This window comes from Eucalyptus grandis, chromosome 7 (assembly GCF_016545825.1).
Source record: "Eucalyptus grandis isolate ANBG69807.140 chromosome 7, ASM1654582v1, whole genome shotgun sequence".
Classification (NCBI taxonomy): domain Eukaryota; kingdom Viridiplantae; phylum Streptophyta; class Magnoliopsida; order Myrtales; family Myrtaceae; genus Eucalyptus; species Eucalyptus grandis.
This window is the reverse complement of record NC_052618.1, coordinates 4,686,219-4,758,307: the sequence shown is the minus strand read 5'-3', so window position 1 is coordinate 4,758,307 and position 72,089 is coordinate 4,686,219. Positions and strand designations below refer to the sequence as shown.

Genomic DNA, 72,089 nt, shown 5'->3' with positions numbered 1-72,089 from the left:
TAATAAATAGCTTATAGCCATCAGTATTCACTGCTTGTGCCGAATAATCTATTAGCAGATCACCTTATCTGTCACGCCATTGATTGATTAATGTGCATTGCGTATGATCACCTCTTGCTTGAAGTCAAAGGTATTGTTTTGGTGTAGCCCGGTCTGTTTCGAGCATCGCTAATGATCTGTTTCGGGTTAACGGTTGACATCGGAGCGTGATCTTCCGACCGTTGGGTCTGTGTCCGAAAACGTTCTTCCAATCTTGTTATTCCTTCGATCTTTGTTACAACTTTTCGAGCGCCCCAAGAAGTTAGACATGCTTATGACCGCTTCAAACTAGGCGACACGTCACAACCGTGCGACAATGTTGCATGGAAGGGCAAGTGAAGACCTACAAGGAAAGAAGCCAAAAGGGGAATACCTTCATGGGGACCATGTACGGGCCAGATTAGGTCCTGGGTCGTTTTATTAATTGCATTAGGACCCGTGATAATAACACCATACAAAGAAATGAGTCAATTTTAAAGCAGAAGAAACTCTCAAAATTTAGCAACGAAATTGATCCAGATGCATATCACGAGCAAATCTTAATTGGTCACACACGCCACATCGACCGTTTAATCTTTCGCTCAGAACAACTTTATAATTCCTTTAACGTGCCTCACTCACCGGACTAAATCCGTCCTGTCCAAAAGCTCAGATCGCAGCACCCTCGATGTCCCGACACGCACCCCTTCACCAACAGTGGCAGCAACGTGGCGACTCCATAACCCTTTTCTGCAAAAAGTAAGGAGCCAACAAATTCTCCCTTCAAAAACCATGGCTATTTCTATGAATGCGGATGCCGCAGAGGTAATGGGAAAAATAATGTACATTAATTAGATTTTACTCAGCCTCTCAAGTGGAAGGGTTTCGACGACGGATAAGGAGCAGGGTAGCCCTTGACCGCTGTTTTCAAGTCAAAGGATGGAGGAGTAGATGACATGACATATGGGAACATAAGCTTTCTAGGATTTCGGTGATGTGTGAATGGGAAAGGAACCGAAGAAAGGATTTGTGCAGAGAATGAGGTTGTGGCGGTCATGTTCCACGCCAATGTAGCAATCCAAATATCGATCTTGTTGAATTTCCATTCCCTAAAATGCTTTGCTCGTTTGTCAATCATTCGATAGATCTGTTAAGAGAGATAGAGAGTGCATATGATGCATATTCACTGGGATTGAAGTTGGGGGTATGTGGCCGAGGCAGGTTGGATATGCATTTACCTCATCGATGTCCCCTTCGCAAAGGATAAGGAGCAGGGTAGCCTTTGACCGCTACTTTTGGGTCAAAGGATGGAGGAGTAGATGACATGATAGATGGGAACATAAGCTTTCTAAGGTTTCGATGAGGTTGTAGCGGTTATGTTCAACGCCAATGTAGTGATCCAAATATTAATATTGTTGAATTTCCATTCCTCACATTGCATCGCTTGCTTGTCAACCATATTGTAGCAGTCGTGTTCAATGCCAATGTAGCGATCCAAGTACTGATCTTGTTGAATTTCCATTCCCTACATTGCATCGCTTTGCTTGTCAACCATTTCATAGATTTGTTTTGAGAGAGAGAGAGAGAGAGAGAGAATCCAAAGGCCATTGTCGAGGATATAGATAATCTGACACAAATATAAGAGGAAGTAGGGGGTGTTGATAAATAACAACCTAGCGCTTTCTCATTTTCTAAAAATTTGAGAACCTAAAAACTCGAATGAGGCTTCTCTCCAATAATGGTAAACCAGAGGAAAATGATGATGTTATATTTGATACGATGAGTGTGATTTGTGATGATGGGGGAGTACTTATGCTAAAATTCAAATCAACAAATGGAATCTATTGACTAAGAGGGTGAAACATTACCTCCTATGACAGTCTATTTCTTATTGATCGTGAGAGCAAGCCTATTTCTTTTTCTATTTTGCCGCTCTTATGGTCGGATGATGATATTTTAGTTGACTTCCCAACTCAAGTACACTTATGTGGGATGGTAAATGATGGGCTTCAACACTTATGTGAGGAGGTGACTGAATGAAAATATGAATTGTCCTATGTGCATCCTAAGACCTATGTCTTTTTCAAGGATAAGGGGTGTATATAAGTCGACAGTCCAAAGAAGTCATTTCGACAAACTATAACCATCTTGGTTACTATCTACAGTCCTCATTTTGTAAAGAAATCCTCACAGGCGTCTTATCTATCCGTGTGGTATCATTTGCTAAACCCAAAACCTTTCAAGTTTATGTGCCTACCGATACATTTGTAGTGAAAGCTATCCATATGTTTTACTTGTTTTTTTTTTTTATCTATTCCCTACCATCTCTTAGGTGTTATGATGTCAAACCTTCTCTTGAAGATCTATTAGATCATGTACCGTTGATTACAGAAGCTGCCACGATAGATAAAAACTTGGCGGAATCTGTGTCCAATCACTTTTCTCAAAGAACTTCAGGCTCATAACCTTCACCCAAGGATGTTCAAGCCATGTGTCTTAGTGAAGGACACAAGCAACCCTTATAAATGATGAAAGTACCAAACGATCAGAAGTAAACCTCCTACCTAATCTTGCGATGGTGGTATTACAAATGCTTTACAAAGAAAGAACTCTTCTTCCACTAAGTCAGTCTCAATTTTCTTAAACTAATGGTTTGATTGTGATTTTACACATGAAAGAGAATATTGGGGTCATGGGAGAAAGGGCTCTCGGATTGCACAATGCAAATTTGGTAGAGAAGATCCTCAGACAAAGAGATGAAAAGCAAGGCACTCTTCAATTCTGTCGGCCTCACCATTCGTTTTATATGACACTGAATGTACAACAATGATGAAGTAATCAAAAGTTGAATCATGACATTACTTGTGCTAAGAATGTGGAAAGCCAGAAGTTATGGTATTTTATCCCACTATATTCAATAGAAAACATTTAACACTTGACCTCAAATCAACAAAAACTCGATCTTTAACTCAACCTGCCTTGTTTTTCTAGTACAATCGTAGTGGATACATTACAAAATTGCTCGCTATCTATTTCAATATTAATAAAAAGGATTAATACTCTAAAAATCCCAAACTGGTACACATGTGACAAATTTACTCCAAACTATTTTTTTTTTTTTGGTAAAGACTCCAAACTATTTTTTTGAATCATGAAAAACCCCAAACTGGCACACCTGTGATAAATTTATCCCGATTGACCATAAAAAACCTTAAATTGGTACATTAATGACAAATTTACCCCAAATTAATTTATTCGACCATAAAAAACCCCAAACTAGTAAATTTGTGACAAATATACTCTCGTTAAATTGGATTAATACAACAAAAAAAAAAAAAAAATTGTAAATTATGACAAACAAAGCGTAAAATCCTAAATTGGTATACTAGTCAACTATCTATGTCATTTAACTTAATAATTTGATAGTAAAATTTAACGAAAATTAATAGAGGGTAAATTTGTTATAAGTGTATCGGTTTGGGGTAAATTTGTCAAAAGTATACCAGTTTGGGGTTTTTTGTGGTAAAAAAAATAGTTTGGGGTAAATTTATCATAAGTATACCAATTTGGGGTTTTTCAGGGTATTAACCCTTTAAATTATTTTTTGAGCCTATGGTTATTTTGGTTACTGTCATGAGATTGGCCCGAGGTGGACCGAGCTAGCCTTGGCGAGGGACGAAATACGTTATTTCCTATGTTAAAGATAATTATGATATTTCTTTTTGGTTATCTAAATCTCTTGAGATTGTACACATATTACATGTGGATTGTATGTAAATTGCCATTTGATTGTGCATAATCTTGATTTAGATATTATCTTAAAGTGGTAATTTAACAAAACTTATAAATAAGATGGTGTATATACATCAAAATATATGCAAATTTCATATTTCTTTTTTTCATTATTATTATTTTTAACTTGTTATGGATGTTTCACACTTTCTATAAGATATTTTCATGTACTAAAGATAATTATGATATTTGTATAAATTATTCATGTCTTTTAAGATTGTATGTATATTGCACATATATTGCCATTTGATTATGCATAATCTTAATTGACATATGATCGTAAAATAGTTATCTCATAAAGTCCATAAATATATTGTATTCTTCATTAGTGTATACATTGAAATACATGCAAATTTCATTTGCCATCCTTCTTCACGTGGACGTCGAGCCTTCTCGTTTCCTTGGTAAAGATCTCATCCATGGGCTTAGCACTTCCACAAGCGTTGGCCGAGCTCTTAGGAGATGGTGATAGCAACACGAGGATCGTGAGGGAAAGGGTGAGCACAGACTTGATCCCCACCGTCGAGATCGCAAAGATCGCCTGGAAGGTGATTTTTTTCGTAGGAGAAGGTTTGGAGAGTTTTTGCCTTTGAATGGTGATGTTGCACGTATATTTAAAGACAAACGTTAGATGAAGAAGAAGCGGTTGGGGGATTCTCTGATGCAATTGATTTCAGTTCAACAAAAAATTGCCTTTTGCCCGATTCGATCAAGAAGGCGATCTCCGCAATGTCGATGGCTGGGATCAAGTCCGCGCTCGCCCTTTCCCTTGCAATTCTCGTGTTGTTGTCTCAATGTCCAGAGAGCTTGGCTAGCGCTTGTGGGAGTGCTGAGCCCCTTGATGATATCTTTAGTCAGGAAACGAGAAAGCTCGATGTCCACATGAAGAAGGTTGGCGGTGGGGGTTGCGATGGCGGTGGGGGTTGCGATGGCTGTGGTGGTGGCACTAGTTACAAAGGTGGCGTATCATCTATTTGGTACCTGCAGGTGCCAATGGGCATAAGCCTAGCAACGGGACTCAAAGGTCCTCAACCATCGAACCTCGCCCATTGTCGCTTGCCTCGATCGTTTTTGTTCCTCTCTAATTCTCTTCAAAACTAGTTTGATTGCCAATTGTTCAGTCTATCTGATAGAGGGAATTCTTTTTTTTTTTTTTATGATTTTCTTTTTCAGTATGAAATGAAAGAAAAAGAGCCTAAATCTTCCTTTTACATCAACTTTTTTTTTATTCACTCCACGAAAAAAAGAAATAAATTTCTTTTTCTATCTATCTATATTTTTTTAATCACCGAGGTTTAATTCAAAGATGAATTATTTATGATGATAAATGCAATCTTTATGAAAACTTTATTCAAATAGTGATATCCAGGTAGTTTTTTTTTTTCAATTCAATAACTATTTGAATTGAATGATTTTTAATGATTTCTTTTGAGTATTTGATATTCAACAATCTTAGACTTCTTCGAGTATCAAATACTCATAAGAAATCATTCAAAATCATTCAATTCAAATAGTTATTGAATTGAAAAAAAAAAAACCTACTTGGATATCACTATTTGAATAAAGTTTTCCTAAAAATTGCATTTATCATCATAAATAATTCATCTTTGAATTAAACCTCAGTGGTTAAAAAAAAATATAGATAGATAGAAAAAGAATTTTTTTTTTCATGGAGTGAATAAAAAAAAGTTGATGTAAAAGAAAGATTTAGGCTCTTTTTCTTTCATTTCATACTGAAAAAGAAAATCATAAAAAAGAAGAAGAAGAATTCCCTCTATCAAATAGACTGAACAATTGGCAATCAAACTAGTTTTGAAGCAAAGCAAACGGTAGAGAGGAACAAAAACGATCGAGGCAAGCGACGATGGGCGAAATTCGATGGTTGAGGACCTTTGAGTCCCATTGCTAGGCTTATGCCCATTGGCACCAACATGTACTAAATAGATAAAACTGCCACCTTTGTAACTAGTGCCGCCACCACTGCCATCGCCGTTGCCATCGCCACCCCCACCGCCACCCTTCTTCATGTGGATGTCAAGCTTTCTTATTTCCTGGCTAAAGGTCTCATTTGCAGGTTCAATACGTCCAAGAGTGCTAGCTGAACTCTCTAAGAGATGAAGCAGCAAGAGGAGGATCGAGAGGGAAAGGGCGAGCATGAACCTGATCTCACCATCGAGATCACGGAGATCGTCTTCTTGATCAAATCGGGCGAAGGTGATATTTCTCATAGGATAACGTCCGAAGGGTTTTTGTCTTTGGATGGTGATGTTGCACGTATACTTAAAGACCAACGTTATATGTGGAAGAAACAGTTGGGAAATTCTTTGATGCAATTGACTTTAGTTGGACAAACGTTAGACAAGATTCTCCAATGCACGTATATTTTTGGCAAGGGTTGGCGATCGAGGTCTAGGCATGTTGGCTACTAAAGGAAGCCCTTCAATCACGACCTTGCTTCCTAGTTCTCGATCCCTCTCACTCTCTCGATTTCTCTCCCTAGTCCCTGAACCTCCCCAAAATCACCACTTTTAAGCTCACCTAGCAAATGCGCATGGCCCTGCCACCAATAGCTTGTCGTGCCAGCCTGCCCCTGGCTGGACATCCTACTTGACAGTCTCTATTGCTTTACTTGTCCTTTGTGTCCTTCCTTTAGCGAGCGTGAGGGGAGAGAGGAAGAAAGGGGAAGGAGACTAGGTTGGGGGAAGAAGGAAAATAGAGGAAGTAGGGCCAAGCCTAGGTGAGAAGAAAAAGGAGGAAGAATTATAAATTATAAATAATTGATAACCTTTTGATAGCCTTATAGGATGGCGAGTATCTCATAAATGCCTTATGCTTGATGTCCACATTGTAATGCCTAGTGATAGATTGCAGGATTCGAAATGATGAAGAAGTTGTTGACAAGAAAACCCAAGGATTTTTCTTTTTCAAATTAAGACCCCAAAACGCAACCTAATTATTCAACAAAAGCAAGCGAATCACAACTTAAGAAAGCAATATAAAATAATCACAATTAGTTGATCCAAGAAAGTAATGAAGAAAGAGTAAAAAAGTATAGTATGGTAATGTAACCCGACATGAGTTGGATAAAGAATATGACATGGCTCCATTATCAAGCCTTGACATAGCAACCTCATGAGCTATAATCAAATTGAATCCAATTCTCGTCTAAAAAAGTAATCTACCAAAACTAAACTATAATCAAGTACTCACTAACATCTCCAAATTACATAAATGTCAGTTAAGAGACACTAAGTTAAATATAATACTAAGATCTAATTATCCGATCGAGGCCTATTTTCTAAACATTTTCTATGTTTTTAATTTTCCGAATTTTTTGAAAATTTTATTATTATTAAAAATTGGGACATTGTTCTGGGCTGTTGAGCCCAATCCGAATATGGTCCAACATGTTCTAAACTTTCCAAGTCCATTTTCACAAATTTGGGCCCAAAAATACAATTGGGCTTTCATACAAAGCCCCTTTTAGTTCTAAACATTCAAAGCCCATTTTCTTCATTATTTCTTATTTCCTCTCTTTTTTTTTTTTTTTTTTTTTTGGAACCGTTCATTTTATTCCTAAGCCGAGAACCAAGCTCACCATTCCTAGATGTTTGTTTCTTGTCAAGCCCACAAACTAAAAGCTTTCAAATTGTCAGCAAAATGGAACTCTTCGAAAGTAGTTCAAGTTTGAAAATTGAACCGAATTCCGCTATTGAAACAATCCTAAACATCTCCTATTTTTAGTATTCTCCTTCGTATATCTATTTTCCTATGCTGTCTTCCTCTTAATAGACTGAGAATACAAAAAACCATAGCCAGATCAGAACACCAACAATCAAACTTCCCTTCACCAAAATATCAGCACGTTACTTCACCATCAGTCACTTATTGTCTATCATGGGATCCCCATTATCAAGCGTTGCATTCGCCTATCAATATTAGCCACCAACAGATGCCATCCCCGCTTCTCCTCCATCAGTCTCTACTGTGCACCATCGTCATTCACTTTTACTAAACAGCTCCAGTCATTGAACAACTCCTCTAAGATTGTTTTGTTCAAAGCTTAAGCAATCAGCAAAAGTTGTGTGTATCTAAATTCAGGCATATCCTTAACCCTCCCTATTGCATTTCACATAAAACGCAGCATGTACATGTAACAATGTCAAGCAAACAATCAATGATAGAAGAAATTTGAATGCACTCTATATTGTTCGAAATGATATCAATCACGTATGGCACGATGGAATCGTTCCCTGCACACGAAAAATATATAGGGTGCAGATGTGTACAAGTTCTTCATATTATTTTTGTATTTTTGTTATAAATGATGCATAAGATTTAGATATTCATGCAGAGTGTTACTACTTCTGCGTAAGTTAACAGAGAACAAGGAAGAAAATAAGGGGTAAGTATGAGAATGGGAAAATTATCAAAAAGGTCTTAACTGTACTACAATTGTGTTAATTCAATTGTTTTTTTTTTTTTTATTTTGTGTGTGTGCTAATTTTGGCTTAAATTTTTTGCATTTGTGTTAGTTGTTTTTATTACCAGCTGTTCGCATTCATAGCGACAAATCAAGGATATAGTTGAACGACACACCTTGATGGATGAAAATCCTAAAATTAGGCTCGCCTCCGCACCGTTTGTCATGAGTAATCACCGAAGAACTATCCAGCACAGCGGGAATAGCAGAAGCCCAGAAACCTGAGAGAGGAAAAAAAGTTGAAATGTTCAGATTTCGATTTCAACGGCGACAAAATAAGAATGAAATCGAGTCCGTGTTCATTCCTTGAATTCCTCCTTTTTCTTTGGCTATTCCTTTCATCTTCTTCCCACGTATTCCAGGAATTCCAAGACGGAAAAGCTGTTGGTTATCTTTCCCCCAAAAGAACCATAGAAAAACGACCTTGAAAACGGTTAAGAAGAAGACACGATCGAAGCACAAAAGACTAATTATCCGGACGCACGATGCTTCTAAAAACGACCTTGAAAACAGATGGAGGTTTTGACCGTAGGGGAAGGGCAAAATGGGGAATTCCCGGTGCCATGTGACTTTGCTTGCGTCGCTTGACGATGCAGCGACGTGGCGGGTCCACCCCATGCACCGCAAGAAGGCCGTCGCACGAGAAATAGAGATGGACGTGAGTCGCGTCGTTGCCCAAATTTAAATTTAACGTTTTCCTATTTAATTAATGCTATGAAAAATCTCCATCCACGTCAATATCCGAATTTTTTTTCTTATTGCTAAAAATCTTAAATTCAAGCATTCTTGACAGAGTGTACTTTTGTTAGACTGGGACAAATTCAAGGCATTTTGATGCCATGGTAGGTATCATTTAGTACGTTTAGAGGTATTTTAACATCTCTCTTCCTTCAAAATTTTACCACTTATTTCATCCAATTAAGTATTACGAATTTCATTCTTTTATATTGTAATTTTCAAGTGATATTTTGAGTTAGATGATTAATTCCTTAGAGGGGAGGTTGGGATTTGGGCCGCGGTTTGGAATTTTTCAGTTTGGAGTAATTGTGTCATTATCGGCCACCATTTTGAGGTTTTTCTTTTATTTTTTTGTGGAGACGAAAGTTAATTACCTCTTTTTTTTTTTTGGTTTGCTGAAGAATCCGATCCTCGTTCTGCTCCCTCTATGACGGCATCGACTCCAAACTTAACATGCCGTCCAGCATCGCTATGTCGTACAGATCTACATTTGTTTGTGCCCAATTCAACGGCGTCCAAATCGCAGACTCTTGAGTTTGATTTAGTTACTGTTTCAGCCGGTCGTTGGTCGCTAAATTCGTAAATTAGGTCAATAAAAGGATGTGGCAAAGGTGACCGACTCTATGTTTTTTGTGGCGCTTGTTGGATTATACACCTTCTGGTGATCTTGTTCCTCAATAGTGACTGCTATAGAAAGCCTCTCGTATCACCGTCAAGGAAATTTCGTACAAGCCTTTCTCAACCCTCCTACTTGTGTTAAAGGATCGTCGCATATGTTCTATGAACGGCGGGCCGAGGGATATTTATTCCTACTCGCTAGCTTCATCGGTTCATCAATCTATGTTTAATTTTTTTTTCCGACCATCCACTTACTCACATGAATATAATTAATGATCGATATCTTTTTGTATGAAGAGAAAAGCAGTTTCGAATCAAGTACAATCCCGATACATGGAGTATCTTGATCAGGTCATACACGGGCTAAAATCACACTTAACAAGTGCTTAATAAATTACTTGTAACAAGTTTTCTTTTTGTTGGTTGGTTTTAATAACAAGGTTAGCTTGCAATTAGGTTGTATTTCTTTTTTTTTAACGTACTTACATGCGCACATTTTATTACCCTTAGTAGTTAAATATTTTTTCCCCACTAATCAGGGAATACGAGAGTCGAAGGTAGTTGTATATAGAGGTGTTAAAATGGGTCATTTGTTTATAACATGTTGACACCTAAAATTTTAAATTAGGTTATTAATTTGGCCTTAGTTTCTTTATTTATGTATTTTTCCCTTTTTTTTTCGGATAATAAACAAAACAAAGAAAAACAAAAACAGCAAGAAAAGCAGAAGCCAGCAGCCCATTTTTCTCCCTCTTTTCCCCCGCATGGGCCTCTACGGCCCACTTTCCTTCTCCTCCGGCCCAGCCCTTTCGGTCTTCTTCCTCATTCGTCCGCTCCGCAACACACGCGCGAGGGCGCGATGCCGGATGAGCGGACGGACGGACGGCGACGCGCGTGAGAAAGGGGGGCAGCCGGAGGCTGGCGTCGGATAAGAACGTGGGAGGGGCAGCTGGCGTCGGATGGGACGCCGGTTCAGCCGGCGGAGGCCGCTTGGCGCACGGGGACCGGCGGTCGAAGCTCTGTCGACCGGCTGCCCCTCGCCTATAAATAGGCCCCCGTTTCCGACAGCGAAGGGCACGCGAGAAGGATCGAAGGCCGCAGATCCTCGAAACCTCCCACCGAGAGACTTGAACGGGGGCCGAGGACGAGCACGCCGAGATCCAAGGTCGGCCGGAGAGGGATCGAGGTTGCGACCGTTGGACACCCCACTAAGAGACTTCAGGGGGGCCGAGGGCTCGCGGCTTCGGATCCGGGCTTCGCCGGAGAGAGGAGAGAGATCGAACCCGCGAGCATTCAAGCTTCCCCGAGAGACTTCGGGGAGGCTCGACGCTCGCGAGCCCGGATCAAAGGGAGGGAGCAAAGTTTGGGCACCCTCCACCGTAGCCGCCGCCGTCGCCACCATTCGCCGTTCAAGCCGCCGTTCACGGACGGGTAAAGTACCGCCGCACCACGTCCTCCCCCGCCGCCGCCCTCCGTTCGTGTCACTTTGCCGTCGCCGCCGCTGCCGGACGCCCGTCCCCCTCCCTCGGCGCCGCAAATCGGGAACCCTAGGGTTCCCGATTTTCCGGTCGTGGCCTCGGGTCATCGGATCGGACCCGGGCCACGAACCGGGTAGGGTTTCCGCGTTCGAGGTCGGGCCGAAATCGGGTCAAAGCCGGGTCGGACCGGGTAGGGTTCCGCCAGAGCCCGTGTCGTCGGGCCGGGCCGGGCGTCCCCAACGCCCGGCCACGGCGTCGTTTTTGATTAAAAAGAAAAAAAAAAAAAAAGCCGAAAAATCCGAGTCGGGCCCGCAACGCGGGCCCGTCCGCTTGATTGGTCGCCGGCCCGGGTCGGACCCAACCCGCGGATCCGACCCGGGTCGGTTTTATTTTATTATTTTAATATAAAATAATAAATATTTTATTTTCAAAAAAAAAAATCAAAAGTATTTAATTTTCAAAAAAATATTAAAAAAATGTTTTAATTTCCAGAAAATCGAAAAATATTGAAAAATGTCGAAAAATGTTTTATTTTCTAAAAAAAATCGAGAAAAATCAAAAAATAATTTATTTTCCAAAAATATTAAAAAAATATTAAAAAATATTTTATTTTCCGAAAAATCAAAAAAATCGAAAATATTTCATATTTTCCAAAAATGCCTAAAATCCAAAAAAAGCCAAAAATTCATGAAGAAAGCCAAAAATTCAGAAAAAGCCAAAAAGACTTGTATTTTCCCAAAATACCAAAAATACAAAAAAAAAAAAATCCCTTTTATGTCCAAAAATGAGAAAAATACTCAAAAATGTTTTTCCTCCCAAAATGCATGGAAAATCTCTCAAACATCCAAAAAGCCTTAGGGTTTAAACAAGATTAGGTACCGAAAGGGCATTAGCGATTAACTAGTGTAATCAAGTCCCCGATCCTAATTTCTCTGCGGTTGCGCAGAGCGAGTATTTCTCCCGATACTTCGCTTGGGTTTCTAATCGACCCACCCAAATCGATTAGTGGCGACTCCATTTTAAAAATTGATTTATAGGTTAAAAACTCAAACTATTAAAGTCGTGAATTGGTGGACTTGGGAGAGTCCGGGCTTAATAAATTCAGCCGAGCCATTAGCCTCCTTAGGCGCTCGTACCCGATTGCGGGTGCCGAAAAAAGAGGTCGCGACAGCTTGGCGACTCCGCTGGGGAATTTGAGGACTTAGGCCATTTTATCTTTGTTTAAATGCTTTGCTGACTTGGTTTTTTTTTATGCAGGGTAATAGCTTAAAGTTTTTTTATTCTGTTAAAATAAAATGTTTTTGTGATTATAAACTGTTGTGCATCCTTAAATGTTTTAGCACTACACATGGCACACACAACCCGGCCGCCGGACTCCGGGCCGCCATAGGATTTCTAGGATGGTGTTAAGAAAGATACGACCCCGAACGCGAGACTGCGATGTAGAGGTTGCCTTTCTTTTCCCGAATTTCTTAGCCGAGATTAGGAGGGTATGCTGCTAACACGAGACTGCGACGGCGGATATCCTTTTAATCTCAACAACCCTTCTCGAGTTAGAAATCGAGCCACACGTCTCACGCGCATGTCCTTGTGCTTGCCATTTTTCTTTAAAAAGCAAAAGTAATTTCTTTATCAAGTTACTCGTCTTTTTATTTGGCCCATGGCAATTTAGGATAAGCTTTTCAAGTCCCGTTTATATGCGATGGGGAAAGACGATATCCAGTTCATTCCTACTCCCAAGGCGGAGCTCTTCGATGGTGGGGTCGGTTAGATCGGTTGCCCAAGAGCGCGTGAAGGCCAAAGTCGGTTATCTCCTATCGTTGATTCAAATCACTGTTCGTCTTGAAGTCATACAAGCCATGGCACATTTTTGGTGCCCGAAGACAATTACTTTTATATTCGGCAGGTTTGAGCTAACCCCAACCCTGGAAGAATACAACATCATCATTGGAATGCCCCTCGAGAAAAAGCTCGTCAAACCATCGACAGGCGCCCTCCCGTGGCGTGGGTTGGCGTGACTTTTAGGAACTGAAATCCACGTCATGAGGCAAATTCTTGAAAACAACCATAATACCTGCCCACTGGAATTTATGAATGCATGTTTCAAAATCAGCCTATGACCCAGGAAAAGTGAGATTTTCCTCCTAGCTTTTTTTTGGGCTCATCATCTTCCCCCATCAAAGAAATGCCATAACTCCCAAGATGGCATGGATAGTTGATCGATCTTAAGAGGGGGAAATTATGTCAACATGATTTTAACTGAAACATTCTTGTCCTTTAATCGTTTTAAAGACAACTCGGAGAAAATCATGCGAGCCTCTCCTGAAATTTTACAAGTCTGGTTCTTTTCTCATCTAAGCGAATTTCGAGACTTCATGCGATCGTCTGAAACAAATGCTTTCGAAAATCCGTTACAAAAATTTATGGTCCTAGGACCATACATTTCCAATCAAAGTTGTTTAAATTGGGTAAACTTCCTAAGAGACCCAGCTCCTGAGGCATTCCAATGGTGTGCTGGTTGGTTCCATGAAAAGAGGGCCCGCTTTGCCTACATACGCACCTGCCCAATTCCATTGCTCGGCCTCACCGGCGCCATTCCCTATTACCCGTATCGGGTAGCACGACAATATGGAGCCCTTCAGGAGATCCCACCGCCTTTCAAGAGGATGATCCCTCCAGTTCTTTTCAACACAAGCCGTGATTATGCATTCGAAATTTCTATCGCTGAGGAAACCTGGAACAGTTGCCATCGCAAAAGGATTGTGGTACCTGAAGGGCTTGAGGGAGAAGAAAAGCCCACCACGCCTCCATGTCCTACATCCACAACCATCGCATCCCAACAAAATGGAAGCCATCAGTCCCTCACTCAATCAGCGAGAGCAGCTAGCACGAGCAAGCAGAGCTCATGGAGAGGGATTTGGGAATGGACTGGATGCACACCTCAGAGCCAGTTTAAGGAAGTAGGCGTTCTCGCAAGAACAAGGCTCCCCGTCGCATATAAATTGGCAATCATGTGCCCCTTAGTGTAAATAGTGTGAAAGTTTTGTCCCATTGTTTAGGGACTCTTGTTTAATATCTAGTATTTCATCCTGTCTTTTCAATTTCAAGTTCTAGACGTTAGGAGTTGGCAATCTATAAATCCTCTTTTGATAAATAAAAAAGCAGTTAGACCATTGCCATGGGTCAATCTTTGTTTACTTTCATGCTCATTCATTGTTTTCGCAACAAACAGGTAACTATGAATCGCCAGCCACCAATTGCTGGCGAATGGCCTCATACAATTGGGCCCGATCAGAATGATGTATAAAATCGCCTCATTAACATTGAAGACGGCGTAGGACAGATGTCCATTGTCCTTCAACAACTCTCGAGACAAATGAAATCCACTCAAGCTGGGCCCAACTCTATAGTTGCCTCAAACACCGTCCCGACACCCATAAATTTGCCAGAATATAGCCAGTATCATAGACAGTTTGAAAGGATCATGAAAAAGTTAAGCCAGCTGCAGGAGCAGAATCCCATGGACATGTCCAATTACACCGGCATTGAGATCCCTGAAAAACTCAAAACACCTGAATGCGAAAGGTATGCTGATACCTCCCGCCTAGAGACCTACTTGCAGGCCTACCTGGTTCGAAGGATGATTCAATCATACCAATCGAGCTTGACTAGCCCTGCCTTGCGATGGTACATTGTCAGGAAGATTAGTCTCCTTAAAACCTGGAGGGAACTAATTCATGTTTTTCACCAAGAATATGATATTGACATCAACCCTGACATAGCCTTGCCTTACGAAAAACTGATGATTGCGAAGCACGAGGAACCGTTAGTCGCTGAGATAAGAGAAGATCATGTTAATGAAGCCTTGCATGATAAATGGGCAGCTGAACATCACCCTGTTATTGGAAAATTTCCCACTAGGAAAGGTAAGGGGCCTTTGTACGAGATCAAAGACAAAGAGCCTGTTCAAGACTGGGGCACAACTGGACGACTCCCCAAGCTTACTCCAAGAGCTAGGGTCCAAAGAATACCAACCCTTATCAACTTGGGAAGTGAATCAGATAGTGAAACTCCAATGTCTCTCACTTCCTTTGACAGAATCGAGCTGGCAAAACGAAGGGCCTTACTCAAAAGGTCCGGACCAGAAGCCAAGAAAAGAAAGCCTAAGCAAATCAATGCAGCGTCTGTCGACGAGCCACCACACCCAAGCTTCGAGCATTCCCAAGAATACAGCTTTGAAGGCTACCATCCCCAAGAATACAACCCCAAGGACTTCCAGCGTTATTTCGACAATGAAACTAACGATTCATCGTATAATCTTGTTTCCTAGTCTCATCCAGGGATGAAGGCCCGTCAGAAGAGGAAGCATACGTCTTTATCCGCCACGATCCTAACGAAGTACTAAGCTTGTCCTCTGACTATGAGGATAGCTTCAATACTTTATCCTCATTCGGGAATTTTGACCAAGAAGAAAGCAATGGGGTAATCTCGGTAGAATCCAACTCCCCCGAAACAGAAAAATTCACCACTACAACAGATATGCGGTGGGAAAACCAAAGTGGTCTAACCAAGACATACCAGGCTCGTCTTGCCCTCATAGGATCCTGACCTCTGGAGAGATGTGGATACCTAATCTCCGCAAGTATAACGGCACGACTTGCCCCGTGGCCCACTTACAATATCTCTATGCTGAAATGAGTCGATACTATGGCCCGATGTCATTCACCGCTCAGGCCTTCCAAGAAAGTCTTACAGGGTCTGCATTGCAATGGTTCGTCACAGCAGACATCTACCTCATGAGAGATTGGAATGAGTTGTCTTCTGCATTCTTGCTTCAGTATCAAAGCCAGATTGGAACTGAAGTGCCTTGTCAGAACTTGGTTCACGTCAGAAGAAGACCAATGGAGGATTTCCGAGCATATGCAAGGAGGTGGGAGGCTTTTATGATGCAAACTTACCCTCAGCTGGTCGAAGAAGAGAGGATAAAGCTATTCATACGGGCTTTACCTCGCAAACATCGTTGTTGGTTGTATGGGTTGCATTTCCATAGCTTCAATGAAGTGGTTCTCTCATGTGAATACTTCGAGTCTACTGGAGGCGAGGAACTCAAAGGCGCTTGATTTCAGAACCAACACTGTCAAAGCACTCCTTTACACATGAGTTTTCATGGGTTTTACTTATTTTTATAATTTCATGTTTCTTATCTTATCTGGTGTGCTACAGTTGTATTTTCCATTCCAAGTACTCTATTGTACAGTTATAATATTTTGTTTTAAGAGCATGAGGCAGTACTCCAAACCAGCCCGGTGATGCTATCCAACCATGAAAAAAGTATATCATCCAAGGAGAATACTGAGAGCTGGGCTTCCTCATGCTTTTTCTCCGCCAAAGACTTATTTTGAAAATAAAAAATATTTCATCACCCAAAAGCTTTTGTTAAAACAAGATGATAAATTTAATCATGTTTGTATTTCTGACTCACTCACTTCATGTCTCAGAATATCATTCCCGTCCCCTTTGACTTAGTGTGACAGGGGGCATTTGAAGCAAAGCGCATCAGGTGAACTCGCCAAATTCAAAGACACCATGCCGAGAAAACAGGGGCAAATAGAAATAATCATCCTACACTAAAAGAGGGTAAGTCTTATTCTCTGGATATAATTTAGAAATGATGTCCCTTCTCTTCTATTTACAGGAAACGAAAAATAGGACGTAATAAGTACAGGCATACGGTTGGAATCAAGCCATTCCCAAGAGCTCTGTACACTCCACCTTGCTCCTGCCCAACTCCTTCACAAGCCAGAGCAATATCTTTTCCCGACAACATGCCTGAGTAACTAGATGCCGCGGTTTCATCAACAGGACTTCCAGCTTCAACAAGCCCAGAAGTACAAGGAAGGGATCTTTTCTCTTTCTTTGAATTGGCTACTGTCAACAAGGAAGAAATCCAGGCAGTTGAAGCGGTCTCTAGCCCGTACTCAAAATGAGGACCTAGAAACCTGACTTCCTATTCAGACGCATGCTCTCGCAAGAAATAATTGCCATCAGAGAATTGGAGGTTTTGATTGTCCATCTCAGATTCCATAGAAGCTTGAGGTACATGACTTTTGCCCAATGATGCTATAGTTAAAGACGAAGGAGAAATTCCACGGAAGGAAGGCGTTGAAGATGAATCAACGACCAGCAATTATGTATACATGGTCACAAGTGAGGAAGGCCAATCGAAAGAAATGTCAAACTATGCCAAGACGAAAAGGCTGTCATCGACATTCAAACATCATCGAGTCGGCAAATACAAACTTTGGAGAAGAGTAATTTGGTATCGTTTCCAATACTCCCCCTTCTTTGAATTCACTTTTGACATATTCCCCCTATTGACAGGGGAGCATCACAACTCAAGAACCAAACTCAATGGTTAGGCAAATCAATATTGGCCAAGCTAGTATGTGGAAATGACCCACATTAAATTCACTTGGCTTCGTGTAAAAAGACATGTCATCCAGAGCTAATTCGAGAGAATAATTGACCTAATGAAGCAAGGGACATAGGACTTCATGTCCCCCTCTCACTTCAGTTCACCCAATCATCTCGCACACCGGTGAAGGGTAAAGTTGTATCGATTCCAGTTATTTGACTCTTGAAAGAGTTCATGACTAACACATTCCCTCTTGTTTGTTGCAGGATCACCCGACCGATCAAAAGCAAGGATAACGAATCAATGAGAAGCATGTCTTGTTTGTTGCGGGATTAACTGACTGTCAAAAACAAAGATAACAAATCAATGAGAGGCATGACAAACTCTCCTAAGCGAAATGGCGTCTCAAGTATTGCCAAAGCAAATGACAGAAAATCTTCAGGCCTCAACTCACATTTAATTTTGGCCAAACTAATTAATCTACTTGTACATCTTCTCTTCTATAGGGGCAAAAGCAGAGATGCCCGTTTGATGTTCAAAATCTAACATATTTGGAAACACCATTATGTTAGCCCCTAAAGTTGTCAATAGGGTCTTTTGCGAGTCAAAACCATTCACTTGTTTTGAAGAGTTCAAACTCCATCATATTCAAAATGTTGCATGTCATTTCCAGATGAATTATGCATGATGATTTCGTCTGTCTAAGTCACTGATTCCACTGAGGATTATCAGAATAGACAGCTAAATGAAGAATACAAGATTAATTGAGCATGCTGGATAAGGCGTGTCAGAATGATGACAGGCAAGCCATATCCTACACACAGTCCCCCATCTATACACTTGTGAGATGAGTGCAGAAGATTCCATGGCTGCAGGATAAAGAGTTCTCTCGCGAATGGTACGATAACCAAAATAGTGAGAGGCATTCCATTGCTCACCCCATTGAGCCCCATACATTGGTGAAGCTTCTCTCATACCCCCGTCAAGAGCAACCCCTACACCGGGGCAGATTAGAAGCAAAGCAGCATCACAAGGTGAGAAGAGAGATAGAAATTTTCTTGCTCGCACTTGCATCAATCTTTGGGTGTCTTTATTGCATATGAACACTCACGTTAATTTAAGTGCCCTAGAATGACGAAGAGCAATTCTTTCTCTATGCACTTGTATTCATTGTACAACCCAATTGAGTCTGTAATTTCACCCTCACATGGAGGCAAAACAGAAGTTACTGCCACGAAGCAGCATAGCCCAAAGCGCCTACTGAAGATGAAGACTCAAGAGTCTAATAACGGTGCTTCGATTGAACTTGCCTAGGCCAGATCCTCCAACGACAATAATGAAAAAACATGGGCATAAAAAAAGCAGTGTACCTGGTAAAAGCAAGGTCAATGCCCATATTTGAAGAACTGGAATAAAAATAGGGGCATGAAAAAAAGCAAAGTGTACAGGTAAAAGCAAGGCCAATGCCCCCTACCAAAAATACAGCCAGGAAGAAGTTGCTGTTGTGGTCCATGGAACCTCCATCTGACAAGGAAGACTGGTGACAAATGCCAAGGCGATCACTAGCTCTTACCTTTTTACACATGAGTCAAGCCTACATTGCATCCCATTGTAAAAAGTCTCTTCAGACTAGGGGCACTTCAATTAACGTAGGATTTCATATGTGCATAAGCATCGCTCGAAGAAGTACGAGCAAGATTACTCTATCTCTTTTCGCAGGGTTCTTGACTTGTAAACCCGGAGATGATCGTGCAACATTTTCGTCTATCGGCTTCGACCTTGATGGTCCCCTCTGATGAGCCGTTGACCAAGACTTCATCACAGTTTCAACAAAGACCTCTCACATTAGTAAAGTTGTACTGTTTGCGAGAATACTCGGACCCCTGCTGACATGATGACAGTGAGATAGTGTGGTCCTTATAAATCCTGCATCAATGGTCAGGATAGCCTTTTCCATGAGAGTGAGCGGAAAGTCCTTTCGGGACCGAAAGTCCCTCATCCGGCATGCTCAAGACATCTACATTCTAAATGAAAGTTGTCTTTCAAAATCTTCCCCATGGAAATCAAAAGATGCAGAACTGACAAAATTATCATGCATGAATCTCATTTGAACTCATGAATTTACAGCATATACAATCATGTGTGCATATTGTGCTAATAACAGACATACTCTCAGAGATTAGAGGTATTGTTAGGTAAGCATATCCCTATCCCCCTTTATCGTTGAATACCTGCCACTGTCTAGGTACTCTCCTCTTGACACTCGACTTATTCGAATTGTCTCTTGAGTTTCGATGCTTACTGCTGTCTTAGCATCCCATTGTCTTTGAGTACCGGCCACCGTCCGAATACTCCTTTTTCTTGACACTCGATCTATTCGAGTTGTCCTCGAGTATATATACTTGTGACCAAGTATCTCTGGAATACCTCTTGCTATCTAGGTATCCCCATATCGTCAAGTACCCACCCTTGTCTAGGTACTTCCTTTTCACGACACTCAACTTGCCCGAGTTGTCCCCAAATAATAGTAGCTGTTCAAGCATTCCACTGCTTCGTGTGCCTACGCCTACCCAGGTATGCTTTCTTACACTTGGACCAACTGAGTGGTCTCGGGTTGTATCATTAAATACTTGTTCATCCAAGTATTCCAGTACTTTGTATACCTGTGGCTATCCAGGTGTTCCACCCCTTTTAAGTGCCTACGGCAATCCAGGTAAGCCTCGTGCTACATTCAAATTCTCATTACCAGGAGGTGAGAAACCTTCATGAATATGCGAGGCACGTCCTCAATATTCCCAATTACCATGAGGTGAGAGACCTTCACGAATATCTCAGGTACGCCCTCGATATTCCCCTTTACCAGGAGGCGAGAAACCTTCATGAATATGCGAGGCACGTCCTCAATATTCCCAATTACCAGGAGGTGAGAGACCTTCACGAATATCTCAGGTACGCCCTCGATATTCCCCTTTACCAGGAGGCGAGAAACCTTCATGAATATGCGAGGCACGTCCTCAATATTCCCAATCACCAGGAGGTGAGAGACCTTCACGAATATCTTAGGTACGCCCTTGATATTCCCCTTTACCAGGAGGTGAGAGACCTTCATGAATATGCGAGGCACGTCCTCAATATTCCCAATTACCAGGAGGTGAGAGACCTTCACGAATATCTTAGGTACGCCTCGATATTCCCTTTACCAGAGGTGAGAGACCTTCATGAATATGCGAGGCACGTCCTCAATATTCCCAATTACCAGGAGGTGAGAGATCTTCACGAATATCTCAGGTACGCCCTCGATATTCCCCTTTACCAGGAGGTGAGAAACCTTCATGAATATGTGAGGCACGTCCTCAATATTCCCAATTATCAGGAGGTGAGAGACCTTTATGAATATGCGAGGTATGTCCTCGATATTTCCCTTTACCAAGAGGTGAGAGACGTTCATGAATAAGCAGGGCACGCCCTCGACATTCCCATTACCAAGAGGTGAGAAACCTTCACAAATATCCAAGGCATGTTCTCAATATTTCCAATTATCAAGTACCCTTCAATACTTGTGATCATCCACGTATCCCCAAGAGTTTGTACCTGTGATCGTCCAGTACCCCTTCGATACTTGTGATCATCCGTATCCCCAAATAGTTTGTACCCGTGATCGTCCGATACCCCTTCGATACTTGTTATCATCCGTATCCCCAAAGAGTTTGTACTGTGATCGTCCAGTACCCCTTCGATACTTGTGATCATCCGGGTATCCCCAAATAGTTTGTACCGTAATCGTCCGGTACCCCTTCGATACTTGTTATCATCCGTCCCCAAATAGTTTGTACCGTAATCGTCCAGGTACCCTTCGATGCTTGTAATCATCCAGATATCTCCAAAGAGTTTGTACCTGTGATCGTCCAGATACCCCTTCGATACTTGCAAACATCCAGGTATCCTCCAAGAGTTCGCTCTTGTGATCATCCAAGTACCCGTCCATTGCCTATGATCAGCCAAATACCCATTTCAACGCCTGCAACGGCCCAAATATCCTTCATGTTAGTACTTGTGAATATCCAGGTACTCTTTGATATGTTTGTGAATGTCCAGGAATCTTCTAAAATCGATGCCCTGAAAAAGGTCAGCGCATCCTCCCGAGAAAGGTCGGGTTCCAACTGGTGTCTTTGACAGAAGTCAGACACCTCAACAAAACAGATGCCCTGAAAAAGGTCAGCGCATCCTCCCGAGAAAGGTCGGGTTCCAACTGGTGTCTTTGACAGAAGTTAGACACCCCAACAAAACAGATGCCCTGAAAAAGGTCCGCGCATCCTCCCGAGAAAGGTCGGGTTCCAACTGGTGTCCTTGACAGAAGTCAGACGCCCCACAAATCGATGCCCTGAGAAAGGTCGGTGCATCCTCCCGAGAAAGGTCGGGTTCCAACCGGTGTCTTCAACGGAGTCGACGCCCCACAAATCGATGCCCGAGAAAGGTCGGTGCATCCTCCCGAGAAAGGTCGGGTTCCAACCAGGTGTCTTTGATGAAGTCGACACCCCAACAAAAATGCTCGAGAAAGGTCGGCGCATCTCCCGAGAAAGGTCGGGTACCAACCGGTGTCCTCGATACAAATCGACACCCACAAATGAGATGCCCCGAGAAAGGTCGGTGCATCTCCCGTCAAGGCGACCGAAGAAAGGTTCGGGTCCTAGACAAATCATGGATTGTTTTAACAGGCGACCGAAGAATGGTTCGGGTCCGAGACAAACCACTGATTACTCCAACAGGCGACCAAAGAATGGTTCGGGTCCTGGAAGAGCAGTCTCCCGTCAAGACGATCAAGAAAAGTTCGGGTCCTAGACAAATCATGGATTGTTTTAACAGCGACCGAAGAATGGTTCGGGTCCCGGAAGAGCGATCTCCCGTCAAGGCGACCGAAGAAAAGTTCAGGGTCCTAGACAAATCATTGATTGTTTTAACAGTGACCGAAGAATGGTTCGAGCCCCGGAAAAGCAACCTCCTCATATCACCAGGTAAGATGACGCCTTGATACTTGCCAAAACTCGGGGTTCACACCCTATCTCACTCACTCCCGGTAAGTAACTACAGGTATCTTCTTATCTGTCTTAGTATATGTAAAGTTATATTGCTCTTTTCCTACATAAAATAATAGATCCCAAATAAAATATAATCTACTGCATATGAACGGACAAAATTTAGGTATCAGGTTTGTCTTTGAATGCAACCTCTGCGAACTCACCTTCAAAGAGGGGCAGCTGTTGACACCTAAAATTTTAAATTAGGTTATTAATTTGGCCTTAGTTTCTTTATTTATGTATTTTTCCCTTTTTTTTCGGATAATAAACAAAACAAAGAAAAACAAAAAACAGCAAGAAAAGCCTAAGCCGGCAGCCCATTTTTCTCCCTCTTTTCCCCTCCGCATGGGCCTTTACGGCCCACTTTCCTTCTCCTCCGGCCTAGCCCTTTCGGTCTTCTTCCTCATTCGTCCGCTCCGCAACACACGCGCGAGGGGCGCGATGCCGGATGAGCGGACGGACGGACGGCGACGCGCGTGAGAAAGGGGGGGGCAGCTGGAGGCTGGCGTCGGATAAGAACGTGGGAGGGGCAGGCGGCGTCGGATGGGACACCGGTTCAGCCGGCGGAGGCCGCTTGGCGCACGGGGACCGGCGGTCGAAGCTCCGTCGACCGGCTGCCCCTCGCCTATAAATAGGCCCCCATTTCCGACGGCGAAGGGCATGCCGAGAGGATCGAAGGCCGCAAAGATCCTCGAAACCTCCCACCGAGAGACTTCGGAACGGGGGCCGAGGACGAGCACGCCGAGATCCAAGGTCGGCCGGAGAGGGATCGAGGTCGCGACCCTGGACACCCCACCGAGAGACTTCGGGGGGGCCGAGGGCTCGCGGCCGGATCCGGGCTTCGCGGGAGAGAGGAGAGAGATCGAAGCCGCGAGCATTCAAGCTTCCCCCGAGAGACTTCGGGGAGGCTCAACGCTCGCGAGCCCGATCAAAGGGAGGGAGCGAGTTTGGGCACCCTCCACCGTAGCCGCCGTCGTCGCCACCATTCGCCGTTCAAGGCCGCCGTTCACGGACGGGTAAAGTACCGCCGCACCACGTCCTCCGGCCCTCCGCCCTCCGTTCGTGTCACTTTGCCGTCGCCGCCGCTGCCGCTGACGCCCGTCCCCCTCCCTCGGCGCCGCGAATCGGGAACCCTAGGGTTCCCGATTTTCCGGTCGTGGCCTCGGGTCATCGGATCGGACCGGCCACGAACCGGGTAGGGTTTCCGCGTTCGAGGTCGGGGGAAATCGGGTCAAATCGGGTCGGACCCGGGTAGGGTCGGGTTGCCGGAGCCCGTGTCGTCGGGCCGGGCGGGCCGGGCCGGGCGTCCCCGAACGCCCGGCCACGGCGTCGTTTTTGATTAAAAAAAAAAAAAAAAAAGAAAAAAAAGCCGAAAAATCCGAGTCGGGCCCGCAACGCGGCCCGTCCGCACTGGGTCGCCGGCCCGGTCGGACCCAACCCGCGGATCCGACCCAGGTCGGTTTTATTTTATTATTTTAATATAAAATAATAAATATTTTATTTTCAAAAAAAAAATCAAAAGTATTTAATTTTCAAAAAAATATTAAAAAAATGTTTTAATTTCCAGAAAATCGAAAAATATTAAAAAATGTCGAAAAATGTTTTATTTTCTAAAAAATCGAGAAAAATAAAAATAATTTATTTTCCAAAAATATTAAAAAAATATTAAAAAAATATTTTATTTTCCGAAAAATCAAAAAAAATCGAAAATATTTCATATTTTCCAAAAATGCCTAAAATCCAAAAAAAGCCAAAAATTCATGAAGAAAGCCAAAATTCAGAAAAAGCCAAAAAGACTTGTATTTTCCCAAAAATACCAAAAATACAAAAAAAAAAAAATCCCTTTTATGTCCAAAAAATGAGAAAAATACTCAAAAATGTTTTTCCTCCCAAAAATGCATGGAAAATCTCTCAAACATCCAAAAAGCCTTAGGGTTTAAACAAGATTAGGTACCGAAAGGGCATTAGCGATTAACTAGTGTAATCAAGTCCCCGATCCTAATTTCTCTGGTTGCGCAGGAGCGAGTATTTCTCCCGATACTTCGCTTGGGTTTCTAATCGACCCACTCCAAATCGATTAGTGGCGACTCCATTTTAAAAATTGATTTATAGGTTAAAAACTCAAACTATTAAAGTCGTGAATTGGTGGACTTGGGAGAGTCCGGGCTTAATAAATTCAGCCGAGCCATTAGCCTCCTTAGGCGCTCGTACCCGATTGCGGGTGCCGAATTTGGATAGTTACCCAATCGTGGCCAATCACTTGATCCTCACCGTAGGGATATAATCCATATGTCTTGAAGTGAGAGCTAGAAAGCACAAGGATGATCTTTTTTGTAAAGATTAATACAACGGAAAACCTTACAAGGATATCGGTTTTGTGATTTTTCGTGATATTAATACAATTTCATATAAACTAATTGAGAGCAAATTTATCACAAATGTATTGGGTTGGGATTTTTTGTAGTCAAAAAATTAGTTTGGGAAAATTTGTCATAGGAATACTAGTTTGGAATTATGGCGGTTAAAAAATTAGTTTGAGAGAAATTTGTCATAGATGTACTTGTTTGATAATTTTTATGGCGTTACTCCTAAAAATTAGGGATGGACCCTAACCCTATAAAAGGTATCGTTAATATAACGTGCATTTGCGAGAGTATATATGGTGAAACGTTTTAAGCTAATTTAATTTTATAAAATTATTTTAAACTGAGGGCATGTCACTAGTTCATATTATATATCGAATGTGGGATGGAAAATCAAATTGGAAATAAGTATTTTCGTTTACAAATAATTCTGTTCAACCAAGCAACTCATTAAAACCTTTTTTTTTTAATGGAAAATGATTGAACTAGAAGAAAAGTCAGATGACAAGGCCCTCAATCATTGCATTTATTGAAAGAGAAATAATTTTACATGTTTCCTACATAAATTTCTAAATCTTAACTGATGAATTGATTTCATTAATGCACTACTTCCCTCGAGCTATATAAGTTCTCATCTCTAGATCAACTGCATCATCAAACGATCAACAATCTCATAAAATTTTCCAACCCTCCTATCCCTAAAAGACCATACTGGCAACGCCGAAGAACTTGTCCGCTCTTATGATCTTGTTGGTCGTCCCTGTTGCATTGCTTCCTCAGGCTACGCCAAGGTCGGAAACCCTGATTGCGGAAAGGGAATAAGATCTGATTGTGGGTCTGGATTCTTTCAATACATATTCCTTGCCGACAGCTTTACACCCACCAATGAATGTTGTCATGAGCTCTTGAAAGCCGGGAATAACTACAACAACCAATTTGTGGAGATGAGCATCTCGAGCCACAAGCCGATTAAGGGGACAAAATCTGATGTCTATAGGAGGAGCAATGAGACATGGAACAACTACGTTGCGGCTCTCAGTCCTGTATCCCCTCCCGAGCCGGCTCATTGAGAGCTATTCCTATTTTATAGTACAATAAACGTGTAATATAAAAAAGAACGAAAGAATTATAATTTTTGTATTGGATTCTCCTCAAATTTTTTATTTTATTTTTCGTCCCTCTTAAGCCTTATGGTTAACTATCACGGAAGAACAATTGTGGATGAATCAAATTTTCAGTGTTTAATGTGCTTATTAACCCTGTAATTTTTAAAAAATGATCTGCAATATACAATCTGCCCCTAAAGTTGTTACTAGCTTTCGAGTCTAAAAACATAGTCCCATACCAAACTATAAAGAAACTGTCACTTTATTTCTTATGCTTTTAACATAACCTTTTGAAACAAATACCTAAGCGATAAAAAGATTAATAGATGGTTTAATAATCATACATTCATCTCTAATAATCACATGAATACGTAGTTAAAGCTAGTCGATCTAGCATACTGTTGTATAAAGTAAGGTAAAGAGGATTTCTTACTTTAAAGGTTTTCTGACAAATTAAATCCTCGATAGTTGTTTTATATAACACTCTATCAATGGATAAATGTATACTTAATAATCTTATATGAATCATACTTTGAATCTTTTTAATCTTGGAAGCAATCATAATAAAACAAAAAAAAAAGTTAAAATCTCTAAATATATTTCTCTATTATATATGTACGTATCAAATTGCTCCATTCGTAACTTCTTTCTTTCCGTTAACTGATAATTCAAATAGCCTATACTGGACGATTCGGCGAAACCTTCAAATGTTAACTATATGTTCACTCGAGAATGCGCGTACACTTTTGCTACTCATATACTATGTAAACTTGACTTTTGAACATTTAATGAGGTTTTGTTGGTACCAAGAATTTAGAACTATGCATGGCCCAACATCTTATGTAAAATGAGTTCGTAATAAGTCTGACCCTGTTATTATGCAAGAGTAGGTTTAATTTAATCAACCCAAACGTAATGAATGTATGTTGCTTGGCGCGGAAGATGACGATGGAGATTATTATTATCAGCTTGGCCCCTCTTCATTTAACGAAACCTATTAATTATCAAAAGTTTTTAATAACTTTTAATAAAGAAAAAATAGTCCCGCCCCAATAACTAGTCCAAAGGTTAAATGATCAATTAATGAGTTCAGTAAATCCGGAAAACCAAAACCCAAATCTTGTTAAAGGATAATTACCTAATAAATAATTTGACCAAAAAAATTCAGCTTTTAAATAATCTCAATTAATCTAGAAAACCAAAGCCAATTTTGGTTTATAGATATAAAGGAAAAACAAGACTAAAAACAAGACTGGTAAGCACTCTGTACATATAAACTTGGCTCCTTTTCATTAATTAATGAGAACTATTGATTATTTAACTTTTTTTTCCTCAAGTTGTTGAAAAATAATTTAATGAAGAACAAAATCACACTAAAATATCTCGGCAAATCATTAATTAATTAATTAATTAATAAGTTCGATAAATATGACAAACCAAGACCAAATTATCTCATCAATGGTTTAATTTATCAATTGTCGATACTTAAATTTTGGCTTCAACTGTAATCACTTGCATAAAAATCAGGGCTTATATCACGAAAAACCCTAAATGAGTACACTTATGTCAACCTAAACTGGCATACTTATGACAAATTTATCTTTTACTAGTTTTCGTTAAATTTTTTTTATTAAATTCCTGAGTTGGATGGATGATATGTGGTACTTGATGGGTATTTGGTTTATCCTCCATTTGTTACGAGGATATTGGTTTTGTGATTTTTCGTGATGTTAATACAATTTCACATAAACTAATTGAGAGCAAATTTATCTCAAATGTATCGGGTTGGGATTTTTTGCAGTCAAAAAATTAGTTTGGAAAAACTTGCCATAGGAATACTAGTTTGGAATTATGGCGGTTAAAAAATTAGTTTGAGAGAAATTTGTCATAGATGTACTTGTTTGATAATTTTTGTGGCGTTAATCCTAAAAATTAGGGATGGACCCTAACCCTAAATAAAAGGTATCGTTAACATAACGTGCATTTGCGAGAGTATATATGGTGAAATGTTTTAAGCATATTCAATTTTATAAAATTATTTTAAACTGAGGGCATGTCACTAGTTCATATTATATATCGAACGTGGGATTGAAAATCAAATTGTAAATAAGTATTTTCGTTTACAGATAATTCTGTTCAACCAAGCAACTCATTAATACTTTTTTTTTTAATGGCAAATGATTGAACTAGAAAAGAAGTCAGATGACAAGGCCCTCAATCATTGCATTTATTGCAAGAGAAATAATTTTACACGTTTCCTACAAACATTCCTAAATCTTAACCGATGAATTGATTTCATTAATGCACTACTTCCCTCGAGCTATATAAGTTCTCATCTCTAAATCAACTGCATCATCAAAGGATCAACAATCTCATAAAATTTTCCAACCCTCCTATCCCCAAAAGACCATAATGGCAATGCCGAAGAACTTGTCCGCTCTTATGATCTTGTTGGTCATCCCTATTGCATTGCTTCCTAAGGCTACCTTCGCCAAGGTCGGAAACCCTGATTGCGGAAAGGGAATAAGATCTGATTGTGGGTCTGGATTCTTTCAATACATATTCCTTGCCGAGACCTTTACACCCACCAATGAATGTTGTCATGAGCTCTTGAAAGCCAGGAAGAACTGCCACAAACAATTTGTGGAGTTGAGCATCTCGAGCCACAAGCCGATTAAGGGGACAAAATCTGATGTCTATAGGAGGAGCAATGAGACATGGAACAATTGCGTTGCGGCTCTCAGTCCTGTATCCCCTCCCGAGCCGGCTCATTGAGAGCTATTCCTATTTTATAGTACAATAAACGTGTAATATAAAAAGAACAAAAGAATTATAATTTTTGTTTTGGATTCTCCTCAAATTTTTTATTTTATTTTTCGTGCCTCTTAAGCCTTATGGTTAACTATCACGGAAGAACAATTGTGGATGAATCAAATTTTCAGTGTTTAATGTGCTTATTAACCCTGTAATTTTTTAAAAATGATCTGCAAAATACAATCCGCCCCTAAAGTTGTTACTAGCTTTCGAGTCTAAAAACATAGTCCCATACCAAACTATAAAGAAACTGTCACTTTATTTCTTATGCTTTTAACACAACCTTTTGAAACAAATACCTAAGCGATAAAAAGATTAATAGATGGTTTAATAATCATACATTCATCTCTAATAATCACATGAATACGTAGTTAAAGCTAGTCGATCTAGCATACTGTTGTATAAAGTAAGGTAAAGAGGATTTCTTACTTTAAAGGTTTTCTGACAAATTAAATCCCCGATAGTTGTTTTATATAACACTCTATCAATGGATAAATGTATACGTTAATAATCTTATGTAAATCTTACTTTGAATCTTTTTAATCTTGGAAGCAATCATAAAAAAACAAAAAAAAAAGTTCAAATCTCGAAATATATTTCTCTATTTATATATGTACGTATCAAATTTCTCCATTTGTAACTTCTTTCTTTCCGTTAACTGATAATTCAAATAGCCTATACTGGACGATTCGGCGAAACCTTCAAATGTTAACTATATGTTCACTCGAGAATGTGCGTACACTTTTGCTACTCATATACTATGTAAACTTGACTTTTGAACATTTAATGAGGTTTTGTTGGTACCAAGAAATTAGAACAATGCTTGGCCCAACATCTTATGTAAAATGAGTTCGTAATAAGTCTGACCCCGTTATTATGCAAGAGTAGGTTTAATTTAATCAACCCAAACGTAATGAATGTATGTTGCTTGGCGCGGAAGATGAGGACGGGGATTACTATTATCAGCTTGGCCCCTCTTCATTTAACGAAACCTATTAATTATCACAAGTTTTTAATAATTTTTAATAAAGAAAAAAGAGTCCCTCCCAATAACTAGTCCAAAGGTTAAATGATCAATTAATGAGTTCAGTAAATCCGGAAAAGTAAAAAATTAATTTGGGGTAAATTTATCATATGTGTATCAGTTTAAAGTTTTTCTTAGTATTAATCCTTATTTAATGTCAAAAAAGTGATTGTCTATGGACAAGCAAAAGGAACCTCAATTGTTTATATTAGCAAACAATTTATAGCCATCACTATTCACTGCTTGGGCTGGATAATCTATTATCAGATCACCTAATCTGTCACGCCATTGATTGATTAATGTGTATTGTGTATGATCACCTCTTTCTTGAAGTCGAAGGTATTGTTTTGGGGTAGCCCGGTCCATTCCGACTTCTTTGCAAGTACCTGGGGGTCAAGTTCGAGCGTCGCTAATTATTTGTTTCGGGTGCACGGTTGACATTAGAGTGTGATCTTCCGATTGTTGGGTCCTTGTCCGAAAACGTTCTTCCAATCTTGTTGTTCCTTTGATCTTTGTTGCAACTTTTCGAGCGCCCAAGGAGTTAGACATGCCTGTGACTGCCTAAAACTAGGCGGCGCGTCACAACCGTGCGATAGTTTCACGTTGAAGGGTAAGAGGAGATCTACAAGGAAAGAAGCCAAAAGGGGAATACCTTCATGGGGACCATGTACGGGCCAGATTAGGCCTCGGGTCGTTTTACTAATCGCATTAGCCCCGTGATAATAACACCATCCAAAGAAACGAGTCGATTTTAAAGCATAAGAAGCTCTCAAAAATTTAGCAACGAAATCGATCCAGATGCATGTCACGAGCAAATCTTAATTGGCGTACATCGATTGTTTAATTTTTCCCTCAAAACAACTTTATAGTTCCTTTAACGTGCCTCGCTCACCGTACTAATCCGCCCTGTCCAAAAGCTCAGATCGCGGCACCCTCGATGTCCCAACACGTACCCCTCCACCAACAGTGGCGGCAACTTGGCGACTCCGGAACCTTTTTCTGCAGAAAGTAAGGAGCCAACAAATTCTCCCTTCAAAAACCACGGCTATTTCTATGAATGCGGATGCCGCAGAGGTAATGGGAAAAAGAACGTACTTTAATTAGATTTTACTCAGCCTCTCGAGTAGAAGGGTTTCGACGATCTTTACGTAGGCATTGAAGCACTCTCTGCAGGAATTAGGCATGACACACGGAGCTGGAGATGACAGACTTGGGCCGCTCCAAGCTACACGCGGCCAGTATGGTGTGGGTCGCCGCTCTAGTGATTTCTTTGAATGCATCAACTCTCGCAGGAGCGGCAACAAATGAGAAACTATGGCTTCGTTCATTTCACGGAAAATGACTTCCAGGAAAACGTTATCCGAATTTTCCGGTGTTCGTTTCACGGAAAATCAATTACTCATGGAAAATATTTTCCATCAATGGATCATGAGCTTGAGCTCCGCCGCCCGATCCGGCGAGCTCGCGGCTCACCAGAGCCCGACGAACCTCGGTGAGCTCGGGCAAGATCAGCCGAGCCTTGAGCTCGCCGGATCTGGCGACCGAATCTTAGTTGGCCGTCGGGCAGTCAGCCATCGTCAGGCGTGTGGTGGTGGAGGAAGGAGGAAGGAGAAGGAAAATAAAAGGAAAAAAAAAAAAAAAAAAGAATAATAAATAATAAAAATTTCGATTTTTAAAATATAAATAATTAAAAAATCATTTTTAAAAATATAAAATAATAAAACTAATGAACGGTGGAAAATAATAAAAAATTGTATTTTTTAAAAATACAAATATTTTTGGTCAATTAAAAATATTAAAATTAAAATTTTTGATAACTTTTCCTAAACAATTAAATTAGTTAACGAACAGTGGAAAATGTTTTCCACTCAAAATTCAAGTTTCAGCCGAACACCGGAAAATATAGCCATTTTCCCGGAAAATAACTTCGGGAAAATGTTTTCCCGGAGATGGCCCATTTTTCGCGAAACGAACGGACCCTACAATTAAAAGACAAGAATGAAGAGTGTACAATATTGAGTCTTCAAAAATTGAAAGGATAAGATGGTCGGAGTAAGTGAAGATGGTTAGATCCATGCAATTAAATGACAACAGAATGATACCCATGACAGTTAGAGGTTTTACTCCTATTGTATTACACATGCTGTTTTGTTAGTAATATTTTCTTATACATTTAGTTAAAGTAAGATATACCAATTGAAATAGAATGCAATTGATCATTATTGACACTTGAATTTTGTCGACCTTTTAGGTATTTGCATATTTTGCAAAAATATAAAAATTTATAAAAAGATTAAAAAAACATGAATCATAAAAAAGATAAAAATAAAAATAATAAGTAAAGTAATGGTGATAAAAGATGCTTGAAAGAAAGAGAAAAAGAATAATGAAAATGAAAAAAATGAAATGAAAGATGAACAAGAAAATTAGATAGAAAATATAATCAAGCCCCAAAGTAGCAACCCCATGAGCTACAATCAAATTGAATCCAGTTCTTGTCTAAAATACCAATCTACCAAAACCAAACTATAATCAAGTACTCACTAACATCTCCAAACTACATAAATATCAATCAAGAGACTCTAAGCTAAATCTAATATTAAGATCTAACTATTTAATTTAGACCTAATCAAGGCCTAGTGCAGCACTGTGATTCTTCCCTTTCCTGATTTTGGGAAGGGTTTTGCACATAAAATAATCTTGATTGTTTTCTTCTCTATTTTCTCTTCATATATTCGCGTTTCTAATGTTCCAAGCCACCCTTTTTCCTAGTCTCTCTTGAGTACTTGTCTCTACTAGGTTCGAAACCGATGTCTGGCAGCATCTTCTTGTGGGAGGGTTTGGAGCTAATAGCCAGCATCTCTAAATTAGGACACATCCACCTCAAGCTTTCTGCCAGTTGAGAATTAGTTTCAATATCTCCAGAAGTGTTGCACAGGATCTGAAGTTTTAGATGTTTGACATTCCACAATGGAGGAAGCACTTCACTTCTAATTTCTTTTGGAAGAATCAATGCCTATGTATACAAAAAGAAAAATAGCAAGATTTCAATGCTCGATTCAGATTAGTATGCAAATACTCAATACAAAATACCGATTTGAACAAATTTTACTTACCTCGACTTTGTTACAGACTAGTGTTAGTGAGTCACAACGGCCGAAATATCTCAAGAACTTGGTTGCCAAAATACAAACATGACGGATTGCGACTCCTATTCCTGTAAATGGACTTATGTGACAGCAAAACCATACATGGTAAAAACTTGAAGCGTAGCAAGAATAGGCCAAAAAAATACTAACGACACCATTGATCGTATATTCAATAACAATCGTGCCATGTCCGGGAATAGCTGCTCAATTTATCGGAAACAAACGAATTACAAAACAATTTATCAAGATTACAAAACACCACATGCCCATTATAAAAAACGCCGAAAAGATTTCCGATAACAAGATCAATCAACTTCTTTTGGAGGCTGACTTTACAGGAACAATAAACCATTGATGATGGGTAAGCCAAATTACCTTCAATGGGGTTGCTTTTCCCTTTCTCTTCGATCAAACCAATTACGCATTACGAATCGATAAACAGATGATCCTCGTCTCTATGGCGCGCCAACGTTCACGGGCCGATGACAGCTCTTCCACTCCTTCTTGGCTCTTCAAGAGGCTATTTTTGTGTATGTGCTGAGGAAGAGTGGGGATTTTATCTCGGTTGTAATGTAGATTAACGAGTGAGCTCATCAATTTTTTGAAATACCTTACCAATCCGAGCCCTGTTAGGATTAGGAGGCATGCGAGTGAACTCATCAATTTTTTGAAATACCTCACAGAATTGGAGCCCTATTAGGAGTAGGAGATGTTGGGTTGTAATGCTGAGTACCGAGTGAAATTAATTTTTTGAAATATCTCACCCAATCCGAGCCCTGTTAGGATTAGGAGACATGCGAAGGATAGCTCTGGCTGGAAACTCGTGCATTACGTTAATGCAAGGTATTTCCTTTTCTATTCTGTTGGTAAATTAAATCCTTAGTTGTTCGCTGTTCGTGTTATCTTATGGACTTCTTTGTAACATAAATTTTCATGATATTATCTCTCCCGAAATTATTTACCAATATTACCATATCGCCTCTTAAGTTTGCCTAGTTTTCACACCATCTTAACCATGGTGATGGATTTATTTATCCCCCACTCTCTCTCCGGAAATTACAAAAACAATTGTTAGATAACCATGCACAATTTGTATCCTCCTCAAGTTGAACAACTAATAGTAGTATACCACCTTCTTAATAAATTATTTTCTATGACTTCACCATAACATTGTTTCAATTAATGGGGTTGCTTTTATAAATTAAATTAACTCAAACGAAAGATCAGGATAAAACCGATAATGAAAAACTAAGAAGATATATTTATTTTTAAATACAGCTTACCCAGTGCTTAGTTTATATATAGATTATGGAATAACAAAATATCTTATTGCATCACTTACTCACGAGTTACAAATTATGGATATAACTTGCATACCAACTTCATTAAAAATAAATAATTATGATTTTCAGATTTGTTCCACCAATCAATGATGGCCCGAAACATAACCCAATCAAATTTGGTGAGAACCGAAGAAAATAAGAACCGAGAAGCCCTCGAGATCTCATTCCATGGATGCGGTTTTCATGTTTCCAAACCGCTCATCAATCATCTTTTCACCCAGATATCTCATTCATATAACTGAATTTATGGCTTGCACCCAAAGAGACATTAATCTGGTTAGTACGATGAACGATGCCTGCTTCTACAATTATAATGCTAGCTCTAACTGAAGAAGAAGGTGGAGTGGTACGCTAGAGACTAGCCTGTGACGGTACCATAGCCAAAAATTCATCTGCTTCTGGGAATTACGTTAAAGACGATTCTCAAGTACGAGAAATCCTCCTGATCCGGATAAGTCAAAGGAGATGGTCGTAGTTCCTGGCTAAACCTTGATGCCACGGGGACATTCTCATGGGATCACGCATGTTACCAACACGAAAACATCACATATACTCCACGACCACTGAATTGAATGAGGCCTCGGGTTGCTACTCAAATCAACAAGCAATAGAAAGTTGCTTACAGGAAAGATAGGCGCATTTAAATACACGTAGCTGCATTTTCAAACTCTTGCACCATATTTACAGATCAAGGTCTTATCCTTTTGCTACAAGAATAAGCAAAATTTCAAATGATTAAGATAACAATGTTGTCAATTTGAGGGATAAATAACCAAACCTGAAAGGAAGTTGCTAGCCTGAAGACAGAAAAACTCACTTATGACGCACTAGTTAAGTGCAGTAGCACAATGAAACAGACCTGGAAAAGGTGGCAACAAAAGTGCAATGAATAGGGCAAGTTAGTCATTACAGTTTCCTATAAATTCTCCTTTCCTGTTCCACGGGCGAGTTGCAAAAGACTTCCCGAGCATGCTTCTCATTTACTCTGCCTTCTTCACATGGATATTCTGGAAAGTAATCCAAAAATGTTTTGCAGCCTAGTGAATCAACTCCATCGAATAGGAAGCTTTGGACTTCATTCTACGTTTCATGACAAGAGATAAGTAACTGCAATTCTAATATGCTATGGGGATGTAGATGTACGAATAGCTGTAAATGACATTTCAATCTTTGCATGTGTCTCCCCAAATAACCTTTTCAAAACTTCATAACCCAGATCCGGGACTCAAAACTCAAATAAGTTATAGATTGAAAATGAATCAAAGAAACATAAGAGCAACGGCATAATGTTAGATGCATTTATAACACTTTGCTTAATACTTTAGACCATTGGTAGTAGCGTTGGTCTCTGCATGTGCATGTAATAAATAAACTTTGCAAGTAGGCTGTAGATGAAGATAGGGGAGGAGATGAGTGACGAGGTGATAAAACTTTTCTGCTCTCGAAGTCAGATACCGATGCTGCGCTTCATGGTTGGCTATAATTTGAGATGCATCAGTCTCCCTTATTCCTAGGTCCATCTAAACGAGCCAAGCCTGAGAAGAAATCAAAGGTTAGAGGAAATTAAATAGAGAAATATTCTAGCCTAAAAGAAACAATGCAATCCCTTGAAGAGACAATTTATTGAGCGAGGTACCTTCAGATAATCCACGAATGCAGGGTATCAAACGGCATGCATGTGTTGACTAGACTTAAACCTGGTCCATATGACTATTGGTGAGAAGAATCTCAACAATTCGCCCGTTAGATTTCCACCCCATGGTAAAAGCTGCATAAAGTGGTGTTCAGCTGAAACGTCCAAAAAGGACAGGAAAAAAACTAAAAACTCTTTGAATGTTACTATAAAACACAACAAACAATTGACATCAGCATACTCGAGACCTAAAGACATAAGGCCTTCGTAGCACTTATCTTTGTATTCTTTGTGCTTGACAACGTCATATAGAAGGTTAAGGTCCCTGCAAACAATATATCAGGGCAGATCAGGAAGCCTTATATACAGAAATCAAAGTTAATATAGGATTTAAGGGCGATGGGCAGCATTCAGCACCAAGGAGCATTACATATCTCAAGCCAAGAAGGATATCATTTATTATTATTTTTCTATATTCAACTATTATAAAAGAAAATTGAAATGCATCACTCCTGTTTTGAGAAATTTAATGTCGTTGAAATACTTATTGCGCATCTTAACAACAAAAGTATACACTCCAAGATTCTAGCTGCTCATCAAGCAGCATTACATATCTCAAGCCATATCTCAAGCCGGAAGTTCACTATTGCACATCTAGCTTGACAAACACTGTCCAGTACACTACGCCATGCCAGTAGGTACTAGATAGCTAGACGTCAAATGCGTGACTGTTCAAAGCTTCTGCAAAAGTCAGCTCGTGACACTCAAGCAGAACAGCTACACCGCAACCCATTTCAACTGTTCAACACTTTCTTTTATCAGAAAGGTGCTAGCAGGTAATTTCAGCAGAAAAGCACGCATGGCCACTAATTGGCTTGCTACACATGGATATCACATGCACATGCACATGAAAATTTGCTCGAGACATACAGTTGACCATAGAGCACATGCAAAGTTGCTGAGCACATATAGTTGACCATAGAGCAAGCAACTGCTGTCATTTTCATCAACTCGCGTTGTTTCTTACAACAAGGAATAAGTTAGAAAACAAGAACAAAGAATTATTCTTACAGAACAACTATAATTGTCCTTACAGAACAACTATAATTGTCTCGGCAGCAGTGAAAAAGTTGGCATAGAATATAGGCAGATCATATTCTGGTTCTGGAAACACAGCAAAATGCAAAACCTGCATAGAGTATCTTCAGAAGAACAAAATGAGGCAGCTAAACATCATAGCAAAATAATGTTTCAAGTAAATGTACTTGAACAACCAATTCCTCCATCAGCACAAGTGGCAAATCTAACTAGAGGAAAAGCTTTACACAGAAAATACTATCTTCCGAAAACATGAAAGTTTCAGAGGATCAATTAATTCTACACTTAATTCAAAAACTATCAAGTTCGTACACCCATATGTTACCAACGTACCTAAAGTTCTAATAGCAAAAGAAGTGAAGCCATAGTACTGATTAAGCACAACCGTCCTCGCTCTCGAGGAAATTTCCTCCGACCATCATGGTCAACTTACAGGGGCTTTTTTTGGAGCTACAGACTGGAATTAGCAGCTAGTTCTGCTTAAAAACCATAAATTTAAGCTGTCTGTCTTGATTCTGTAGACTGATTCCTCATAATTTATTTGCTTTTGCTGTAACTTCTGTTTGGAGAAGCTTAGAGAAACTAAATTTCGAGTGGCAAAGATATTTGACAATCATAACTGCAGTCCCTTCCTCCCTTGAATGCTTAAACTTCGAAGCAACCTTATTTTCGGCACTTCATACGGCAACAACTCGGTCTCTGTTTTGTCAGCCAGTGGCTTCATGGAGCCGAACCTTTACTAAGGACACGAAGAAGGACAAGCCTTGATTAACCAACCAAACGGCAAATAAAACCACCACACCTGCAGAGGAGAAGGAGCCATGCGAGTGTGGAGCCAGAGCGAATTGGACGAACTGCCGGTACGACAGGGCGGAGACGCGAACGGACGGCCTCCTCCTCCGCCAAGGGAGGGCGGCGGCAGCGGCAATGGCGGATGAGGAGCGCTGGAGAGCGAAGGAGAAGGCGGTGGAGGAAGCGTACTCCATCCAGAGCTAGTGTGCCGTCATCACCATAAATGGACTTGCAGTTGGACTCACTTAGGGTGCAAATGACAAAATTTCTGAAACAGAAATTAATTTCTAGCTAGAAATTGAGTTATTCCCTGGACAAGTTTTTAAGCAAAGAAACCCGTTTGATAACGATTCTATTTCTGAATTAGAAGTCCGTTTGATAATAGAATAAAATTTCTATTTTTAAGAATAAAAATTGATTATATTACAACATAGGAAATCCTCAAATACAAAATAATAATTGAAATAATAGTAATGCATTACAAAAGTTGAAAATACAATTTCATGGAATTTCCAGGTTTGATAACAATTCAAAATTTTTATTTTTGAAATAGAAATCTATTTGATAACAGAATAAAATTTCTATTTCTAGGAATAGAAATTGATTAGATTACAACATAAAAAATCCTTAAATACAAAATAATAGTCAAAATAATAGTAATACATTACAAAAGTTGAAAATACAATTTCATGGAATTTCCGCCATATTATTATCTCTTGCTATTTTATTGGCAATTGTTTTCCTAAGCATATTTATTTGGTTTCCCTCCTCGGTCAATGTATCGTATAAATACCACACACCTTCAGATTATGCGGTGTAAGCACAGTCGCTCGACTTTGGCATAACTCCAAAAATACCACCTGTGCTCAAACAGAAACACCAAATTTTCTCAAACTTCCTCAGTAACTAATCATCGGATAAAACTGACAATAAAAAAACTAATAAGATATATCTAGTTTTAAGTATGGCTTATCCAGTGCTTAGTTTAAATATAGCTCACGGAAAAGGTATCTAACAATATATCTTATCATCGGATTACTTACTCGTGAGTTACAAATTATGGATATTACTTGCATATCAACTTAGTTAAAGATAAATACTTATGATTTTCAGATTTGTTTCTCTGCTCAGGGATGACCCAAAACATAACCCAATCTTATCAAGTGTGGCAGGAACCGAAGAAAATAAGAACCGAGAAACCCTCGGCATCTCATTCTATGGATGCTTTTTCAAACCACTCATCAATCACTTTTCCTCCTGAGATCTCGCTTACGTAACTCAATTTACAGCTTGCGCTAAAAGAGACATTAATCTGGATATTAATAGTGTCACGAACAATGCCTGGTTCTACGGACACAATGCTAGCTCTGACTGAAGAAGAAGGTAGAATGGTACGCGAGACTAGTGTGAGATGGTACCACGGCCAAAACTTCATCTGCTTCAGGGAATTTCGAAAGACGATTCTCAAAGTACGAGAAATCCGCCTAATCTGGCTAAGCCAAACTGATGGTCAAAGTTCCTGGCTAAACCTCGATGTCGCGGGGACATTCTATCCGGATCATGCATGTAGCCAACACAAAAACTTCACATATAGTGATTGACTGACAAATTAAACGAAGCCTTGCGTTGCTACTCAAATCAACAGGCAATAGAGAGTTGGTTACAGGAAATATAGGAGCATTTAAATGCATGTAGCTGTATTTTCAAACTCTTGCACCATATTTGTAGATCAAGCAGGCACAACGTATTAAAACTTGTGGGTTGGCTTTTTTTGGAATTGGTGATTACCCCTTTTAGTTCCCTTCTCAAATGCTTATGGGTTGGTTTTCAGTTTTGATCCAGATTGCATTGGCTATCACTGTTGAAATAGCTATTTGGAGAGTGTAGTATTGTTTGGATGGAATTTTGCACTTGAATTGGGTTTCTTCGATAACGTGAAGTTGTGGATTTGGGTATCAGGGAAGCCTGAGGCCGATGTCGTGGTCATTGGAAGTGGTATCGCTGATCTCTGTTGTGCTGGGCTTCTTGCCAGATACAACCAAGACGTGCTTGTTCTGGAGAGCAAGGACCAACCAGGAGGTGCTGCTTACGCGTTCGACATCAAGGGGTACAAGTTCGACTCCGGTCCTTCGCTGTTTTCTGGCTTCCAATCTAGGGATCCTCAGGTGAATCCTCTTGCACAGGTAATCTGATTTCCATCACTCTAAGTTGCCCGATTTTGTCTTTAGCATGAATCAAGTGCAGATTGTTTATGTTTATATGGTCACTTTTCCATTGGTATACTCTGGTGTTGTTTTCGCCTCTGGATGATATTAATAGATAACGGCATTTCTCATGTATCAGGTGTTAGATGCATTAGGAGAGTCTGTTCCGTGTGCTAACTGTGACTCCTGGATGGTGTACATACCAGAAGGTGAATTTTTTTTCACGTATTGGTCCAATAGAGTTTTTCAAGGTGGATCCTTCTTTTCCCTGTGGTTTTGTATATCTATAGCATCATCCCTTGGACTTATCTTTAGCACATCTATGAATATATGAATGTTGTATCAGTTTTAAAAATGTTACTGGACCAATTGCCAAATTCATCTGTCGAATTGAAGATTGGACAGAATGGTCTCATTTATCATGTTCTGCTTAATATGAAACAGATATGCGGATAGCCAGACAGCTGAGCCCAAGTTAGTTTAAATCCAATGGTGCTCAGTTGTCGAGGATATGGATGCTAACGTGGAAAAAGCCGGTCATCCCTTTTTTGATAGACAATAAGGCAGCTTAATACAGAGTCCTTAATGCCAAGACGATTTATGATGCAAGGCATCGTGGTGCGAATATCAAGGGGAAAGAATGTCTTTGCATAGATTTCCCAGATGACGCTAAGTGTCTGGCGTCAGCTGAACAGAATTAACTTAAACAACGGAAATGGTTTCTGTGGCAAAAGACGATTACCAAGCTGTTATGACGAAAGCATTCATTGAGTAGACTGCCAAGGCCGAGAATGTGAAGATTGTCATTTATCTTAGGTACACTGAAGAAATGAACATGCATAACCTAGATAACTTATGAAGGAACTTTTAGATACATGTAGTGGCAGGAAAACTCTTTGTTTGAGGTAGAGAAGTCTTGTCTGGATTGAACATTACCTCATGAAAGTCTTGACAGATCTCCAGTCAAATTCAGGGAGCGTCGTAATCAGCCTCCTAGGCCGAATTGGATATATTACAAACTCAGGGAACATTCAAAAGAGACCGCTGTTTACATAGAATTGACTACTATTCTAAAGAGAAAAACAGTAATATTGCTTCATATGTTCTTGTAAGAATTTATGTGGGTCCACTGATGGCAATTTGTGAGCCTGGTAATATTGTCTCTGTAGTTCTTGCCCATGATGTTTTAAATTTTATAGTATGTTCTGCTTATGCTTTTAATTAAATCTTAATCCAGGACCTCGAGAAGTATGCAAGTCAAAATGCCGTGCAAGAATGGAAAAGCTCATGGTATCTCCTGTTCTATTCTGTCTCATTTGTAAAGAAAGAACAAGATGGCTTTGTAGATTTAATGAGCAAAAGAAGATTTTACAACGCCTTATAAGCAAAAGTACTCATTATTGACGTTGACCCCCCTATGAGAAGTTAAAGTAAATTGGAACCTCTGAATCTAGTGCTTGTTTTATGATTTATCAGTGACCATTATGATATAACGGTACTCTTACTCTACATTTTATCTGTAATGAACGTGTTTGTTTAAATTTGAAGTATGGGCATCTTTTTCTGTTGGTTTGCTGCTATTCATCTTTTCTTACGTAATATGAATTTGCAGGATGCAGTGCTTCCAATGTCTGCAGCTGTGATGGCTCTACCTCCTCAATCTGCTCGTGGTGATTTGGGTGTCCTTTCCACCACTGCTCCTAGATGTGCTCCTTTCTTGTTGAAATCTTTATCCAAATGGGACCTCAGGGTGCTATTGGTGCGACAAAGCTTCTTAGACCCTTCTCAGAAGTCATTGATTCACTGGAACTAAAAGATCCTTTTATAAGGAATTGGGTGGACCTTCTTGCCTTTCTTCTTGCTGGGGTGAAATCTAATGGTATACTCTCAGCAGAGATGGTAACGATGATGTTTTTAAATATTGAAAAGCTCCTAAGATTGGTCATTGTTATCCTTGGGATGTCCATATTCTCTTTCACGAACTTATTTGATACGTGTTCAGCTTGTGTAACTAATTCCGTGAGAATAACTGATTCCTGTTGTAACAGTATATGAAATGATTGGCCCTTGTCTTCTTTTGAGAGTATTTTCTGGTATTTAATTAGATTATGGTCGATTGATTTGCAAACTTTAAAACCTTAAAGCATGCACCATGTTGCTGAGTAATTTAAATCTTTAGCCACTTGATAAAATTTTAGAAGTTCAGTATCTGTCATTGAATAATTTAGGAGGATAGTTAATCATTTAGAGATTTTATATTCTACCACATTATGCAGTGTTGTGAGTTGCTTTCAGATCTTGTTTATTATCTTGCAGAAACTACAACTCTAGCAACTTCTTTAGTAAATAAACGATGGGGTGGTCCCCTCTATCTTTTAAAGACCACTGCAGGTGCGCATTGGCTTTGGCCACCGCCAGTTTGCCGTGGCCGGCTGATCCCCGACCCTAGGATTGTGCCGCGGTCTGCCTTATAACGACCCGGGCTCCACTGTGTAATATTGTCCGTTTTGGACACTGAGTCCTCATGGCTTCAAAACGCATCACATAGGTTAGAGGGGCCAAAGCCATTATAAACTAGCCCAGGACTCCCTCCCTAGGCGATGTGGGATAGGGACCCCTTTCTTGGGCATGTTTGGGGACCGAGGTGTGGACGCACCGCCATCCCTCCTCCCTGTGCACCACCGCTCGAGCCGTCACACTCTCCCCTCCTTGGGAGCACAGCGCCCTCACTGTGGCCCCACATGCGGTCGGGAGTCGGCTCTAATACCATTTGTAATGACCGGGGCCCCACTGTATGATATTGTCCACTTTGGACACTGAATTCTCATGGCTTTAAAACGCATCACACAGATTAGAGGAGCCAAAGCCATTATAAACTGGCCTAAGACTCCCTCCCTAGTTGATGTGGGACAGGGACCCCTTCCTTGCGCACGTTTGGGGACCGAGGTGCGGACGCACCGCCATCCCTCCTTCCCGCGCACTGCCGCTCGAGCCCTCACATGGCCTGCCTCTGTTCCTACCAATTTGCTTCTGTACGTCGCTCCGTTGCAGAGGTGTGCGCGACGTGGGGGAAGAAGAAGACCAATGCACGGGTCGGGCTTGAGGGTGCAGGAGATGGGCTGCTTGTGCAAGGGAAAAGAAAGAGAAAAAGGGGTGGGCCGGGTCTAGCTGAGAAAAGAAATAAGGGGCCGGGTCGACCAGGCTCGAATTCGGCTTTGTTTTTTCTAAATTTTTTATTTTTTATTTTTATAACTAACTCTTTTTAAATTTTTTTAATTAAACTATTTTTTATATTTACTATAAATTCTAGTTATATTAATGCAAATGCTTCAAATGCCTATGTGCTATGCATTTTTAATGATTTAAATTGTTTTAGGAATTAAAAATGAATCCCTAATTTTTTATGCAATTAAACCCTAAAGTGATAGCTAAAACTTATGTGCCCATAAACAATTATTTAAAAAAAAAATAATTTTCAAATAATTCATTTTTTGCAAAACAAATGAACTATTAGTATTGTGTACAATATGAAAACCAGTAGCTACATGTGTGATTTGTTTGTTTTGTGGGACATCCTAAAATTCGAGCCCTCTGAGGGACGAGTGAAGGTGAATTTCGTCAATGCATTGTTGGTTGATCTCACTCGGAATTGATCACTCTTGAGATACTGATCTTGAGAGGAAAGACTAATGAGGACAGAACTTGTATGACTAAAGGACTCGATCTGGGAAAATGACTTGACTGTGAGATTTGCGTGAGGACGATCCTATAGATAAGCAGGCTGATTCTAAGGACGACTAGAAGTCGATTTGCGGACATAACATAATGGAATAGCAGGTGATTCCGTTTACCGTTATTGAACCCGCTAATGACCCTATGTCGATCCTCAGTGATCGTGTACTTTAAAATAAGAATCTATCCTCCGTATTTCATGCAGTCAAGGACGTCTATGTGTCGAGATATTTTGAACGTGGTTTGGCATGAGTCGGTCATGCATGAATCCTCACAGCCACCTGTCAGTCTAAGTTGTACCCGAAATGGCATTGGGTGAAATTGACATGGCAAGAGAACTTAGGATTGGACTTCGAATTATTGAGAATGTCCGGGACGGACTTTGAATGAAGCTACATCAAACAGTTGATAGAGTCAGTTAAGCCGGGCAATTGGAAAAGGGATTTTCGAACCGAGGAAGCAAGCACATGAGGACGTGGGCCGGGCCAAGTCTTGTGGGCCTTAGGCCCAAGGTGGACAGCCATCATGGTGGGCCTAAGGAAATCAAATGAGCCCATTGCGCCTAAACCAACTATTCATCTTTCAAAGCCCATGGTCCAACTTTGAGCCCAATCAAGCCTAATAAATTACTAAGCCCATTTATTAGGCCCATCCACCAATTTCAGCCCAAGGATAGAATGGTAATTGTGCAATGTGAAATGACGAAATTGCCCCCTAGTTGTAGGGAGAAAAAGGCTAGAGAAGAGAGAGAAGATGATGTCATCATGCATGGGGAATTGAAGTAGCCATTTAATGGCCTTAATGAGATGTGCTCTCAGCCCTCACTTCATTCTCTCTCTCCCCCATTTGGCCTCAAAATGGATGAGCTCCTCTCTCCCTCGTTCTCCCTCTCTTCCAGTTTCTGCTCCAGCTGACCTTTCGGTGAAGAATTGAGTCAAAAGTGGTCTTTCCGGATGAATTAGCCAACGAGCCATCTATCACCATGACCAGGAGAGACATATCGTTCCAACGAGCCTGATTTCGTCCTGAACGGAGCCGTCGTCCGTCTTGTAGGGCCGTCACAAGATGCTGGTCGTCGGTCCATCGGTCCGCTTGCAGCCTGCACTGTTTTTCTTCATTTTTCTCCCATTCTAACCATTCCTTTGCCCATTCCATCCACCCACAAGATCCCCAAGACCCTTGACAGCCACCAATTGCCGACCAACCCCCTTGCCGAAGCTCGGCCAAGCCATTCAACTTAGTTTATCCTCCGGCAAGGCTGTTTTTCAATGTTTTCAGTGGGAGTTCGAGCTGTGGTTGCTGTGTTGAGCTTGGGACCACCTTGGATTATTGTGGTAGAGGTCCTGGTGCGTAGCCACCTTCGTCACCGCTGTGTCGGTGCCTCTGGCCCGCTTAACGGGTGAGTTTATCTCCTAATCATTTGATTAGTGCCTAAATTATTCTTAGGGTTGGTTTAGTTAGATTTAATTCTAGTTTAAGTGATTTAATTAAGTTGTATTAGTCTTAAGATGTGTGGTTAGATTAATGACTAAGATTAGTTTAGCTTAATTTTACTTTATTAGCTTAATGATGCTTATGTGGTTAATTAAGCATGTTTATCTTAATTGATTGGTTTCCTTAATTTAATTATTGTTTTAATGATTTCTGAATTTAATTTATGGTTTATTAAATTCTAGAAATTTACTGTTCATGTGACACTATTCATAAATTATTGTTCACGTGCACTGTTCACGAGTATTGTTCACCGAGTACTGTTCATGTGCACTGTTTATCTAGAATGCGAAAAGTGTCTAAAATTCATGTGTGTTGATTCTATGAAGTGATTTGATGTGTTATTACATAAACATCTGCATGAAATGTATGTTTTTCACAAAAAAGGGAAAAAGGGTTGTCCAAGGGACAAGGGAGATGGACCGTTTTTATAAAAAAAAGTGAGTTGTGTTGAGAAAACCAATCAGTTTTGAGTCAGTAAAGAACTAAGTGCTACATGATACTAAAATCTCATGTGAGCCACCTCTAGTACCTTGTACCATTGCTTATTGTAGTCAAGGTTTAAGTGCTACATGGTGACTTAAGTTATATGGGAGCCACCTCTAGAAGCCTTGTAGTATTGTCATGCATAGTATAGGGGCTAAGTGCTACATGATAGTGAGATTTTGTGTAAGTTACTTCTAGAACATTATACTAGTGCTTTTTGTGGCCAAGAACTAAGTTCTACACGACAGCATGACTGCGTGGGAGCCACCTCTAGTAACTTGAGTTATTGCTTATCATAGTCGAGAACTAAGTGCTACACGACAGCATGACTGTGTGGGAGCCACTTCTAGTAACTTGAACTATGACTGATTGAGGTTAGGGACTAAGTGCCACACAATATTGGAACTTCGTGAGGAGAGGGCACCTCTAGAACCTTGAGTTTGGTATTGAGCATTGAGTCAGATTATTGAGTGAGATAGTTGGGCCTTATTATGGGGTAAAATTGTGTGGCATGGAATGTGACGTGTTATAACGATTTTATCTTATAATCGGGATTCGTGTGATAGATTAATGTGTGATAGGTGGCACACTAAAGTGCAAGAATGCATGTGAATCATTGCATTGTTGATTTCGATCATACATGAGTCAAGCACATTGTTTATGGCACGCATCGATAACGTGCAGGGTGTGGCAATGGCCAGGTGAGATCGCTTATGACACGACTCGTATGTGATTGATGAACTACACCATCTAATGGCCATGTGCTTTGCGTGTATCGTGCTGAGTTATAATGTGCAGGGTATGGCATATCAGGTAAGGTTGCATGTGAACCGACCATTGATTGTTGGCTATTAGTTGTGGTTTGTTTGAGGGGAGGTTTTAGAGAGATACCCCGAGTTGAGTTGGTGTACTAACCGGGGCTTAGGGGTGGAGCTCGTTGAGATTTATATCTCACTAGTTATTGAATAACCATTTTCAAGTCCCTAGTGTGAAGAGCTATAAGCTTGAAGCAGAAGGATCAGGAGCATAGGTGGCTTAGGGCGCGTTTGGTAACGATTCTGTTCCCAGGAGCTGATTCGATCGGGCCGATTCTTTTTTATTCTGTTCCGGAAACCGATTCTAAGCATTTTAAGCCGTTTGGTAATTGTCCAAAATTTCTGATTACGGAATAGAATTGCGTTTGGTACCGTGTTCATTAATTCTGTTCCAAATCAATTTCTTTTAATTTTTAAATAATTTTTTTACTTTTTTTCTTTGTTTTCTTTTCTTTTCATTTTCCTTTTTTTTTCTTTTCTTTTTTTTTTTTTCCTTTTTTTTTTCTTTTCTTTTTCTCATCTTCTTCTTCTTCTTCGGCCGGTCGCCGGACCGGCGACTAGCCGACGAGGGCCGGCGACCTCACCGGAGCGTCGCCGACCCTCGGCGAGGCGGGCCCTCGTCGGCCGAGCCTCGCCGGCGGCCGGCGAGGCTCGCCCTAGCCCCGCCGAGGCTCGGCCGAGCCGGATCTAGCGAGGCCGAGCCCCACCGATGGCCGAGCCGACCTCGTCGGGGCCGGGCGGGGCGAGCTGCTGTGCCACCGGCGGGGCCGGGCGAGCCTCGCCCGGCCACCGGTGGGGCCGGGCGAGCCTCGCCCGGCCACCGGTGGGGGCTGGGCGTCGCGAGGCTCGCCCGGCCCCTCGCCCGATCCGCGAGGCCCGCCCGGCCACCGGCGAGGCCCGCCCGGCCACCGGCGAGGCTCGGCCTCGCCGGATCTGGGAGGCCGAGCCTCGCCGGTGGCCGGGCAAGCCTTTGGCGAGCTCGCCGGACCGGCGGCCGGCGGCGGACGGCGGTGGCGGCGGCCGGCGGTGGCGGCGGGCGGCGGCCGGCAGCGGCGGCGGTCGGCGGTGGCGGCGGCCGGCGGTGGCGGACGATGGCGGGCGGTGGCGGGCGATGGTGGATGGCGGTCGCAAGATGGCCGAAGGAAGAAGAAAATTTATTGATTTTGATTCTCAAATTCGTTCCACGAACAAGAATCAACTTTTTTATTCTTGATTCTATTCCCAATCTGTTCCCGGGAACAAATTTGTTCCCGAGAACAAAAAATTTACCAAACGCGATTCTAGGCCGAAACGATTCGGGAACAAAGAATCGGAATTTGGCACTTGTTTGGATGGTTACCAAACAGGCCCTTAGTAGTTCTTTATGACATAAATCTTATGTATAAGTTTGAAGTGTTTATAAAAGTGTATTTGATTTGAAATTGGTTGTCTTGCTTTTCTATCCCATGTATGTCGTTATTAGGGGATTAGTTAATTTGCTTCCGCGTGTGCAACAAAATAAAAAGGGTCGGCGATAAGTTCTGGGAATGTCGCGAAATTCTATCGACCACTGAGGGTTGTGCGTGCACTCGAGGTTCGAAGCGTGACATTTTGCATTATATATAGATGTGTTAAAATGAGTCTTAAACCAATATATGATCCATTTAAATCATAAATGTGTAATATATGAGACATTTATATTTTCAAAAGACTAGTTAAATGGGTTTAAAAATTGAAAAATTAATATAAACGGGTCTTAAATGGGTGGGACTTAGAAGCTAGAACCCATTTCCAATTCAAGCCTTGCACTCTCTCTTTCCCTCTTTAACTTTATAAAAATATTTGTATAAAAATTGAAATTATAATTACTTTTTGTATTTCTTTTTTCTTTCCTTTTTTTTTCCTTTCTTCTTCCTCCTTAGTCCTTCCTTAGCTAGTGTTTGGCACAATGACAACCTGTGATCAACTAGGTGAGGCTCAAGCTTGCTGGCCTTAGATGAGCTCAAGGTCGCCAATGATCGGCGAGGCTTGACTCTTGCTGATCTAGCAAGCTCAAGTTTACTGGCATCAAGCGAGCTCGAGCTCGCAAATCTGGTGAGGCAAAAGCCTCACTAATGACTAGTGAGGCTTGAGCAAGGCTTGAGCAAGGCTTGAGCAAGGCTTGAACCTTGAGCTCGCTTATGGCTAGTTGTCGGCTTATTGTCAATGGTCAGCCAAAGAAGAAGAAAAAGAAAAAAGAAAAATGTAAAAATTCGATTTAAAAAAAAAATAGATTTTCAAAAAATAAAACTAATTAAAAATTCTATTTTTAATATAAAAATATTAAATAGGAGTCAAGGAAAATTTAATCATATTTTTCTTACCAAATGGCAAAAAATATTTTTAATTTATTTTCAAATTTCAGGCAAAAACCAAAAAAATATTGTAATTTTCCTAAAAAATATTTATTGGAAAATATTTAGGAAACAAACCTTTTTTTTTTAAATTGCACACTAATTTATATTGCATGAAAGTGTTTTAGCAATACCATTTTTTTTTTTAAATATCATAATAAATAAGCTTTCTTAGGTTTACTTAAATGGTTTGGGTTGGGTAAGGTTGGGTCGGGAATGAGTCAAAAATTGTATATTAGGATAAATTGATCATAAACGTGTTAAATAGGTCGATTTGAGTTGAATCATTTGTGATTGACCCAAACCCGAGCTGACCCAACCTGCTTGATAGATCTAGTTATGTACAAAAACAAGCATGCCACTGAGTCTATTAGTCCTTAAGAAACCATATCCCAAAAGATTTAAATCTCAATTATTCATCTAAAACTTTCGAAATTTCTACACATGAGTGATATCATCACCCATAAAATTGAGTTTAATGGCATTTCTATAACTACTTTAAATTAAAGGGAGCAAATAGTCAATTTCTAAGTCTTGAGAGTATTTTAAATTATTTTTTGAACCTATGATTATTTTGGTTACTGTCATGAGATTGGCCCGAGGTGGACCGAGCCAGCCGTGGCGAGGGACGAAATACTTTATTTCTTATGTTAAAGATAATTTTGATATTTCTTTTTGGTTATCTAAATCTCTCGAAATTGTACACATATTACATGTGGATTGTATGTAAATTGCCATTTGATTGTGCATAATCTTGATTTAGATATTATCTTAAAATGGTAATCTAACAAAACTTATAAATAAGATGGTGTATATACATCAAAATATATACAAATTTCATATTTCCTTTTTCCATTTTTATTATTTTTAACTTGTTACGGATGTTTAACACTTTCTATAAGATATTTTCACGTACTAAAGATAATTATGATATTTTGTATAAATTATTCGTGTCTTTTAAGATTGTATGTATATTGCACATATATTGCCATTTGATTATGCATAATCTTAATTGACATATGATCGTAAAATAGTTATCTAATAAAGTCTGTAAATATATTGTATTCTTCATTACTATATACATTGAAATATATACAAATTTCATTTGCCATCCTTCTTCACGTGGGCGTCGAGCCTTCTCGTTTCCTTGGTAAAGATCTCATCCATGGGCTTAGCACTTCCACAAGCATTGGCCGAGTTCTTAGGAGATGGTGATAGCAACACGAGGATCATGAGGGAAAGGGTGAGCATAGACTTGATCCCCACCGTCGAGATCGCGAAGATCGCCTTCTTGATTGAATCAAGTGGAAGGTGATTTTTTTTGTAGGAGAAGATTTGGAGAGTTTTTGCCTTTGGATGGTGATGTTGCACGTATATTTAAAGACCAGCGTTAGATGAAGAAGAAGCGGTTGGGGAATTCTCCGATGCAATTGATTTTAGTTCAACAAAAAATTGCCTTTCGCTCGATTCGATCAAGAAGGCAATCTTCACAATGTCGATAGCTGGGATCAAGTCCGCACTGGCCCTTTCCCTCACAATTCTTGTGTTGTTGTCTCGATGTCCAGAGAGCTTGGCTAGCGTTCGTGGAAGTGCTGAGCCCCTTGATGACATCTTTAGTTAGGAAACGTAAAAGCTCGATGTCCACATGAAGAAGGTTGGCAGTGGAGTTGGCGGTGGGGGTGGCGATGGCGGGGGTGCTGGTGGCGCTAGTTACGCATGTGGTGGTATTGTCTATTAGTACATGTGGGTGTCGGTGGGCATAAGCCTAGCAATGAGACTCAAACGTCCTCAACCATCGAACCTCGCCCATCGTCGCTTGCCTCGATCGTTTGGGCGAGGTTTGATGGTTGAGGACCTTTCAGTCCTGTTGCTAGGCTTATGCCCACTGGTACCCACATGTACTAGATATACAATATTGCCACCTGCGTAACTAGCGTCGCCACCACTGCCACCACTGCCTTCGCCATTGCCATCACCACCCCCACTGCCACCCTTTTCACGTGGATGTCAAGCTTTCTTATTTCTTGGCTAAAGGTCTCATTTGCAGGTTCAATACGTCCAAGAGTGCTAGCTGAACTCTCAAGAGATGAAGACAGTAACAGGAGGATCGAGAGGGAAAGGGCGAGCATGAACCTGATCTCACCATCGAGATCACGGAGATCGTCTTCTTGATCAAATCGGGCGAAGGTGATATTTCTCATAGGATAACGTCCGAAGGGTTTTTGTCTTTGGATGGTGATGTTGCACGTATACTTAAAGACCAACGTTATATGAGGAAGAAACAGTTGGGAAATTCTTTGATGCAATTGACTTTAGTTGGACAAACGTTAGACAAGATTCTCCAATGCACGTATATTTTTGGCAAGGGTTGGCGATCGAGGTCTAGGCATGTTGGCTACTAAAGGAAGCCCTTCAATCACGACCTTGCTTCCTAGTTCTCGATCCCTCTCACTCTCTCGATTTCTCTCCCTAGTCCCTGAACCTCCCCAAAATCACCACTTTTAAGCTCACCTAGCAAATGCGCATGGCCCTGCCACCAATAGCTTGTCGTGCCAGCCTGCCCCAGGCTGGACATCCTACTTGACAGTCTCTATTGCTTTACTTGTCCTTTGTGTCCTTCCTTTAGCGAGCGTGAGGGGAGAGAGGAAGAAAGGGGAAGGAGACTAGGTCGGGGGAAGAAGGAAAATAGAGGAAGTAGGGCCAAGCCTAGGTGAGAAGAAAAATGAGGAAGAATTATAAATTATAAATTATTGATAACCTTTTGATAGCCTTATAGGATGGTGAGTATCTCATAAATGCCTTATGCTTGATGTCCACATCGTAATGCCTAGTGATAGATTGCAGGATTCGAAATGATGAAGAAGTTGTTGACAAGAAAACCCAAGGATTTTTCTTTTTCAAATTAAGACCCCAAAACGCAACCTAATTATTCAACAAAAGCAAGCAAATCACAACTTAAGAAAGCAATATAAAAGAATCACAATTAGTTGATCCAAGAAAGTAATGAAGAAAGAGTAAAAAAGTATAGTATGGTAAGGTAACCCGACATGAGTTGGATAAAGAATATGACATGGCTCCATTATCAAGCCTTGACATAGCAACCTCATGAGCTATAATCAAATTGAATCCAATTCTCGTCTAAAAAAGTAATCTACCAAAACTAAACTATAATCAAGTCCTCACTAACATCTCCAAATTACATAAATGTCAATTAAGAGACACTAAGTTAAATATAATACTAAGATCTAATTATCCAATCGAGGCCTATTTTCTAAACATTTTCTATGTTTTTAATTTTCCAAATTTTTTGAAATTTTATTATTATTAAAAATTGGGACATTGTTCTGGGCTGTTGAGCCCAATCTGAATATGGTCCAACATGTTTTAACAAATCTGGGCCAAAAAATATGATTAGGCTTTCATAAGAAGCCCTTTTAGTTCTAAACTTTCAAAGCCCATTTTCTTAATTATTTCTTATTTCATCTCTTTTTGTTTTTTGGAACCGTCATTTTATTCCTAAACCGAGAACCAAGCTCACCATTCCTAGATGTTTGTTTCTTATCAAGCCCACAAACTAAAGCTTTCAAATTATCAGCAAAATGGAACTCTCCGAAAGTAGTTCAAGTTCAAAAATTGAACTGAATTCCGCTATTGAAACAATCCTAAACATTCGGAATCCACTACTCCTATTTTTATTATTCTCCTTCTTATATCTATTTTCTATGCTCACTGTCTTCCTCTTAATAGACTGAGATTACAAAAAACCATAGCTAGATTAGAACACCAACAATCAAACTTCTCTTCACCAAAATAGCAGCATGTTACTTCACCATCAATCACTTATTGTCTATCACGAGATCCCCATTATCAAGTGTCGCATTCGCCTGTCAATATCAGCCACCAACAGATGCCGTCCCCGCTTCTCCTCCATCAATCTCTACTGTGCACCATCGTCATTCACTTTTACTAAACAACTAATGTCATTGAACAACTCCTCTAAAATTGTTTTGTTCAAAGCTTAAGCAATAAGCAAAACTCGTCTATATCTAAATTCAGGCATATCCTTAACCCTCCCTATTGCATTTCACATAAAATGCAGCATGTACATGTAACGATGTCAAGCAAAGAATCAATGAAAGGAATTCAATGATAGAGAAATTTGAATGCACTCTATATTGTTCGAAATGATATCAATTATGTATGGCACAATGGAGTCATTCCCTGCACACAAAAAGTATATAGGGTGCAGATGTGTACAGGTTCTTTATATTATTTTTGTTTTTTGTTATAAATGATGCATAAAATTTAAATATTCATGCAGTGTTACTACTTCTGGGTCAGTTAACAGAGAACAAGGAAGACAATAAGGGGTAAGTATGAGAATGGGAAAATTATCAAAATAGTCTTAACTGTACTACAATTGTGTTAATTCAGTTGTTTTTGTTGTTGTTGCTAATTTAGGCTTAAATTTTTTGCATTTGTGTTAGGTGTTTTTATTACTAGCTGTTCGCATTCATAGCGACTAATCAAGGATATAGTTGAACGACACAGCTTGAAGGATGAACGTCTAAAATTAGGCTCGCCTTCAGACCATTTGTCACGAGTAATCACCAAAGAATAAACCAGGACGGCGGGAATAGCAGAAGCCCAGAAACCTGAGAGAGGAAAAAAAAGTAGAAATGTTCAGATTTCGATTTCAACCACGACAACATAAGAATGAAATCGAGTCTGTGTTTATTCCTTGAATTCCTCCTTTTTCTTTGGCTATTCCTTTTCATCTTCTTCCCACGGATTCCAGGAATTCCAAGACGGAAAAGCTGTTGGTTATCTTTCGCCCAAAAGAACCAAAGAAAAAGGAGAGGAGGGGGGAGGTAGTGGGGTGGCCAAAACGGTTAACAAGAAGACACGATCGAAGCAAAAGACCAATTATCCGGACGCACGATGCTTGTAAAAACGACATGAGCATTCGAAAAATCAACCTTGAAAACAGATCGAGGTTTTCTCCGTAGGGGAAGGGCAAAACAAGGAATTTGCCGTGCCATGTGACTTTGCTTGCCTCGCTTGACGATGCAGCGACGCGGCGGGTCCACCCCATGCACCGCAAGAAGGCCGTCGCACGAGAAATAGAAATGGATGTGAATTACGTGGTTGCCTAAATTTAAATTTAACGTTGTCCTGTTGATTAATGCTGCGAAAAATTTAAATCTATGTTGATATCCAAAATTCTTTTTCTTATCACTAAAAATCTTAAATTCAGGTTTTCATTTAAAAGCTTACTTTTGTTAGGCCGGCACAGATTCAAGGCATTTTGATGTCATGCTATGAATTTTTATCACTCGGTTCATTCAATTAAGCACTATAAATTTCATTCTTTTATATTGTAATTTTCAAGTGACATTTTGAGTTAGGTAACTAATTCCTTGGAGGGCAGGTTAGGATTAGGACCGTGGTTTGGAATTTTTTAGTCTGGAGTAATCATGTCATTATCGGCCATCTTTTTTAGGGTTTTTTTTTTTTTTTGGTGGTGACGAAAGTTACATTTTTTTTTTTGGTTCGCTGAAAAATCTGATCCCCGTTCTATTCCCTCTATGACGGCGTCAACTCCAGACTTAACGTGTCCAACATCTCCATTTCGTACTGGTGTACATTTGTTCGTGCCCAATTCAACGACAAAAAAAAAAGAAAAAAAAAAGAAACTGCAGACTCTCGGGTCTGATTTAGTTACTGTTTCGGCCAGTTGTAGGTCATTAAATTCGTTAATTAGGTCGATAAAAGTCTGTGGTCAAGGTGACTGACTCTATCTTTTATTGTGGCACTTGTCGGATTATACACCTACTGGTGATCTTGCTCCTCAATAGTATTTACTATACAAAGCCTTTCTCAAGCCTTTCTCAAGCCTCCTAATCATGTTAACGGGTCGTCGCATATGTTCCATGAACGGCCGGCCGAGGGATATTTTTTCCTACTTGCTAGCTTCATCATTTCATTTATTTTTTATTTTTGTTATTTCTTTTTTTTCGGGCCATCCACTTACTCATGTGAATATAATTAATGGTCGATATCTTTTTGTACGACAAGAAGAGCACCTTCAAATCAAGTACAATCCCGATACAAGGAGTATCTTAAATAGGTTGAACACAAGCTAAATCACACTTACTGAGTGCTTAATAAAGTACTAGTAACAGTTTTTTTTTGTTGGTTGGTTTAATAATAAGGTTAGTTTAAATTTAGACTACATTCCTTATTTTAACATATCGGCACCCGCACACCTCATATCCCTTGTTGGTAGTTAAATCTTTTTTTTCCCCCACTAACCAGGGAATATGAGAGGTGAAGTTTGCTGCATATTGAGTGCTTTTATGAATTGCGTGCACTAAAGCATTTCTTCTTTGCTTCTTTTTTTTTTTTTGTACTTGTCTCGTATCTAGGTCGGTACTAAATAGCACGTCATTCTCATTTAGTCCTCAACCTTTCTAGATAGAGGTTAGAATTATAGCTTTTATTACAATTTTCTTGTGCTTATTCCACTGCATCTAAGCACAAATTTGATCAAACAAGAATTTAATGGGTTTGATGATTTGGTTGCACTTATATATAATAAAAAAAAAATACTCACTGTTTTCCCGTCAAATAGAAAATACAAAATTAATACCACAAAAAGTCTCAAATCGGTATATTTGTGTCACATTTACCATTTACCTCAAGCTAATCTTTATGTCTCAAAACATCCCAAATTAGTATACACATGCGGCATTTATGACAAACCGATGCGCTCATGCTACATTCATCCCTAAAAAATGAAAGAATTGCCACAATTTGAGGTAAATGGGGCACACAAATATCAGTTTGGGGTATTATGTGGCAACCTAGAATGTTCTATAAAGTTTATTTGGAGATAATGTAGTATGTTTGTACTTGTTTTGAGTTTTTGGTGTTATTAGGTGAAATTTAAATAAAGCATGTTCAAGATCAAATGAAAAATAAAGTGCAGAACAATTAAAAAACCAGAAATTACATTAAACCCACGCTAAGTATTTGAGCCCTTGTTGGAGAAATGAGTCAAATTTGTATAGTTATACAATCGTGGCCAATCACTTGATCTTTGTCGTAGGGACATAATCCATATATCTTGAAGTTAGAGCTAGAAAATAGAAGGACGATCTTTTTCAAAACCTTAAACTGGTATATATGTAATAAATTTACCAAAAATTAATATTTTGACTACAAAAAACTCTAAACTAGTATACGTATTATAATTTATTTTTTTGGGCATCCAGGGAACCTCCATGCGTCGCTTTGCAGCGGAGTAAACCTTGGAGGAGGGGGACCACCCTTGCTGGCCCGGGTAAGTCATGGGTTCCTTTTTCGTAAGGTAGACGATGCAACGATTCGAACTCAGGACTCTCTTGAAAGGAACCTGTGCTCAACCACTACGCCGCCACCACGGGTGGTGTATACGTAAGATAAATTTATCTTAAACAACTATAAAAACCAAAAACTGGCATACTTGTAATAAATTTACCCCAAATTAATTTTTAAACTCCTAAAAATCTCAAACTGATATATTTGTGACAAATATGTCCTTCATTAAATTGGATTAAACCACAAAAAACCACAAAATTAGTATAACTTTGATGAATGAAAAGTAAAATCCCAAATTGCTATATTAGTCAACTATCACATGTCATCCAACTTAGTAATTTGATAGTAAAATTTAACGGAAACTATCAGAGAGTAAATTTGTCTTAATCATACCACTTTAATGTCGAAAAAGTGATTGTCTATGGACAAGCAAAAAGTTTCTCGATTGTTTATATTAATAAATAGCTTGTAGCCATCGCTATTTACTGCTTGGGCCGAATAATCTATTATCAGATCACCTTATCTGTCACGCCATTGATTGATTAATGTGTATTGTGTATGATCACCTCTTGCTTGAAGTTGAAGGTATTGTTTCGGGGTAGCCCGGTCTATTTCGAGCGTCGCTAATGATCTGTTTCGGGTAAACGGTTGACATCAGAGCGTGATCTTTCGACTGTTGGGTCTGTGTTCGAAAATGTTCTTCTAATCTTGTTGTTCCTTCGATCTTTGTTGCAACTTTTCGAGTGCCCCAAGGAGTAAGACATGCTTATGACCGCTTCAAACTAGGCGACGCGTCACAACCGTGCGACAGTGTTGCGTGGAAGGGTTAGTGGAGACCTACAAGGAAAGAAGCCAAAAGGGGAATACCTTCATGGGGGCCATGTGCAGGCCAGATTAGGTCTTGGGTCGTTTTATTAATCGCATTAGCCCACATGATAATAACACCATACAAAGAAACAAGTCCATTTTAAAGCAGAAGAAACTCTCAAAATTTAGCAACGAAATTGATCCAGATGTATGCTTCGAGCAAATCTTAATTGGTCACACACGCCACATCGATCGTTTTATCTTTCGCTCAAAACAACTTTATAATCACCGCCCTGTCCAAAAGCTCAGATCGCAGCACCCTCGATGTCCCTACACGCGCCCCTCCACCAACAGTGGCAGCAACTTGGCGACTCCATAACCTTTTTCTGCAGAAAGTAAGGAGCCAACAAATTCTCCCTTCAAAAACCACGGCTATTTCTATGAATGCGGATGCCGCAGAGGTAATGGGAAAAACAATTTACATTAATTAGATTTTACTCAGCCTCTCGAGTGGAAGGGTTTTGACGACGGTCTTTACGTAGGCATAGAAACACTCTCTGCAGGAATTAGGCATGACATAAGACTCATGGAGCCTCCGAACGTCATCGATGCTTACTCTCACAGTCATTAAGTTGGTGGTCTGTCACACAAGATAATATTTCATCCTCTTCATAAGAAGATTCCATCTGTTTATTTGATTCTTAGTACAAGTACTTTTCCCCATCATCACAAGTCTCACACACCGTATCAAAAATCTCTTCCTCATTTTTCCTCTGGTTTGCCATTAATGGGAAGAAGCCTCATTTTTGTCAATAGCTTCTCAAATTCTTCATAAAGGAGAAAGTTCTAAGTTGTTGGCATTCATCAACAATGAATACTTCCCATTCTGTTTGTGTCAGAATATTTATATCCTCAACAATGGCCTTTAGAGGGCATATAAGCACTTGAAATGCTATGGAAGTCCCTTCCTCAAAGAATTGCACGTTCCTATTACGTCCACGAGCATCTTCACTTCCATTATAAACTGCAACATCAATAGTCGGTGCCCAACGAAAAAAACTCCAAATTCCATGAATAAACTAAGGTAGAATGTGAAATGATAAGAAAAGGAAGACATCCATCACATTTGAATAATAAAACAAATGATGTGATCTTGGAAATGTGTTCTTGGTCATCTACTGGAAAAACATTATGGCTCATCTTCCAATATTCGAACGGCTTATTAATGGGATATGCACAAATGTTCTTTGGGAAATAACATCCTAAAAGTTTGCTACGATGGATTGACAACTGAATAGGACTCACATTTTTCTGACTTGACTTCGGAGAATTTTATGCTTCAATGCACGGTCAAGTAGAGGGATTTCTAAAAATCGACCATCACATGTAAGCTGTGAAAGAAAGACATTGTCACTTAAGCAAATGAGAAGGGATCTCTCGGTGAGACCATCTCTTCTAATGAAAGCCAGGCAATGAGACTTTGCCCCAAAATCCCCACTTAAAAGGGTTAAGTGTTCATTTGTAAGAAAAAACATCATTGAGAGATCCTTCCATGATTTATCAATCCAATGCCCTTTAGATTTTACAAACCGACTCCGTTCCAATCATCTAGTTTTGATAAATTTTTCTACAAAGCTGTGCTTTTAATTTTGAAAAGTTTATTCATTAAAATAAGAATCTACTTTCGGAAACTCTTCAATTTTGAAAAATTAATGCACACAATGTAATTTCAATTGAACATCTTAATATGTAAGATTAACTTTGAAAAATTAATTTAGAAAAATGATTTCTAACCCATAATTCAAAATTCTGACAATCCACTTTTACTACGGGGTCAAACAAGAAATATTGGCCTATGCCACTTGTAGGAATTAATTGGGCGCTCAATTGATTTCCATAGATTTTGCGAAAATGAAATTTCAATTCTAAGTATAAAGGTACAGAGAGAAATTATATTTACAATAGGTGATGAGATTTTTTTTTTAAAAAATCATATAGACATGTGGATGTATTTGCGAGGTTTTGATGCCTAACGGGTAGGGTACTATAGGCTTAAGGTTTCCATTTCAACCTAATAGTAAGCCTTTCACCAATATCGCAAACAAACTGTTAGTGGGCTAGCTTGTTTCTTTTGAGAAAATGAGCAGAATTGAGAATGATTGTGTCATTCGCACGAATTGCGTATGGTCCATTCAATCCTCAACACCTCCTAAGTGTTTCGTGGGGTGCAACTAGGTTTAACTGCATGCTATGTGTGCAAATGTGTAGTGCTAAGGTATATGTAAAGGAAAACACAACAATTAATATCCAAACCGTGCTTTAATTTTATTCATATAAACATTCATTCTTTACACCAACTGTTAAAAAAAATGTCAACAAACAATCCACCATTTATAATTCCCAACCTACATCAACCTTTAACATAATGTTAGTGGACTTACCTCACCTTCGCAAAAGTGCCACCATGAAATCACATTAGTCAACAAACAATTAAGTTTTATTAGACCAAATTCCTCAAGTCCCAACAAAATCATCAAGCTGTCACGTCCTATCCTTGGGAGGAGAAAGGTTCAGAGATCTTTGTTCATAAAACAATATAAGTGGGCATTCCCACAACATACGGCTCAAATGCATCGTCTAGTTGGTGATCCACACTTAGCCCATCGATTATGAACGTGGGTTCTCTCAAACCCACACCTCTTTGATTTTCTTAGTCTATGTGTTCAAAAGAAGTCACCACTAGCCATTGTTGAGGGTTGGCTAGAAAACTAATTAAGATATGAGAGGGTTGTTTTAATATATGCACAACCAGAGATTTTAGACTCGGAAACTTGATTACACTGGTTATGCATCCTATGCCTTTTCAACACCTAAATTTGATTAAGTGATAATTAAAGTGTTAGGGTAGCTTATTAAGGATTTTAAGGTTCATCCTAACCATTCTAAAAATGAAAAGAACAATTAATATACGAGAAACGCACAATCAAGTATAATCGTAATAACAAATGCAAACAGCAACCTAGCGTATCCCTAAAAAGAAATTTGCATCCAAAAAATCCTCAAGTAAAGCCCTAAAGGAAAGGATTTTCACAAATTCTAATAGAAAACTACTCAAAAACTGATTTTCACTCTGTAGCCCTAGCTTATCTCTATCATCCCCCAACAGTAACATCCCAAAAATTGATGTTCAGACCCGAATAGTACGATCTCTCTGTCCCTCTCTAGTAATACGACCTCTCCGTCTCTCTCTCTCCGTTGCTCTTTCTATCACTCCCCAACAGTAACATCCTAAAAATTGATGTTCAGACCCGAATAATACGACCTCTCTATCCCTCTCTAGTAATACAACATCTCTATCTCTCTTTCTGTCGCTCTCTCCGTCACCCCCCAACAGTCACATCCCAGAAATTGATGTTTAGACCCGACCTCTCTGTCTCTCTCTATTAATACGACCTCTCTGGCCTCTCTCTCTACCTCCCACACGAGCAATCCAACCCGTAGGATTATACTTGGCCTAACCACTAGCCTACGGTCTAACCCGGCCAACTATATCCAACTCATTGGCCGGGTTTAACCCCTTTTCAATCGTAACCGAATTTTTATTCTCTATCTTTTTATTTGGATTTTAAAAAAAAAAAAATTGCCTTTTTTTTTCCTATTTTTCTTTTTCTGCATCTTCTTCATCTCGAAGCTTGCTCGCACCCACTTCTCTACAACTCACCTGAACCACATTCCGCCTCCGACCATGTCTCTTGCCCTAAGCTCAGGCCACCGCACTTCACCGGTCGTCCACACCAACTGGCGCCAACCACTAATTAGCTGGTGATTACTAACATCGTTGGACTAGCTCCAGCAATGGGATTTTCACAACTATAAAGACATGTATGACAGAAACCTAATAAAAGTAGCGTAGAAATCACTCGAATGCATATTAAACGAAGAGGAATGGACCGACTATGGCTGGCCTCTAACCGCGGGCTTCACCAGCGTGGGAATAGATTTTCCAGCAATGAGGCATTCGTCCACGGCCGACTTGTTAACGCGTATATGCCATTAAAACGAAGGAAAACGCAGCATTACCTTCTATTCTGTCGATCAATGAAGTGAGCATAACCCAAAATCGGATCAAAACAATATCACACAGCGAATCACACAAAATCCATTTCGGAATCTCACTTAGGCATTTGATCGAACGTGTGACGTGCGACTTAAAACATGAACTCTATGCTAGGTTTCGGAGCAATTCTCAGCTTGGCAATTATATATCATACCCCAAATCATCAATATACACTATAAATCAGCTTCAGCATCACATGATTCACCCAAAACCTCGTCGATTTGGTCCAATACTCTCAAACTCGGTATGCTAGAAAGAAGCAGGGTGATTCGGGAGAACCACCAGCGAACGGAAAGAAATTCACTCTCGGTCTCTCGCTTCTCTCTCTCTCTCTCGAGCACTCCGTTTCTCCTCTAGCCGAGCCAACGCCTTCAACAGGATTCTAGAAGCTCTCGTATTTAGTCAATTCCTTCTCATTCGGTTACCCTTCACTGCGTCCCGGTGGCTTCCTTACGCTCACAGCCTGAACGTACAAAAGGGAGAGAAGAAACAGCAAAGTGGCCAGGCCATTGCTGCTTCGGATGGGCCAATGATGAGAAAAAAATAAAATGAAGGGAATGGGCTGGATTTGAGAGAAAAGAAAAGGATTGGGTCCAGAAAGAAATAAAAAGCTGGGTGGAGGGAATTAATGCCTGGGGTGGATTCGTAGCGGGCCAAGAATTCGAGTAAATAAAAAATTTTATCGATTTTTTTTTACTATATTTTTGTTGTTTTTAATTTTTGTCATTTTTATTTCTTGTATTTTTGCAGAAAATGGACGCCTAAATGGTTGATTTCAAGTGTCAACGTCTAGAAATGCTAATGAGTTGAGGCAATGAGACTAGGGACGTTTTTCTCAACTTGGGGAGGAAGCAGGTACTCTCGAAAATAGACGTTCTTCACACCTCACTAGAGTTAAGATGAAGGGCTAGTCAACAACTTCAAGCTCTTCTAAGCTATTGAGGTTTCTAAGTAGGTGAGGTATGAATATGATAATCAACTGAGGACATGTGACTAAAGACAAACATTTAAGATGAGACAAATTTTCTCAATGCAGTAACCTCTCATAAATGGGCCTCAAGCTCTTCATACGACATATGTAGAGATACTCAAGTGATTTGGGAAACCATCTATCATTCTCCCATGTTTCCAATTCGGTTTCACTTCAATTGAATATGATAATCAACTGAGGACATGTGACTTAAGACAAACATTGGATTTGTATTGCTTTGAAGTTTTTTAGTAATATAATCTTTAAAAAAAATAAAAATAAGAATAAGCTGTCCCAAATTTGGTTAAATATGAAAATATTTTATTAGTATGGGTCAGGTCAGGTATGGGTCGGGTATAGATCGGGTCGGGTATAGATCGAAAAATTTCCATTAGGCATAAATGGGTCATAAATTGGTTAATGGGTCAATTTAAGTTGGACCATTAATGACACAACCCAGACCCAATCCGACCCACCCATTTAACAGCTCTAATTAAGAGACACTAACTTAAATATAATACTAAGATCTAATTATCCAATCGAGGCCTATTTTCTAAACATTTTCTATGTTTTTAATATTCCAATTTTTTGAAATATTTTTTAATTATTAAAAATTCTGACATCTAGGTTGTTGAGCCCAATCCGAATATGGTCCAACATGTTTTCACAAATCTTGGCCAAAAAATACAATTGGGCTTTCATACAAAGCCCCTTTTAGTTCTAAACCTTCAAAGCCCATTTTCTTTTTTATTTCTTATTTCTTCTCTTCTTTTTTTTTTTTTTTTGGAACCGTTCATTTTATTCCTAAGCCGAGAACCAAGCTCACCATTTCTAGATGTTTTTTTTTGTTGGTAGGTCACCATTCCTAGATGTTTGTTTCTTATCAAGCCCACAAACTAAAGCTTTCAAATTATCAACAAAATGGAACTCTCCGAAAGTAATTCAAGTTCGAAAATTGAACTGAATTCCACTATTGAAACAATCCTAAACATCTGGAATCCACTACTCCTATTTTTATTATTCTCCTCATATCTATTTTCTATGCTCACTGTCTTCCTCTTAATAGACTGAGAATACAAAAAACCATAGCCAAATCAGAACACCAACAATCAAACTTCCCTTCACCAAAATATCAGCACATTACTTCACCATCAATCACCTATTGTCTATCACAAGATCTCCATTATCAGGTGTTGCATTCGCCTATCAATATCAACCACCAACAGATGTCATCCCTGCTTCTCCTCCATCAATCTCTACTGTGCACCATCGTCATTCACTTTTACTAAATAGCTCTAGTCATTGAACAACTCCTCTAAGATTATTTTGTTCAAAGCTTAAGCAATCAGCAAAACTCGTGTGTATCTAAATTCGGGCATATCCTTAACCCTCCCTGTTGCATTTCACATAAAACACAGCATGTACATGTAACCATGTCAAGCAAAGAATCAATGAAAGGAATTCAATGATAGAAGAAATTTGAATGCACTCTATATTGTTCAAAATGATATCAATCACGTATGGCATGATGGAGTCGTTCCCTGCACACAAAAAGTATATAGGGTGTAGATGTGTACAGGTTCTTCATATTACTTTTGTTTTTTGTTATAAATGATGCATAAGATTTAGATATTCATGCAGAGTGTTACTACTTCGTGGTAAGTTAACAGAGAATAGGGAAGAAAATAAGGGGTAAGTATGAGAATGAGAAAATTATCAAAAAAGTCTTAATTGTACTTCAATTGTGTAATTCAGTCATTTTTTTGTAGCTAATTTAGGCTTAAATTTTTGCATTTGTGTTAGTTGTTTCTATTACTAGCTATTCGCATTCATATCAACAAATCAAGGATATAGTTGAACGACACACCTTGATGGACGAACATCCTAAAAATAGGCTCGCCTCCACACCGTTTGTCACGGGCAATCACCAAAGAACCATCCAACGCAGGGGGAATAGTAGAAGCCCAGAAGCCTGAGAGATGGAAAAAATATGAAATGCTCAGATTTCGATTTCAACGACGACAACATAAGAATGAAATCGAGTCTGTGTTATTTCCTCGAATTCCTCTTTTTTCTTTGGCTATTCCTTTTCATCTTCTTCCCACGTATTCCAGGAATTCCAAAACGGAAAAGCTGTTGGTTATCTTTCGCCCAAAAGAACCATAGAAAAAGAAGGGGTGGGGGAGGGAGTCTCACGACGTTATTCTCATCGTGGGGTCGCCAAAACGGTTAAGAAGAAGACACGATCGAAGCACAAAAGACTAATTATCCGGACGCACGATGCTTCTAAAAACGACATGAGCATTCGAAAAATCAACCTTGAAAACAGATGGAGGTTTTGTCCGTAGGGAAGGGCAAAATGGGGAATTCCCGGTGCCGTGAGACTTTTCTTGCGTCGCTTGACGATGCAGCGACGCAGCGGGTCCACCCCATGCACCGCAAGAAGGCCGTCGCACGAGAAATAGAGATGTACGTGAGTCGCGTCGTTGCCTAAATTTAAATTTAACGTTTTCCTATTTAATTAATGCTATGAAAAATCTCCATCTATGCCAATATCCGAATTTTTTTTCTTATCACTAAAAATCTTAAATTCAAGCATTCTTGACAGAGTGTACTTTTGTTAGATTAGGACGAATTCAACCATGATAGGTATCATTTATAACGTTTAGAGGTATTTTAGCGTCTCTCTTCCTTCAAATTTTTACCACTTATTTCATCTAAGCACTATGAATTTCATTCTTTTATATTGTAATTTTCAAGTGATATTTTGACTTAGGTGATTAATTCCTTGGAGGGGAGGTTGGGATTTGGGCCGCGGTTTGGAATTTTTCAGTCTGGAGTAATCGCGTCATTATCGGCCACCATTTTGAGGCTTTTCTTTTATATTTTTTTTGGAGACGAAAGTTACTTACCTTTTTTTTTTGGTTCGCTGAAGAATCTGATCGTCATTCTGCTCCCTCTACGACGGCATCGACTCCAGACTTAACATGCCGTCCAGCATCGCTATGTCGTACAGATCTACATTTGTTTGTGCCCAATTCAACGGCGTCCAAATCGCAGACTCTCGAGTTTGATTTAGTTACTGTTTCAGCCGGTCGTTGGTCACTATATTCGTAAATTAGGTCAATAAAAGGATGTGGCAAAGGTGGCCGACTCTATGTTTATTGTGGCACTTGTTGGATTATACACCTTCTGGTGATCTTGTTCCTTAATAGTGACTGCTGTAGAAAGCCTCTCGTATCACCGTCTAGGAAATTTCGTACAAACCTTTCTCAACCCTCCTACTTGTGTAAAGGATCGTCGCATATGTTCCATGAACGGCGGGCCGAGGGATATTTATTTCTACTCGCTAGCTTCATCAGTTCATCAATCTATGCTTACTTTTTTTTTTTTTTTTTTTTTGGACCATCCACTTATGTGAATATAATTAATTATTGATATCTTTTTGTACGAAGAGAAAAGCACTTTCGAATCAAGTACAATCCCGATACGTGGAGTATCTTGATCAGGTCATACACGGGCTAAAATCACACTTAACAAGTGCTTAATAAATTACTTGTAACAAGTTTTCTTTTTGTTGGTTGGTTTTAATAACAAGGTTAGCTTGCAATTAGGTTGTATTTCTTTTTTTTTTTTAACGTATTGACATGCGCACATTTTATTACCCTTAGTAGTTAAATATTTTTTTCCCCACTAATCAGGGAATACGAGAGTCAAAGGTAGTTGTATATTGACTGGTTTTATGAATTTTGTGCACCAGAGCATTTCTTCTTTGCTTTTTTGTGCTTGTCTCATATCTGCATCAGCAGTAAGTAGCACGTGATTCTCATTTAGTCCTCAACCGTTATAGATAAAGCTTAGACTTAAAGCTTTGATTACGACTTTCTTATGCTTATTCCCCTGCTTATATACATCTAAGCACAAATTTGATCAAACAAGAATTTCATGGGTTTAATGATTTGGTTGCACTCATCAAATAAAAACTACAAAATTAATTCCACAAAAAATCTTAAATCGATATATTTGTGCCACATTTACCTAAAGCTAATTTTTATGTCACAAAAAAGTCCCAAATTAGTATACACATGCTGCATTTATAACAAACCGGTGTGCTCGTGCTACATTTATGGCTAAAAATATCAAAGATTTGCCACAATTTGAGGTAAATAGGACACAAAAATATCAAGGGTATTATGTGGCACATCCTGGAATGTTCTCTAAAATTTGTTTGGTGTAAGTGTAGTATGTTTGTACCAATTTGGGGTTTTTGGTGTTATTAAGCCAAATTTCAATAAAGCATGAACAAGATCGAATAAGAAATAAAGTGCAGAATAATTGAAAAATAAAAAATCACATTAAACCCACGCTAAGCAGTTGAGCCCTCGTTGGAGAGAAAGCCAAATTTGGATAGTTACCCAATCGTGGCCAATCACTTGATCCTCACCGTAGGGATATAATCCATATGTCTTGAAGTGAGAGCTAGAAAGCACAAGGATGATCTTTTTTGTAAAGATTAATACAACGGAAAACCTTAAACCGGTGTATTTACGATAAATTTATCCAAATATATCAATTTTGAGTTTTTTATAGTTATTTGAGGTAAATTTATCATATATGTATCAATTTAGAATTTTTTTTATAGATATTTCCCTTAATTCAGCAGCTAAATTTCTTTTCAAATTCTGTGGGCAATCTCTCCCTAAGAAAAGTGCTGACTTATTAAGGTTTATGGCTTGCCTTAACACAAAACAGTATTGATTGAGGATATTTGCAACATTCTGAGCTTCCAATATCGTTCCTTCTATGAAAAAGATTGTATCATCAGCAAAGAAGAGATGTGAGAGGGTTGGGCATGTAGGATTTAGGCGGATACCCTTGATGCTTCCATCTTGTACAACTTTACTCATAAGAGTCAACAGGGAGTTAGCCATGATTATGAATAGATAGGGGGAGAGGGGATCCCTTGCCGGATACCTCTAGTGGGTCTGAAATCATCTGAAGGTTCACCATTAATTAATATGCCGAAGGACACCGATGAAATACAATGTTTAATCAATTTGACCCATTTTTCATGGAAGCCCAATCTCAACATATAATCACATAGAAAATCCCATTCAACTCTATCATATGCTTTTTGCATATCTAATTTTAGAATTCCTTGAAATTTGCGCTTCCTTCTTCTCACCCTTAGTTGATGTATCACCTCTTGCACAAGGAATCAAGCCATATTTGGCACTAGCTTTATTTGACAAGTGTTGATTCTTGAAAACAAAGACTTCTTTTGTCACGCCCCGATCCCCGAGCATGTGCACATCCCACTACGGTCGATCACAACTATGTGACATCCCAGGATACGGCGCCGACCATTCATTTATTTACGCATGCGGAAGCGAAACAAATCCCTTACAACATTTAACTTGGGATAGTAAAGCAGGCAATCAATCACAATACCAAACACTCATTTACAAACACATAGGTTTAAATACGACTCTGGACTATCTACAAAATAGACCAGCTTGACAAAAGGGGAACCATCCTAAAACCAACTAGCAGGACACGTTCACCGATACTTCAGTCTCCACCTTTCCAGACTTAGGGCTTCGGGTCCTCCAAGACCGCCATCTAGGGACCTGAAATTTTAATCCCACGACCGGGATGAGACGATGTCTCAGCAAGTTCAACCCCCTAAACCCCTATTAGAAAGAAAATACGCCCCAGGGTGGCCTAGCCACATCACACAAAGAACTTACCTCGCCTCAGTTCCTTCCTGCAGGTTAACACAATTCAAATCACCCAATCATAGATAGTAATAGGAACTCAAACAATTGGAAGACCATCACTTTCATATAATCACAATCGCACTTGGCACGCATTCCAATTATCATTCACTGCCACACAAGGGCATAGCCTACTCGCAGTTCGGCTATCTACTAGCATATAGCCAGGCATCGCCTCCCCCCATGGAGCGCGGCTTCGTCAGTACGTCGACGGCATTCCCGAAGGAGCATGGGCCCAGAATCTACTGCGACTCGCAACCACCGTGTGGGCATCCCATATAGGGGCAGGTCCGACTCAACAACCCATGACGATTTCTCTTAATTATCACACAGCCAAATCATACTCAGCCCCGGGACACTTTGCATTTAACTCAACGCTTCCACTTAATATAGTGATCCCGGCCATTTTTCTTCATATTAAAATTATTCCATAAATTACTCACATGTGTGGGGACACGCTAATTTCGAATCAAAAAGCCAATATCTCACTTTTTCAAACCCCACTATTTAATATAATCATTAAAATCCAATTTTTGCATCAAAACCCGACATTTGGGTTTTTATGAATAAAGTCCTTATTTATCCCAATCAATACTCAATTTGCCACAATCAATCATCAAATTCAAATTCTAAATATACAGCAGCGATCGGCACGAAATTCTGAAAGTATAAAGTCCCGACGAAATTTTCGAATTTTAATAAATAATTAAATTTATTCCGAAAATTAATTAAATAATAATATTCATATTTTTCGAAATCCACATTCAATTTATAATATCCGACCATCAATTTCAAAATGCGAATACACAAAGAATGACCAAGACAAAATTCGAGAATTTAGGATCCGACAAAATTTTTCGGAATTTAATAAATAATTAAATTTATTCCGAAAATAATTAAATAATAATATTTTAATAATTTCCAATAATGATATATTATTAAATTATTAAATAATTTCGAAATATTTAGATAAATCAAAAGTAAATTCCTTTATGTCACATCAAGGTTTATATTAATGTAAACATTCACTTAATCTTAATTTAATCACACTTTAAGCTAATTAAACACATTAATATAATCCACACTTAAATAAATTAAACTAACCACCTAATCACAATTAACATAAACTAAGCACACCTAAAGCGTAATTAAAACTCTAAGCGAGGTTTAGTGAGTTAAACTCACTGGATTAGCGAGCCAAGCGAACCAAAACGACGAGGACGACGCGAGGATCGACTTTCCTCAAGGCGGGCCGAGCATCCGAGCTCGGGAAGGCGGCCAAAACGGGCCAAACATGGGCTGCCATACCCATTTTCTGGGTTGCTGATCGGGGCCGAGATGGGGCGGATCCGGCGCCGGTTGGGGCAAGCAAGGGCGGCAAGGACTAGGCGGAGCTCCGGCGGGCTAAGGCGGGGGCGCACGGCGGCGGAGGGAGCTCCGGCGAAGGCCCGAGCTGCTGGGACGTGGCCTGGCGCGGACGAGGGCGATGGGCAGTCGAGCTGACCGGCAGAGCGGCGCGGGGCGGCGACAACGAGCGGACGGGCGACGCGAGGTGAACGGCGAAGGGGGCGGACGGCCATGGCTGCTCCAGCTACTTCTCTGCCATTTTTCTAATCTTCGCACAACAACAATGGAGGAGAGAACCGACGGAAGAGAAAGGGGAAAGACGGAGGGCGACGGCCAAGGTGGAGCGGCGACGGTGCGCGGCGGCGACGGCTCCGATGACGGGCGAGTGGAGGGCCGAGCGGCGGTCGGGCGGACGCAGCTCCTCCTTCAAGCTTCGCACCCCCTTTCTCCCTCCAAAACCCAAGGAAGAAGATGAATATTGAAGTGAGAGGTGCTTTTTGGGGACCAATGAGCATTTGACACTTGTCAACACCTCATTTGCTTGGCTTCCATCAGCATGACATCACCTGCATGATGTCATCTTCCACTATCTCCTCTCCCACAACATTATTCAATGGGTGCAATATCATTTCCGCCGGGGTCCAAATCCTTGTACATCCAATTTCTTCAAATTTTCTTTCAATTCTCTTCTAATTAAGTCCAATTGAAGTCCATAAAATTAATCAAATGTCACCACACTTCAATTCACATCTTCACTTGTCCATAGAACCAACTTAAGTCTCAAAAGCGTGACCAAAGATGAGCCTACTAATTTCTCGAGCCAAATTAGTCATTCTCTGATTATTTTGCTGAAAAACTCGGCTTGCATGAAAAATCTTCCGAAGATTAATCAATGTTCCTAAAATGATTTGTGACACACCCAAACTTTCAATTTCTGAATTCGATCTCAATTTCACGGTTAATTTCACTTTGGTACGATACTAGCGCGGCCCAACCTACCGGGTAGCCTTTAGAAATTTTCATGCATTTGACCTGTGGTTGATCATCTCAAGCCACAATGTACATCTTTGAAACATTGGCGACTTTCGATTGTCGGGGTAATCTCAAGGTTTCAAATACGAACACATGGTACCCAATCGACAGAAAAGTCGGTCCAGTGTCGATCGGCAAGAATTGTGCGATCTTGTGGAATCACCCACACTCGATCACATGCCTCTGTCGAGTCAACCTATCTCCGGTCTCTAATCAATTTTTATTTGTGCTGTAATGACCCTTGTAGATTAGCTCGGTCGAAAGATCGCTTCCTAGTCAAATTCTCGAGTCTGATGCATTAGAAACTCTTAACGGTTTCACCCGATAGACTAGTTTTCACATGAGTGGCCGACTCAAGGAAAAGAACTATATGCGTGCCAACGAAATGCCCGTCTCAATTTATTGAAAATAGGATTGGAAAATTGGGATGTCACATCTTTTGTTTGCAAGATCTATTTTTAGTTTCGGGCGCTATGCTCATCCTTTGGTTTTAATCTTGCCTGATCTTACCTTGAATAGCTTTATTTGAGAAATGTCAATTCTTAAAATTATCTGTTCATTTATTTTCATGCGTATTATGTACAATTATCCTATGTCCATACTAATTTGTTATCTTGACTTTGATTTTCCATATATCATATGCTATCGACTCTGAGCAACTTTTGTTGTCATGTGAAGAGCCATTTGGAATAGATGATAGCTACTGGGCATTCTTGTTGATGATGTTCAATAAAAGAGATGAAGAGCCATTTGGAATGGATGATAGCTGTCAAGCTTTTTTTTTTATTTTATTGCGGATGTTCAATGAAGGAGAAGGAGTGAATGGGGGAGATGGATTGGGACTAGTTGACTAGCAAGAAGAGGATGTGTAGGCTAGTGAAAATGTGTTGGGAGACATGAAATTAGGGGTGAGCATGGTCCGGGTTGGTTCGGACCACCCCCTAACCCTAGGACCAACCCGTGCAGTGTCGGTCCTCAATTTTTAGGACCGAGGACCGACCCTATTGAGCCTGGGACCAAGGACCGGACCGACCCAATGGGTTCGGTCCAGTTCCTGTGGTCAACCCGGGATCGATCGATAATTTTTTCGTCTTATTTTTATACTCCCTAAAAAGCAAACCTACAAATTCAAATTACACATACATCGACAATGCAACATTGTGCACCTAAATTATAAATACCAATACATATTTAGCAAATTTAAGATGACACAATAATAGAAATTTCGTACCTGCTAACCGCTCATCAAAATATGGGACAAGATGGAATGTTCTTGTAATCATCTATCTTTAATATTCATAACACCATATGCAAAAGCGTTTTCCTACATTTGATCATGTAGAGTCCATTCAACCAAAAAATGAGCTTCACACCACTTGACTAGCAAATCACCGTAGCAACTGCAGTACTACTCTACTCTTCAAAAACTTCTACCATTTGACACAAATTGGAAAGCAAAGTGCAGCTGAAATTCATTGTAAAATACAATTAAACCATAAAAAGTTCAAAATACTTAATATAAACCATGAATATATAACTTCATATCTTGTTAATTCACTTGAACTTCTAAACACCTGAAAACAAAACAAACGACACTTAATTAATACTCAACAAAAGTTTTAAATTGAAATTACTATT

General features: G+C 39.9%; 2 pseudogenes; one reads left to right on the top strand and one right to left on the bottom strand.

The window, feature by feature from the left end:
• Positions 1-35,729: 35,729 nt before the first annotated feature.
• On the bottom strand, positions 35,730-38,133 carry LOC120295763 (annotated as a pseudogene).
• Positions 38,134-39,276: 1,143 nt separating this feature from the next.
• On the top strand, positions 39,277-41,956 carry LOC104454816 (annotated as a pseudogene).
• Positions 41,957-72,089: the final 30,133 nt, after the last annotated feature.